At 31.9% G+C, this 67,613-nt stretch overlaps 3 protein-coding genes across 8 annotated transcripts; all 3 read left to right on the forward strand.

The window, feature by feature from the left end:
* Positions 1-40,720: 40,720 nt before the first annotated feature.
* LOC133290650 (uncharacterized) lies at positions 40,721-46,026 on the forward strand. Of its 6 annotated transcripts, XM_061488770.1 has the most exons (8): positions 40,721-40,978; positions 41,774-41,827; positions 42,604-42,689; positions 43,646-43,789; positions 43,906-44,014; positions 44,202-44,325; positions 44,798-45,062; positions 45,753-46,026. In XM_061488770.1, the coding sequence occupies exons 1-8, from the start codon at positions 40,873-40,875 to the stop codon at positions 45,957-45,959; spliced, it is 1,095 nt and encodes a 364-aa protein (XP_061344754.1). In that variant the 5' UTR covers positions 40,721-40,872; the 3' UTR covers positions 45,960-46,026. The 6 variants fall into 6 exon arrangements, with proteins under 6 accessions (XP_061344754.1, XP_061344776.1, XP_061344759.1 ...); XM_061488792.1 differs by lacking the exon at positions 43,646-43,789; XM_061488775.1 differs by lacking the exon at positions 41,774-41,827.
* Positions 46,027-52,855: 6,829 nt separating this feature from the next.
* LOC133290680 (uncharacterized) lies at positions 52,856-56,899 on the forward strand. Its single transcript, XM_061488812.1, has 7 exons — positions 52,856-53,145; positions 53,541-53,626; positions 54,536-54,682; positions 54,799-54,907; positions 55,120-55,243; positions 55,609-55,882; positions 56,554-56,899. Exons 1-7 carry the CDS (start codon positions 53,031-53,033, stop codon positions 56,659-56,661), a joined length of 963 nt encoding a protein of 320 aa, XP_061344796.1. The 5' UTR covers positions 52,856-53,030; the 3' UTR covers positions 56,662-56,899.
* A 3,206-nt stretch (positions 56,900-60,105) lies between these two features.
* Positions 60,106-60,536, forward strand: LOC133291379 (uncharacterized). Its single transcript, XM_061489641.1, has one exon. It carries the CDS (start codon positions 60,191-60,193, stop codon positions 60,419-60,421), a length of 231 nt encoding a protein of 76 aa, XP_061345625.1. The 5' UTR covers positions 60,106-60,190; the 3' UTR covers positions 60,422-60,536.
* Positions 60,537-67,613: the final 7,077 nt, after the last annotated feature.

Consider the following 67,613-nt stretch of genomic DNA (forward strand, 5'->3'; position numbering starts at 1 on the left):
TTTACCATTTTGCCCCTAATTAAATCAAAAATTACCATTATGCCCCCGTATTCAAACTATTTAAAAAATATGACATTTTTCTTAAATATAATATTAATTTGTCCCTATTTGACCGTAATCGAGCCTCGTACTCAAGTACATAACCAACATACTTGAGTAAATCATGTGCCATGAGTTTATACCCGAGTAGGTCACCCTGATACTGAAGTATGACACCAGTTACTCGAGTATTACGGTCATGTACTCGAGTATTATGAGCTATTACCATAACACTTCGGAAAGCCATAGTTTTTGACTCGAATGTTTGAATTAGGTATTTTTTTTATTTCACGTAACTTTTTGAAATATATGCATTAGAAAATTCTCGAAGGATTATTTGTTAGTGTTGAAATATAGAAATTTAAATAACATCATTCACAATTATAAAATATGCCAAACGGGGAACACATGAGAATCTTTTTTAAAAAGTTACGTGAAATAAAAAAAAAAAAAAACTGATTCAAACAGAGTCAAAAGTTATGGCCTTCCGAAGTTTTACAGTAAAATATCCAAAATTTTGTAATGCCACAAAGTCTCTCCTCAAGTCACCCGAGTTAAGTCCAATATTATGAGTTTATAATCATTCAAACTTGTTTAATCCAAAAAATATTGTGGAAAAAAATTTATATGGCTCAATTCACTGATGTAATTGATTATCGTATGCTGGTGTAATCGATTACTTTATGTGAATGTTGTAATCGCTTGGTCCATTCAACGGTCAGGAATGTGTGATATGATGGTTTAATAAAAAAGACTCTACTTGCGAAGAATGCTTGAGAACCCCACTCATATACTCGAGTACTCAACCCTTGTAAGAAGTTTGTGTCATCTTTACACTCATATACTCGAGTATTATTCTATGTTGTTAGGCACACAAAATATTAAAATATTGTAATTTAATTAAATAATTACGAATACATAGCTATTTTCATACTATTTACGAATATATTGCAGAATGTCACGCCCCTCTTAGGCATGAGTGCCACGTAGGTCATGCCTCATTTAGGCGTGACCACTCATGCCCAATTCCAGCGTGGGTAGGCTGGGTATTTTGCCTACTTTGAACGCGATTGGGTCAGATGTCTTCTATTTAAACCTTCTCTCCTCCACACTCTTCACAACTCTTCTCCATCATAACTTTTTACTCTTACATACAATCTTACTATCTTATTCATACCCTCTTATTTTGTTTGTTTATACATCTAGAATTGAGTTTACATTCTGATTCTATTCGTGTTGTTTTATATTATAATGGTTGGAAAGTGGAAGGCCGACGTGGTGTAATTTTTGAAGGTGAAAAAAGGCCAACACGTATCAAGCGCAACTCAATAATTGATGATCTGCATCATAGAATTTGTCAAAAGTTAGCTCTCTGACACGAGCTGTCGAACTCGCGCAAATTAAAAATTATTTTTTAATTAGGGTTCAGAAAATTTGCAGTAAAGTGGAAACCCTAAGTCGTCTCTCAAGGAAATTGTTTTGGTTAAAATCGCTTATGAGAACAGAAAATTAAAAGGGGGGTTTTGGATTTTGATTCAATAATTAAAAAGGCAGAATATAAATTTGGAATAAAAATTCGTAATTAAAAATTAACCAACCTAAGGTTTGGGATCCATGGACGTCTTTCCTCGGATAAGAAAATATCAGAATCGTGATTGATTTGTCAATCGGATCAGAATCCTTATTTCCAATTGACAACCCTCTCTAAGCGATCGCTTAGCATTTGATCAAAGACGATGCTTCTACTCATACAATCGTAGAGTATCAGCCCGCTTGATTTAAGGTCATAGGGTCAATCAACCTAATCATCAAATCTGATGATTAATCCCTTTCCATAATCGCAATCGCGAACCTCAGATTGAATATCCACGATCGCACGATATCAATATGAGTTGGGAGGGGAAACGAAAACTGATTTGAAATAAACGCAGACCCTCAAGGCTAATCCATGGAATCCATTACTCTTAGGTTGATTAAAAGGTTCTTAGCCTCGCATGGCTAAGGTAAGCATAATTGAAATAAGAAGAAGAAGAAGAAAAAGATGAAGAACGCGAAGAACGCTTCAGAGAAAATACTTTTCTGTTGTAAACACTACTCCCAAGGGTTTCCTAGAGTCCCCTTTAAAGAGCTGTCACGCAGGACGGCCAGGGTTTCATCACTTCAGCCCAAAGATAAAATAAAAGCTAAATAAAAAATAAAACAATAAAATAAAACATGGCCTTGGGCCCTAAACACATTGGGTCCTAATGTGAATTACAAGTCCAAACGTCAAAATAAAATTCCAGCAAAACACGTCATCTTGAGATCAAGTTTCGACCATCTTTCCGTCCGAATTGGGCTTCAGTAGCTGAAATAGCGATTGTAGACCTATCTGTTAGATGCAAATAGCAACAAGAATGGGGTCAATCGGACATCTGTAGAGTGAGATATGGTCAAAATACAAAAGTAGTGTAAATCTGGAAAATTATGACGAAAATCAATTAAACCCAACTAAAATCTAGAATAGTGAATTGACCCAAAAGACCTTTATTTAATTCAAATAAATCATAAAAATACCAACCAAGAGTAATAAATAAGTGTAACAAAATATGAGTTATCACTCTCCAAGGTAACCAATCAATTACTTAGGTCACGACAAGATTATTGCAATATGAACAATACAATAGTTTGCAAGAGGTGGATGATGAAGATGTAGATATAGTAATGGAAGAATTCTTCAATCAGTCAAGGAAAAATTTCTTGGAGTTGTATGTGGATATTGTCGCTGCAGATGTTGTTTTACTCATGAGGTGAGTTGATTTCAATTCTCCATGTAATATATCATCTACTGCTCCAATTGTTAACATTTTTTAGGAAGATGAAAATGACCTTACTTGAGTTATGGATGACGATTATGATGATGACGATGATAAAAATATCGCAATAGAAGAACGTCTTCTGGCCGATGATGCTAGTGCCTCGGACAATGATAAGGATTGTGATATGCCCACATCTCAAATACAAGAATATCATGATTAGGGGAGTATCAAGTCCCGCGACGTAATGACTTTGACTCGGCTCAATTACCACAACATTGTGTAGGTATATTAGTAAAAAAAAACTCGTAAATGGTTTTGTTTGTCTAATTTTTCTTCATTTTTTACTAGTATTAATTCGTAGACGCAGGTGATGTTGCCTTTACTCCATTTTGGAATGGAATCCCACATTACACATACATTGATTGGAGTCATCAGAGCGAACAAGAATCATGTATTAAGGGTTAAATTTCGAGATCGGGATCAATGCAAGGTCCGTGGCAATGGGGTGATAAGTTGTTTGTGAAGCAGGAATTTTCAACCAAAAAAGATGTGCAAATGGCAATCAAGCGGAACCTCGTGAGAGATAATCAAGAAGCGATTATGATTGAGAGAACCCTACAAAGTTAAGCATGAAATGTTTCGTGCATGAGCAGGGTTGCCCGTGGAGGGTTAAGGTAATAAAACCAGTGTTCGATGAAAATTGGAAGATTACCAAATAAGGTGGAGATCACAATTGTTTGAATGACCATATTTTTCAGGGTCACAGACAGCTTGATGCTGATGTCATTGCTTTACTTGTACTAGATACAGCTTTTAAGTATTATGTGATTATGACAATTTACTGATATTTCTGTTTGTCTTAATGTCTAGGTTATAATTTCATTTATAGGGATGATAAAGCAGGAACCATCAGTCTCAATTGCACTGGTCCAGGAAAGGATCACCTCTAACTATGGATTCAAAGTTTCATATCCAAACGCATGGTATGCGAAGCAGAAAACAATTGCAATAATGTATGGTGATCGGGAGAAATCATATGCATTTTGGCCCAGTGATATGAATATATGTTTCGCTTTTCACCAGGTTTTGTTTATCATCTTCAAACAAATGATTATTATATGGCGCAACGAATAGTTCCTGAAAAACACGTGTTTCATCGCATCGTCTAGACTTTTAGACAGTGTTGCGAGGTGTAACACCCCGTGTATACCCGGTAATATTATCATACTATCGTATTAAACTGCGCTTAATTAAAAATGCGGAATATTTTTTTCTTATCAATTATGACGTCATAATACTTAGCCAAGTTGATTACTTAATCAATTTCATAAAATATCGCCTGTATGTAAATTGCAAATAAACATCTAACTGAAATACCTCATAACATAGATAAAGTGAGTATCTAAAATCACGGATCTACACACGTAGTCCGGACAATATCCTGATACATTATTACAACTCCAAATGAAACACGACATAACCAAGTCTATGTGGCATGGACAATCCCCATGCTCTCCCAAGCAACATCATAACAACAACGTCTCAACAAGATAAATCCATAATCATAAAAGAAGCTACAAGCATAACCAGCATAAGCAGCATAAACATGTAACATCTATCAGCTAAGCTCTGGCCTCCTGCCACTAGAGGTCTCAACCCCTGCATTACCTGAACCTGAAATAAGCATTCTCCAAACGTGGGGTGAGATCTTTAAACCAGAAATATCAGTAAGACAAGGGGTCCTCAAGGATCTTCCACCCCAAGCTCACTTACATGTGCAATATAAGTTTAAAAGTAGTAATTTCCAATATAAGTTCCAAAACTATGCAGTGCAACATATATTCATGCCATGTGTGTTTAAACTATTCTACTGGTCAGAGAAATGCAGGAATACGTCTATCACTCACATGTAGTACAAGGAACACCGCTTGCACCTCACCCCTAGCCTCACCATATTGTATGTACTACATACTCAGGCTTACCGTATCGGTGGAACACCACATGCATATCCAAAAGACACTAGCATATAACATCTCAATAGCATTTCCAAAACATCAAAAGCATGTAACACAACATGCATATAACCATACCCCCAAGGGACATGGTGGAACCACAACATGGCTAAACCGAGGACACGAAAGCTTACCTTGCAAGCTCACTATCCAATGCCAAGAGTCCACACAACTCAAGTCCAACACACAGCAGATCACAATCTGATTTAGGACCAGCAAGCATATCAACATTCAAAGCTCATAAGCATAAACATAAAGACTACGTTTTCCTTTTACGATTTACGTCTTAAGGGCTTCTCACAAGCCATAAGCCCTTAAACACTTAGGTTCTGACTTAGATAACTTATTACAGAAGTCCCCTTGGACCAAACATGGGTCCACAAACCCAAAATAGCATTTTGCATGAACAGTGTCATCACTGTCCACGAAAACCCAGAATATCCGGATATTTGTCGGGGGCATATCTGGATATCTCACTGGCCATACCCGGATATCCAGAACCCCATATCCGGATATCAATATCCGGATATTCACAACAAAATATCTGGATATTTCGCGACAGAACCCAGATTCTGCATTTCGCGAAATTCCAGCTTAAAGGTCCAACTTTTACCGATTTCAGGAGCTTAAACATGTATTTCTAAGTGTGTTAAGCATTACACAATGTTAGGTTATCAACTTAAGTCCATTACATGCATCAAGGTTCCATTTTTAAGCACTTAGACTCAAGATCAAAGGTTGATGGAGCTTACCAACAACACAAACAGTAGAAAGAATGCTCTTGGAGCTCACTCTTCAGCTCCTCGGGTACTGACTTGCCAAGAGAACGAAAATGGCACACTACCAAGGTTCCTCTTCATCAAAAATGGCTTATTGGAGCTACCAAAGACATGAAAAAAAGCTCACCCAAGGAAACACACCAACTCAGCCCCTCCCCACATCTCAAGCAGCCTCAAAACTCAGAACATAAGCTCCTCTCCCAGTCACAAGTGACCATCACTCCCAACCAAGGTGTTTACTCAACAAAAGAGAAGAAGAAATGGCGCAAAGGTGACCACTTGGCTCAAGAAATGAAGGAGAAGCCAATGAAACAGTGCACTAACACTCAGCCACCAAGAGATTCACGTAAGAATTCTGAGTGCCTAGGGTTTTGTGCCTTAACAAGCCTATATATAGTCACTTAAGCATAAAACACACAGTATTAACTTTAATTGCTACGCTTAGCATTTTAATCCCAAACTTAGGATTCTTAACCTACTTAATTTTACAAGAATTATCATATTTTTATAATATTTTTCGAAGTACCTTTCTGGTACGCGTTTTTCATAGCCAGTATCAGTTTTTGGCACCAGTTCTCATTATTTTAACTTGAAACTCGTTTTACAACTCCTATATATTATTCTAGGAATTATCTGCACTTATTGTAATTTTCCGGGATACTTTTTCGGTACGCATTTATGCCGACTAGCAGAACCGGTATTTGCACTTTTCTTCCGAAAAGCGACTTTCAGCATTCTTAATCACTTATCATAATTATTAAAGTCTCTTAATAATTATTAGGGTCAGTTATGGAATTATTTCCTAATTCTCATATATAATTAATTAATTTTCTTAATTAACGGTGCAGGTTCTTACACGAGGCTTTCAATTTTTGCAAACCAGTAATACAAATTGATGGCACTCATTTATATGGAAAATACAAAGAAAAATTGTTGATTGTCACTGCTCAAGATGAAAATGATGAATGTTTACCACGGCTCAAGTGGTCATGCCTAAATGTGGCACTCACACCTAAATGGGGCGTGACCAATTAGGGCATGACATTCTGCAATATATCTATAATAGTATGAAAATAGCTATATATTTGTAATTATTTATTTAAATATCAATATTTATTTATTTTTGTGATGTTGTTATAATTCTTAAGATGTATGTAAAAAAAGAGGAGTGTCACGTGTATAATACAATTATTATGAAGCGAAAAAAATTATTATTTAGAATCATTAAGACGTGTATTTTAAATGATTTTTTTATGATGTACAAGCTTAAGAATGAATTTTATAATATGAAAATATTTTGTATTATATTAATTATCTTACAAGAAATGAAAAATATTACGTTTACATCATTTTTTCTTCTCATAAGATGTATACTTTATATTGTCACCGTCTATTGTTTTTGTTATAAAATTAAGAGGCTTGAGATGCGAGAGATACGTGTTACAAGACAAGTGGGAGCAATTAGAGAAAAGACAAAAAAAGAGTACACAAGACATAGATATCAATTTCTTATTCTTATTCATCAACTTCATTCTTACAGGAATCATAGGACTTTATATATAATGAAAGATCAAGTACACTTAAATGCCTTATGAGTGTGAAAAGTCACGAGAAAGAATAGTCATTCACTTAAATATTTTACAACGATTTTCTTATTTTTTTTTTTTCCTCTTTTCTCACTACATCAACAATGTAATTATGGTCATTATTTTTAAACTTGAGTAAAATTTGAGATATAAATTAATAAAATTATAAAAAGGGTTAATATAATTAATTTGAGTAAAATTTAAAATACATAAATTAGAAAATGTAAAACTATAAAATAAAATGATAATTAATTGAGAAAAATTTAAGTTTTAAATTTAAAAAAATGAAAAATAAAATGTATTATTCTTTAAAGGAAAAGAGGCTAAAAAATAAATTGATTTTTAAAAAAATAAACAATTAAGATGTGTTTGTTCGTTTATATATTTTGAGAATATTTTCTTGAGGAGCAATTGATTGCGTCACTAACTGCTTAGGTCTAATTATAAAAGCAATATTGCACCAAAAAGACAAGCAAGGGATAAAATTGGTGATGTGGAAGAATGGCAAAAATAAATGATTTCATATGTCAGGATAAGTTTAAATTATTGTATATACAATGAGCTCTTGGTTTGAATAACTTGTATAACTCAATAATGTTTGGCGGTGGCATTTCAGAATGGTTGGCCGACCTATTAGTGATTTTCTTTTTCATATTCTCTGATGTGCAGTGCATATTAATCAATCAAAGAAGTGAAACGTCACTCAAATACACACACTGGCCTTTTCGTATTCGTGGTTCTTATTGTTGAGTGCAATCCAAAGTGGAGTTGCCACTAAGGATCACTTACGGGTCTCAATTATAAAATATTTTACATTGTCTACCCTAGTGGTGCATGCTTCTGCTTCCTGGCAAATAGGAAACATAGTGGCAGCAGGAGAATTTATTAAAATTAAAAATCTCCAAAAAAAAGTAGTTCAGTTGGCAACTGAACTCTTAAGAGTTTGTTTGAGTCGGGGTTCAAATTTTCTCTCAAACAATTTTTGAAAACAAATTGGAGGTCAGAGGAAGTGTCTCTCTCCTCGAATGGAGGATTAGTCTCATCCTTTTATCGGTAGCGAAGTTCAATATACCCGTTATTCCAATGAGGGGCTAGTCTAAAGGGCCGTACCCTGAGAGCAAAGTGACCGGAAGAGATTGAATGGGGATACCTCCAAGTTATCCTATAAAAAAAAATGAAAAATATTAAATTCACTTAAATTGGTATTCCTTGAAACGAAACCTAATCATCATATTATCAATCAATATCTAACTGCGGTTAGTATATGTATTTTAAATCAATGTGTTTGTGGGAATCTATGGAAGATATTGCAAGGAGTAATAAATTATTATGCATGATAATACTGACATATAGCCGAAAGCATGAGATATGTGTAGAGAGTATGAATAGACTTAACCTTTTATTAAATGATAGGAGCGAAATTGTTAGGGATAGGATAAATAATTTCATTGCTTATTTCTTATCTCCTAGGCATAGAATAAGGAATCTTAACACTTGTCTTTTTAATTTGTCGTTTATTTTTTTGCGGTTGTTTCTATAAGCCCATTGAATGGGTACATAATACCACACTTGAGTTACAGTGAAATGAAGTTGGAGGAATTAGAAGCGGTGGAAGGGCTTTAATGTTTGTGGAATTCGTGGCCCGTTTCAAAATCGGAAGCCAACTCTGTGAGAGCATCATCATTGATTTGATTCAAGCCCATATCCCACCTCTGCACCCCTACGACACCGTTTCAAACACCCACCGTAGATTTGCAATCTCGCATTTGCCACTTCTGCTCGCAAAGGAACTTAGTAATGGGTTAAGCAAATGGTATTTTTATTTATCAATTGATAAATAAGTTTAATTATTGCAATGTTATAGTGAAATGGGACTAATTGATAGTAAAATGTTGTTTACTGGTCTTATATATTTTTCCCTTTTATAAATTATACATTAATTTTATCAGTATTTTTTAAAATAAATAAGTGTGAGAAAAATATTTAAAAAATGACTATTTATAAAAAAAAAATGCATTATTGTTGTTTGTAGGATTGAAAGAGCTATCTTCTTAATTATATTCTAAAAAAAATAGATAAGATATTTTATCTACTTTTTTTCTTGTCTAACTTACCTATTTATCTTCATTATCATTAGATCAAAATCTCATTTTTTTTCTCTCCTTTTGAGAATCTAATCCAATGATATTAAAAATGAGTATGTAAAATAGGTAAGAAAAGAAGGTAGATATAATAAAATATTCCTAAAAAAATAATTAAAATTATAATACATCTAAACTATCATTGTACGCCTAAAAAATACCACCAATATCTCAATAGGTGTAGTTCAGTTGGCAACACAAGTTAGGTAGAGTGAAAAAAAATTGGGTTCGAATATCAATAAATACATCTTTAAGGAGGGACGATGGACTTTAACTATGACTAAGTCCCGACTCGAGATTAATCTCATAAACGTCTCAAAGAGTTGAAGATTGTTGGATATAATACATAATCTTTAATTATTTGAATTCAAATATTTGATGTAAAAGTGACATGGTACATAATCTTCAATTGTTTGAATACTTTTGTGGATCATTATGATTCTTTTGTTGTATATTATGAATTATTTTTTCTTTGAATTAATTATATACCAAACTATTAAAAAAAATTAAAATATGGGAAGTGTAAGAAATAAATAAAAAATGTTTAAAGAGAAGAAAATTTTGGTCTCAAATTTTATCAAATATTTGAACTTTTCAAGCGAGAAGTGGAAGAAAAAGATAAATCGATTAGCAAACTGTAATCATTTAAAAATATCTACTCTCCTGGGATAAAGAGAATTATTTATTACGATAATTACTATTTAGCTCAATGAATTAAGGGATTTTATTCTCTCTTATTAAAAATTTATATGAAAGAGTCACCTAAAATATTTGAGTTTTAGCTCTCTACTCGTTAATATTAACAAATTATAATTAGACTTCACATATCTAATGCATGTGACAAGAGAAAAATATACGAAAGTGTCATATGAGTGAATAATGCGATTTTTTCTTTTTTTGGATTTCCCATGAGTGTCCCCTTCATTTGGATAAGACTAAATGACTAATGCCCTTCCTAATGAATGGTATGAAGATTTTTTACCATTAACCACAAGATGTTTTATATAGGAATCAAACCAGCAACCTTTCAGCCACAATAGTCTGCTATTTGGGCACAACTCGCTTACCAACTGTATCACCTCTTGGGTTAGTAATGTGAATTTTTAGTATAAGATAATTTATTCTCATAAATTAATACCAATTTCAAAATAATAATAATTACATTATAAAATATTAACTAATATGTATATGAAATGAAGATAGAGAAACAAGTTTGTGGGGATACGGGACGACTCGCTTCAAATAATTAATTAAAGTCGGTATACCAAAAACATAAAATAAAAATACCAACAATAATATCGTTAGCAAAATAAGTGAATTCTCACCCACCTCCCAAATTTATATCTCTCTTACCTAGTCTAAATGCACACAAATATTAATTATGATCCTACATAATATTTAAATATATGATTGGACATGTTATTCTTCCACCGATGTAATCATGTAAGAATAAGAAATTTAACATCAAATCTTAACCGTTGATTTTTGTGCATCTAACGGTTAAGATTTGGTATAAATTTTCTTATTCTTACACCGGTGTAAGTTGATTCAATCTCATATATGATAATCAAGATAATAAAAAATATACTTATTATTATTATTATTTTAAAAATTAACATTACTTTATAAAAAACATGACATTAAAATTATTAAATAAAATAATACTTAATAAAATAAAAAATTCTCACTTTTCTAACATCAAATTTTAACCTTTTTAAAAAATGGTAAACTTATTGTTAATGATAACACGTTGATAATTGAATTTTTATCTTTCTCATCATAAGAATTCAAATATTTGATGTAAAAGTGATATGTACATAATCTTCAACTGTTTGAATACTTTTGTTGACCATTATGATTATTTTGCTGTATATTCTGATTTTATTTTATTTTTTAGAATTAATTATATACCAAATAATTTTATTTTTTAAAATAGGGAAAGTGTAAGAAATAAAAAAATATATATATTTAAAGAGAAGAAAATTTTGGTCTCAAATTTTATCAAATATTTGAACTTTTCAAGCGAGAAGTGGAAGAAAAAGATAAATTGATTACCAAACTTTCATCGTTTAAAAATTTCTACTCTCCTGGGATAAAGAGAATTATTTATGGGATCATTTTTTCTGCAGTCAATGTAGATGAGTTATCTACATTGAGCCCAAAATGACGTCATTTTTGGGCAAAAATCAAAGTATTTTTGTAATTATAATTTATTTTAATGTTATAATAGTCATTTTCATTATAATTTTTTAATCTTTAAACCCAAAACGACTTCATTTTGGGAGTGATTATAGAAAATTTATCTACATTCGCTGTAGAAACATTAAAGCAATTATTTATTATGAGAACTACTATTTAGCTCAGTGAATTAAGGGATTATATTTTCTCATGTTAAAAATTTATAGGAATTTATAAGAAAGGGTCATCTAAAATATTTGTGTTTTAGCTCTATATTCATTAATATTGACAAATTATAATTAGACTGTACTTATTTAATACATGTGAAAAAGAGATATATACAAAATTTTCGTATGAGTGAATAATGTGATTTTTTATTATTTATTTTTTTGGGATTTCCCATGGTGTCCCTTTCATTTGGATAAGATTAATGCCCACAAGATGTTTTACCTATGAATCGAACCATCAACTTTTTAGCCACAATAGTCTATTATTTGGGTCCAACCCGCTTACCAACTGTATCGCCTCTGGAGTTAGTAAAGTGAAATATATGATGAATGGTGAAGACATCTTGTTTGGCACTTGAGCTACTACCTTGTAATTGTTTTTCTATTTTAATTAATTACTCAAAAAGTTTATCCTTATCAAATTAATATATTCTTATTTTAATGTTTAGAATTGATTATATCACTTATAAGTGATTTCAGTGATCTTAGTTTGTTTTGTTTTTTTAAATTCAAAACATCTTATCTTAATAGATTAGATTGAATTATGTTAACTATAAGATAAGGTGTTTTGAATTATGTATTTTGATTGTTATTTATTAAGTGTAAATGAAAGTATTATGAATCTGACATAAAAGACCACACTTTAGAAGGTTTAAGAAAGGCTAATAATTAAGAGAAAATCCTAATGCGACAACAACGAATATTCCTAGAAATCCTGTAACTATCTAATAATCCTTAATCAATTGACGAGCTATAAGTTTATTGATTAATTTTCACTTTTTGTGTGTGTGTGTAGTAGTAGTAGTTTAGCTTAAATTTCAATATAGTATATCAGAGTTTATGTTTTCAAATGATATAGACTATAGAGTTGGATCATGATGAACCTTATCCTTTTAATAAAATGGGCTGAGCCTGGTGTATTGCTTTCGTGAGGCGCTTAAAGTTTAAATATTTAAAAATAAGACAGGTCCGTTTCTCTAAAGTCCAGTGGAATTTTGTTGGCCCATTAGGAATTAAACCGATAACAACAACACAAGCATACACCAGCGTGGCGTCCAACGTTCATATAGAATCAAAGCTGGTATATTGTCAATACTATAGTCTATCCATTTTTTATTTTATTTTTTTGGTACAAAGTCTAACCATTTTTTTTTTTCACAACAATAATCCCTACTTCTAGAAGAAGAACAAAAAAAAAACAAAAGCACTACTCTATAATAATAAATATTCTTTGAATATATATATATATATATATATATATATATATATATATATATAACCAAATAGTATAAACATATAGTTTAAGTTTGATGTACTTTTAGTATATATTTATTTTACATTATCATTTAATGACATATTAATGTATGTTAGCTCATCATTTAAATTAAACATTAGGGGAAGATAAAAGTTTAAATTTTTTAAATAATAATTATTGAAATATTTTATTTTATATATTTTTTTTTGTAGAGTACAAGAAAGTAAACAAACAGAGAAAGTAATCTACAAACTATTTTAAGCGATTATTTGTTTCCCCCGTTGTAATAGTGTATGAAGAGTTATTCTTATCATTGTACTTAGTTAAAAACAAAAGGCATCTATCTATCTACTCAAAAAAACAAACAAACAAACAAAAACAAAAGGCATCTAGTACCCATCTTTGTGCTCTTAGAATAGTATAAGCAGTAGATACAGGAATTTTAATAAGATGGGACAAAAATAAAAAATATTATATCATGAACAAAGTATTTGAAATACAATATAGACCTAATACACAAAAAAATGAAATAAATCTATTACAGAAATTAAGAACACTTCACTTTACTCTTACTCTAAGTGTTTTCATATTATTAAACTCATCTATAAGTGAATCTATGCTAAAACTCAACAATTTCTTTTTCAATGTATGTAATAAAAGAATCATCAAAAAATTAGACTTCCATTCTATTTTGAAGTCTAGTTTTGATTATCTTTATAGCTGAAGAAGATCTTTCAGTAGTTGCTGTATAAACTAGAAGAGTGAGTACGAGTCTAATCACTCCATCAATAAGAAGATAAATTATGGACTTTTCAGTTCTTGTTAGCCCTTGACATAATTCATATATAGTTGAAAAATTAATCAAATCTGGATGTTTAGAAATGCCAAGTTCAGAATATTGTAGCTCCATCTTCAAGTCAATTTTTCTTGTTCTGTGAAATCTCTAGAATAAAATTTATCAACAAGTTTGCGAATATCATCACTATTAAATGACTTGTACCTGTTTCTTGGATCTAGAGTCATGCTCAAAGTAAGTAATTCAACTGTATTATCATTAAACTTGCAATTTAATTCTTGCAATTGATAATCTATTGTAGCACAAAAGATATTTACCCTGTAAAATTTCTCAGTAGAAAAATCACCTTGTTCATTTCGAGCACGACTTCTTCTTCCAATATATTTTGTACTCATATCTGAAATGTCAATGTCATGTTTTATGCAAAATTCTTGAACACGAACCAGAAGAGCATCCCAACCTGACTCTCTTAATTTATGAAGTAACTCTTTTGTAGTTGAAACCAGATGTAAAACATTTGAAATATCTTGAAACTTTAGTTGCAAAGCTTGACAAAGGATTTCAGTAATACCTATAATTTTCTTCATAAGGAGTCTCAATATTTGACAATTCAACATTAGGAGTAGATGAGGACAAAGACTCACTATTCTTTCTCTTAAATAAGTATCAATAATAGCACTCTTCCCCTTAATAATCACTACAAAGAAAATAGAAAATATACACTTATGAATTATTTATGGTTTGTAATTTTGTATTGAATTAGATCAGTTTATACGAATATACCCCTACAAAAAATTTGATATCTTCTTTTTTGTGTTGGCGTCATGACTTATAAACCATCGTAACATGGAAGGATATGTATTCTATCATTTACAAGAATGTATCCCAATCAGTTCAAATTTCAACAATCTAAGACGAAATCGTCTCAAGCAATTTTAATCTGTTTTTACCTCCCACAACAAAAAAGTATGAGTTCATTTTCATGAAACTTAAACTAAACAAAAATGGATAACCAAAATAAAAAACTAAAATTTATCAAACATATCATTCACCTTACATGTAAAATGTAATAACCTGTAAGTAGTTGACTCGGACCGATAAATTGCCTAACATCAAGCCATCAACTCATATGCATCAACAAATGAAATAGTCAAAATCAAATCCATTTGAAGATTGTTAGCCAAAGGGAAAAGGGCAACAAACAACACATCAAAAGGAAATAATTTTTTCAATAAAAAGTGCAATAAATTCCTAATCTAAATGCACGTAATTTCTCTAAAAAAAATTATGATACTTCAACAGATTTAACCACTATATAAGACTATGAATTAATACTTGCCAAAAGTCAAGTTGTCTCTTGAATCATAAATCCATTACAAATGTTGCGCCATTGTTGGAGTTTTCAGTTTGTTTTTTCGTTTATGATTGCTTTCCTTCTTGTGCTTTACTGCAATAACAATCAACTCCTAAAAGTTAGTCTATATATATATAAATATAATATGGAAAAAATATTTATCCTTTTAAATGACACAACTTACATCATTTCACTCTTCACTCTCACAAAGAGGTAGGACCCACATCTTTATTTTTTTTTGTCAACTCTCTCTCCTCCTTTATCTATCTCTTTCTCTCTCTTAAAATGACACAACTTTACGTCCTTTGAAATGACACACACTTTACCCTATACCTATACCCAGAAAAAAAAGCATTATTTTTTCCCACGATTTCAACCCATTTAAAAGTTAGTCTATATGTAACATCCCGGGCGCTGACGAGGGCGGAGAATGATCGCCGGTGCGAAAAGGCATGGACAAGGAGCGGCTCCTGGCAGGCTTCCAGCGACGGGGTACATGAATGAATCGAATCAACACCCGAAAGAGAGGGATTCCAAAGGCTGTGCTGGTATGGGACAGTACAGTTGGGAATAACTTATAAGAATTAATTGGCACTACCTATACTAACAAGATGCATCTACCTTGCGGTAGCTCGGAACGGAAGAACTCCACAGTTAAGCGTGCTTGACTTAGAGCAATTCTGGGATGGGTGACCTCCTGAGAAGTTTTTCCGGGAAGTGTGCAAGTGAGGAAAAAGTACACTGAAAAGTCTCGTGTTAGTGTGTGGGGATAGTCATTGATTCTTGAAGTGGTCGTGCGTTACACTATATAGGCATGATGGGGCTCTACAATTTACACAACCAAAACTGAAAGGTTGAAGAAGGAGGTTAGTGATGGACAGAACACGGAAGGGAGGGAAAAGATGATCTGACGTTCTTAAGAAAAAATATGGATAGGAGTGTGGGCAAAAACATGAAAAACGTGAAGCGAAAAGCGTATATGAAACGACAATTTAATCATCACATTTTTTTAATATAATTATAAAAAAAATTCGCAAGTTTTAAGTGGGGAGGGGGCCTCCCTATCCCCCGGTGGGTCCGCCCCTGATAGCAACTCTCTACAAAGATTTAAAATTCCTAAATAATTATTATAAAATTCATAAATTTTTAATTATTTAATAATATATGATAGACAATACCGTAAAATTTAATTAATAAAAGAATATGTATAAAGCTTCTACTATTTTCTCACCAATAATAATTGTATGAAGAAATTTCATTTCATAGTTAGATGTCTAATTTAAATATAAAAAATTCATATGATATTTTACATATAACGTCACGCAAGTCATTCAATGTATTCAAAGGAAGATAGTAGATACACACTTACCTTAGTGCTGCAATTTCCATTTAACCTTTAGGGGGCATTTGGTAAAGAAAAAAAATTTACCTGTGAATCACGATTTTTAGAAATATGGTGGGAAAGTAAATTTGACGCAAATATTACCAAAAAACTGTTTGGTAGGCCAAATTTTTTCGAGAAATATTGGGTCAATTTTCCTAATTCTATTTTGGTTGATAGTAAAATATTATTGGGAATGTGAACTGAATATACAAAATTAACTTAAGTCTTCTTCTTATTTTTTTAATTCAGCCTCGCTTTTTTCTTCCCTCTTAACTCTTTGTCTGTCTCTTTTTTCTCTGTCTCGACTTGAGGAAGAAGAAGAAGAAGACAACATCGTATAATGAAGCTCACCAAGAATGCGATGAAGCTCTGGTAGCTTGCGTGAGTGGAAGTGGTTGCAAATGTCGATAAAATCCTGCTATGGCGTGCCAAGCTTGCGATGGTACCGCGCAAGACAACAATGGTGAGGATGAGGCAGAGGATCATAACATTGCAATGACTGAGAGCTCTCTAAAATTTTCTTGCCCTTTGAGCTCCCAAACACTTGTATAACATTTTTTTCCCCAATCTCAATCTTATGCTTTTTGTTAACTTATCAATTCAAAGTAAAATAAGAGAAAATTTGAGAATGAAAAATTGGTGCAATTCAGAAAGCATAAAGGGTATTTTTTCTAAAAAATTAGTGAAATACTGGGATTGTAATTTTTCCAGAACATTTTTGTTAGCTTATCTATTCAATAGTATTTTGGTTTGCGATTTTTGTATGTAAAATAAAATCTTGGGATTATAATTTTTTCATAAATTTTTTTACACTCTTTTGTATGACCAAACTTTGGTAAATCAGATACCCAATAGCACTTTTCCGATAATCTTAAATTTTTCAATGCACCAAACACCCCTTTAGCTTTTCCTTGAAGCTTCTTCAAGACCACCACTTGCACCTACACACACGGGATATGAAAGCAAATTTGTACCGCTTGATTAATCGTTCTCAAGTCACAATATATTTATTTCAAAACAACCGATATGTTGCTTCACCCAAAAGACAGCTTTTTCATAAATGATCATAATGTAACGAAAACTTTTTGACATTTTGAAAACGATCCCATTTTCTTTTTCCTTTTTTTTTTGTTGAATACCTTTTTTTTTTTTGTGTGCTAACTTTCGTTATGTTTGGGTAAAAAAGGTAATGTACTGTTCAAATATGTAATATATTTTGGGAAAGGATATTGTAACAATCAATTAGTATAATTATCAATGTTACTACCAATCAATTTCACTGTTAGATCGATTATATTGATTCAATGGTTATTTCTATTTTCATGGTTTGTTTTCTCATATTTAATACTTTATATGGTTATGATTTTTCATATTTAATGTTTCCACATTAAATATGAGAAATCATAATCATACAAAGATGAAAATAAATATAACCGTTTGATTAACATAATCGATCTAATGGTGAAATTGATTGGTAGTAACATTGGTAGTAATATTAATTGGTTGTTACAACATCATATCGCATATATTTTTTCAAAAAAAAAATTGGTAATTTATATCATGTATTTGTTTTCAAAATATATTCGAAATTATTTATGTTTTATCTTTCTTTTTCTCCTTCAATAGGGTTTGTAATTCCACTAATTGAGTCACCGACGGTTTTTTCAGTTATGAGAAATGGAGGATTGGTGATTTGGGGTGTGTATGATAAATTTATTAATATATATATATATATATATATATAAGTTTGTAGATAGAAATATTACAACAATTATAAATAATTTTATAAAATCAGTTTATTATTTTTTAGAAAATGAACAGAGGCAAAAAAATTAATTTATTACTTTTTTAATAAAAAATTACGAATAAGTTATCGTTTTGCAAAAATTTACGAATCTATAGCACCCAAACACGCCCACATGGGGCGTGTTCTGATGGAGAGAGACACGCCCATGTGGGGCGTGAGCTTGTGAAGGAAACACGCCCAAAGTAGGGCGTGTGTGGTCACGCCTAAGATAAGGCGTGTTCAGTGGGTAGACACGCCCAAATATGGGCGTGAGTGACTAAACTGACTGCTATTTAAACACCCACCCCCCCTACACACTCTTCACAATTCTGTCATTGTTATGCTAAACTCTCTGATAGTTTGCACTTGTTTACTCATATTTTGTTTTATCTTTTAAAATTTTGACTTTAAAAATGAGTGTGAATTCTGATACTATTCGTGTTGTCCTAGAACACGCCCTACTTTGGTCGTGTATCTCTCCTACCGCACACGTCCTTACTTAGGCGTGTTTCCTTCACAAGCTCACGCCCCGCATGAGCGTGTCTATCTCCATCAGAACACGCCCCATGTGGGCGTGTTTGGATGCTATAGATTTGTAATTTTTTACAAAACGACAACTTATCCGTAATTTTTTATTAAAAAGGTAATAAATTAATTTCTTTTGCCAATGAACAGATAGATCAGAAATATAAAGAAGAAGAAATAAGAAATTATTTTTGTTACACACTGTTTATTAAATATATATATATATATATATATATATATATATGCAATACTTTATTAATATTGAAAATATATTATTTATTACACAAAAAATATTTATTGTTTTAAATAATGCAACTTTATATAATTTTTAGTTAAATGACTGTGTTTTGACATATATTTAATGATTTTGTAAAAAAAAATTTCTTCCATAAAATTAAGAGGAGAGAAAAAGAGAGAGTTATAGAGGAAGGAGAATATAAAAAATATACTTAAATATGATTGTTTTATTTAAAGTAATACAAAGTTATGTCTTTTAAAATAAATATTATTTTTTTCATTTATTAAATACACAATTTCTTTTTGAAAATAAAATAAATTGGGTTATTAAATATATATTTTTCAAAAAATATATTTAAATACAGGAATAAAAAATATTTCTTCCAAAAATTTTGTATTTCTGAATTCTGAGTGTTCTGATTCCAAAGTACATGTGCATAAATGCATTGTTTATCCGAACTTGTATTCGTCGATTAGGGATCCAGTTGTCGTAAGTGTGAGTCACTCCTTTTTCAATCTTTCGCGCCATAAATTTAAAGTCGTGAATCATAATTACCAAGTAAAGATCCAAGGGCCATAGGCCCATATGGATTGGTTTTTTTTTTTTTTTACTACAAAGTCTATTTTAATATCTGTTTCTAAATTTTAAAACAGAAATCATAAAAAAAATTAAAATTTTATTTTTTTTAAAAGTTAAAAATTTTAACTTTTAAATAAAAAATAAAAATTAATATATTATATTTTTTTTTTCAAAACTCAAATATTTTTTTTTAAAATTTAATAGTTTATTTGGATGTACTTTTGAAAAACAGATTTTTTTTAATTATTTTTTTAAAAGTTAAAATTATTTTGCTTTAGCTATGAGAGATTTGTATTTGTCGTTTAACTTGACACAACAAATTTTTCTACACACACAATATTTTGTGAAGCCCACACTTTTTGAAGAAAAAAAAGAAATTACGGCATGCAAAACGAATATCTATAACATTACACAATCACTTTTCCTACAACATAACTCTTATAAAATCTTACATATAATACTTAAAAAGTGCTTTTAAGTAAAAATGTCATTTGAATATTAAAATAAAAAAATATTTTTAAGTATAAAATGACTGTTGTGCTCCTTTAAAAAAAAAAAAAATTTCCTCCCCAACTCAAAAACCCCCTTTTACCCTAATTTTTCTTTGCTATTCTTCAAAACTCCCTTGGTCGTCCACTATCAGCGCCCTTGTCCACGGTCGCCCTCGTTTGGCCAGCACCTGTCGCTCGTCTGTCCCTTTCGCGTCGCCAGCACCTCCGCTCGCCGCTGCTGCACTCGCCTATTTGTGTTTGAGAACCCATGGTTTACGAAATCGCTGAGAGAGAAAGCACAAGAGAGAGAGAGAGAAAACATGTTTGAATCTGATTTGTATAACAAATATGGTTTAACAAATGTCGTTGAGAGGGAAGGCACAAGAGAAATCTGATTTGTTGGTGGCTGTTAAAGTGGTAAATGATGGTTTAGAGTTTGAGGAGCTTCACTGGGGTGACTGGAAAATTTGTCAAAGGAGAGTGATGAAAAGCGTAAGATGAGAAGTGCTCTTAACTTCATGCGGAAACAAACGTGAAATTTTCTTTATCAGTAAGGGGGCGTTTGGTTGAGGAGAAATTTTTTGAATACTAGGGAAATGTAAATGATAGGGAAATGGTTGGAAAGTAAGTTTGATAAGAAAATGTAAAAAAAGTTGTTTGGTTGGACCAAATATTACCAGGCAAATCGATAGAAGTTTTTGAAACCTATGTTTGTTTGAAGAAAAAATATTGATGGGTAAATGAGATATAATTACAAATATAACCCCATTATTAATACAGGTAAACAGTGTATGTCATTTGTCCTCCAACGGTAATTTTCGTCATCCAAATCTGTCCATCGTCGGTGACAATTTATAAATGCAATATTACCAGGCCTATTGCATCGTCCGCTTGAGGTCCTCAACATTCTGTGAACACCCACAACCGGTGAGAAACCCAAAAGCACCACCACTTTCAGAAGAGACACAGTCAAACCCAGCTCTGAAAACAAGAGGGATTTTGAAACTCATGAAGAGCATGTAAAGAAGCATCACCACCATGAATATTTGAAGCAGTGTGAGCCTGTTGGGTAGCACAAACGGGTCCATCTTCACCCTCTTCATCTTTTTTTTTCCTTTTCCCACCACTCAAAGGTTTAAACTTTTCTTTCCTCTTCCTAAACCCAAAAGAACAAAATCAATGGGTTTGTTGAGGTTGTTGTTGTTGTTTTTTTTTTCTTTTCTGGGTTTGTTCAACGGTTTTGGAAGGTTTTTAACCCTAAGGAAGAAGGCACCTGGGGCAAACAAGTAAAGCTTTCTTCTTCTTATCAAATGAATATAAATGCAGAAACAGAGAAAGTGAATGAAAGCCTTTTGGATGTCTTTGTATAAAGTTTGAGAATTTGTTTTATTAATTTGAAATATTTAATTGTATATTTCCATACAAAGGGAAGGGAAGAAGATCACGAATCTACAGTTGCCTTGGGCATGAAAATGGAGGTTGGTATTCTGGGAAATGGCGATAGGAAAATCGTGAGCAGTCGCATTGTTGTAGTAACGTTTTCTGGTCAGTTGAGTTTGCTCTGTTACCTCTGAATCTCAATGCAGCTTCATCGTAAGCTCTTGCTGCAGCTTCTGCAGTTTTGAATGATTCAATCTTTCTTTGTGCTTTACACGAGGGTAATATGGTCTGATTTGGATTTCCATGAGCTTTGTTTAGATGGCTAAGTATAAAAAACCACCTCCAACTTGTCTTTCCTAACAGTGACAAATGCTTGCTTTCTACAACCAAATGCAGAAGGCTATGCAAATATAATAGATAGGAAAATTGAAAGAATCAGTCTACCAAACATGGGTGTCTAACTTTGCCACTTTCATTTGCATAGCTAACTTTTTAAAATCCCTGAACCAAACACCACCTAAATGTGATTATCAAGGATATGTAAGAAAAATAGGCTTTTTGACCCTTATAATCCTTTATTAATAATTAATTATCAATTTGACTTCAAAAATTTAACTTCCTAAAAAAACATAACACCAATTTGTCCCTATTTGACCGTTGACCACCAAACCTACACGGATACATCCCTTGATACCTGAGTATTTTTTGAAATTTTTTGCCTACCCGGATAGGTAAGGGTGTACCCGGGTAGTGTTCTTCGAATCTGGGAATTTGACTGCATTATTTACCCAGGTATGGAGGGGTGTACCCGGGTAAATGTCGTCCAGAAACCCCAATATGAATGGGTTTCGGCCATTGTTGCGAGATTTCATGTCATCAATTTCTCAGCGTTAATCTTTGTAGGACATTGAAATTACACATCCACACTCCCATTTTGTTCTCAAAAATCCGATCCAAGCTCTAAACCCAAAACCTAGACCTAATTTTCGTGTGAAAGATGAGTTCAAGTCCAAACATGGTTCCTATAGTTATTTACTACAATGGAAGGCATTTTGAAGGTCCGAACGGTGTCCGATTTGAAGGAAAAACAAAAGCGATGAAAATCAAACTGGGCAGTACATGCAATGAATTGAAGGAGAGAATTCTCCAAAAAATGGGGTTAGAAGGCATACAATCCATCCACCGCATGATAGCCAGGTTAGAGACTGTAGTGGATATTGATACAATATACTACATTGGTACCGATATCAATGATGATGAAGATGTGGAGTTCGTAACAGATGCGTTTGTTGGATGAAAAATATTAAAATATATTGAGATATATGTTGAAGTTGATGCTGGTCAGTCTTCATCTTTACCGGTGCATGCAACCACTACTGCACACTGTACTGGTCAAGAAGATACAGTTGTGCGATCTTCCGCACCTCCTCAGGTAGCATTGGATGAGGATGAAGAGGATGAAGATGAGGACTATGTGGACAGCGAAGATGAGGGAGAACCTGAATGTGTTATTCCACAAGGTGATTCGTCAGACACTGACGTTGACAGAAATTTTGACGCTGACACGAGCGCGGTAAGTCTGGGCACCCCAGCCTTGTCACCACTTCATGTTGACCCAGCCTTGTCACCACTTCATGTTGACCCAGTCAGTAGTGGTAAGTTATTAAATTTAGGCAATTTATTATTTGTGGTGATATTCATTCAGATTGCGGTGGAGCCTTTTCGAAATGAAAGCCAACATTATTTATTCATATATTGGGCGCACCCTAATGACGAGTTGGAGGACCTATATGGGGAAGATGACTTGCATGGAGGTTGGAAGTTAGGAGATCCATTATTTGTGCAACAAGAATTTGGCTCCAAACCTGAAATGCAACATGCTGTGAAGATACATTGTATGAAGGGGCGCAAGACAGCCATAGTTGAAAAAAGCGACGAGTCAAGATTTGTTATGAAGTGTAAAAACCATGCTGACGGTTGTCCCTGGTATATGAGGGCAATTAAGCCGAAGAAGGGAGCTAATTGGGTGGTCCGTAAATAGGGTCAAGGTCACACATGCCTAAATCAGGGCCTATCATAGGATCATAGACAGTTGGATTCAAATGTCATTTGTGCGGCTATAATGAGTATGTATTCTACTGTGTATTTAATGATTCAGATTAATTGAGAATATGGTAAAGTTAATTTTTTTTTCCAGATATGTTAAAGGAAGATCCATCCACAAGAGCAATGGTGCAGGTCGTATGATGAGGCAGGACGTAGGTTTGGTCATATGACAACTAACCTATCTGAGTGTGTGAACAAGGTGCTTCGTGGAGCACGTAATTTGCCGATAACTGCATTGGTCAAGATGACATTCAGTAGACTCGTCGAGTATTTCGTCAAGAGACGTGAAGCCATTGAAAATGATATCTCACAAGGAAGGATAATTTCAAAGAAGGTTGAGGCAGCTTTGCAGAAAAATGATGAATTGGCTGGCACTTATCGTGTGAGGATATATGATAGTGAGCTGTTACTGTTTGAGGTTGAAGATGCCTACAATCATTCTATACACGAGGTTGGTGACACTATGAGAGTGGACTTAGTCAATCGTAAATGTCAGTGCGATAGGTAGAGGTGGCAAAGCGGGCTGCCCGCCCCGCCACGCCATTGAAGGTGAGCTAGATATCTCTGCCCGCCAAGCCCGTCACATTTTACTATAAAAATTAAAAAAAAAATCAGCCCGGGGCGGGCTTGGCGGGCAGCGGGTTTAGAAAACTCAGCCCGCCCCGCCTCGTTGGGCGGGCGGGGCAGGCTCGGCCCATTTTGCCAGCTCTAGCGGTAGGTATATAGCAAGGAGGTATCCCTGCAGCCATGTTAAAAAAAAAAAATTGTTTGGTTGGCAAAATATTAGTGAAAAAATTGAATGAAATTCCTGAATCTATATTTAGTTGAAGAAAAAATATTGATAAGAAATCAGGCTCAAATTACAAAATAACCCTTTACAAAATAATCCTAATAAGAACTAATGTTGAAGTCATCAAATGGTAGTTTTGATATCTCCTATGTTCATCTTTTTCGCTTAGCTAGCTATCACTCAAATACCACCCTCCAAATAGGATTTGAGCACCATGTTTTTGGTCCAATTTTGCATACAAAGTTCAATTGTTAGGCAAATGGGTTAGGTAGACAAATTTTTAAATAACCTCTATCAAATATGAACATACTACTTTTATACTTTCAAATACCTAGCAATATTTCAAGATGACATGTACCAAACACACCCTATGAGTAAAATTGGTAAGGAGAGATTTGGAGTTGGTTTTGGCTTCCCCTTTTTTCAAAAACAAAAATATTTAATTTTTCAAAAAAGTAAAATTTTGACTTTTTTATTGATTTTTTCTTTTCTTAAAAGCTCACGTCTAAATAGCAAAAAATTTCAAAAGCATCTTTTTTTTTAATAAAAAAAATACTTCTAAAATAAATAAGATATAAAAAAATATTTGTTTTTCAAAAGTCCATCCAAGGAGTTGTAAATTTTTTTTATTAAATTTATTCATTATCACTCTTGTTTAATAATTTGTCCCTACAATATTTTTATTAAACAGATGAATTAAACTAACAGTTTATCGTCGCTTCAACATTAATAACAAATTATTATTTGAAATTTTCATAATTAATTTTATTTTTAAATTCACATCCTAGTTTTAGCATTAAAAAAAGTAAACATTGCAATATTATTTTAATTTTTTTGTAAAAAATTAAAAGTATTGTAAGAATCTTAATCTTATACAAGTGTCAATTAATTTAACACACGCACGTATACATATCCATAACATATCCATTTTCAAAATAATTTAATACAAAGTAACATATTCTATTAATAAAGTTTCCTTAACCCTAACCTTTAATAAAGTTTCTCATATTTCTCTTATCATCTTATTTTATAGTTTATACAAAAACAATCCAGTGGTTGCTTCTTTTTTTTTTCAATTTAAAGCATAGATTCAAATCTTATTTATTTATTAAACAAACATTTGTTTAATAAATCGTAGTTTGTCTCAATTTATTGGTATTAAATTGTTTTAATTTTTCTAAAATACAATAAACAAATTGAAATGACAACAAACACTTCCCACGTTTAGTATGGAGGAATAAGGATTTAATTTCATGTTCATTCCATATAATGAAAGATTTTCGATGGCAAAAATAAACCATGTCACTCAAGGGTCTCGTTTTACAAAATCAAGCGTAAAATATCACTTTCCACTTTAGTGGTAATGAAAATTTGAACACATGTACCCAAAGCCTATTAATATTGTTGTTAAAATCTCAATTTATTACTATGATTTTATGTTTTTACGATTTTTTTCATCAAAACAATTTTACTAATATTGCAAACGCTTTTACGTTTTTATGATTTTTTTACTTACAATTTTACGTTTTACGATTTTGTAATCCCCTTCCAATTTTACTTAACATCTCGATTTTAACAATATTACCTATTAATTTTGCAAATAAGCCACTCTTTTTACAAACATCTCTATTGATTAATAGAAACATTGAAACACCAAATTTAACACCACAGTACAATTTCATAACTTCATCTAAGGATTAGAATTTGAAGAGTGGATTACAATTCAAAATCATGAAAAAATTTATAACACTAAATAAAATGTCTTGTAAATTTTTAAAAAATATTAAATTTGAAGAGCGTATTACAATTCAAAATCGTGAAAAAACAATGAGATAATATGACTAATTAAACTCTAAAAAAAAAAGTTACACATGCCCTTAAGAACCAATTTAATTATATATTGGAAGACATATTTTTTAGAAAATTCATTCAATGTGAGCTCATGTGAAACAGATTCTGTAAATATTACGAAACAAATAAAAAAATAAAAAATAAGCTGAAGATTGCAAATTTGCAATGAAAACAATGTCAATATGAAAATTATATATAATTGATACCAAATGTAAGAATTAAACTGAAATGTCATACATAATCATAAAACACCAAATATATTAACATAGATTAATCAAATATTAGATGTCCTAGTCAAATTACAAACGAATCTCCAAAATCAGTGATGCTTTACAAGATTAAAAATAACAATTGATTGAAGTTCACAAGAAATATTAAAAAAATTCCAACAATCTAATATCAAAACAAAAAAAAAATTCTTGGTTGAGTTCCATTTTAATTTATGAATTTAATGTATATTGACATTTCAACAACCTCTCCTACTCTGTTTGGTAAGTCAATCCTAGTTAAATCAGGGTGGTGTACATAACCATGGTTGGGAATATAATAACAGGAATAGAAGCAGTACAATTACACACGTGAGACGTTTCGCACGAGTGCCGAATCCTCTAATTTTTTTTCTTTTAAAAAAAAAACGACTTCAAAGTTTAAAGATTTTAAACTTGACTTCTCGGTTAAGACCGGGTAATAAACGAAAATTATTCCTATTGGAACCCAAAAATGAACCATTTTAAAATTAACTAAACCCATACTTGTCCTTACCTGGCACATCGGGCAGCCCGTAACACGATCTTTTCAGTTATGAGACGCTGCCCGAACTGCCCGATACTTGGCTGAGAAATTACGAGCATTCGGTCTCCAGTATCTGTGTCTCCTTCTCTCTCTTTCTCACTGACCTCTGATATTTCTATATTTTGGTGCTCCGTGTTTCTACGATCAGGATCCAACGGTCCAAAATGCACGGTGCTTGTTCTGCTTGTTTTCCGAGGTTTTAGAGCTTCAAACCCTCAGATCCAGGTTATCGGTCTCCAGATCTTCCTTCCCGGTGCGCTCTTTCAACCTTATTCTTCTAGAATTCTCGGTTTTCTTTCTGTACCTTGCTTTGTTGATGCTATGCGTTTCTCTTTCGCTATTTCTCAGTTTATGCGTTTAACTTGTTGCGTTTCAAAGTTTTTTTTGGCTAAAACTCTTCCACTTCTGGCGAGCTTTTTAGTTCAAGCTCCTTTTTTCATATGCTTTTATCATTAGCTTCAATTGTTATCTTATGCTGCCGCAGGTTGTCGTCCTCGCCTTGTTTTGCGTCTAAAAAACATTTTCTCTTAGTTTGGGAAAAAAAAAAAACCTTTGTTAAAATAAATTAAAATAATCGGTGTCATAATTATGGTACTTTCGTAAACAAGATCAGTGACTGTCATGATTTTGCAGAAGATCTATCGAGGGTGATACGGTATTAATTTTTTTAAAATAATTTTTTATTACTATTTACAGGATAACATTTTCTGGTTCGAGAAGGCGTTTGTTTGTTTGTCGTACGAAATGGAAGCTAATCACAGTTCGGTGACTGTTACGCTCAGTTATGGCGCGTTGACGTGCGCCTTGGAAGCACTTACCACTTTGCTAGTCTCTGCTGTCGTCAAAGCCACACTTTTGGCCCCGGTGAGTCTCTCTCTGCCTTCATCGCTCCAAACCTATATTTTAAGGCTAAAAGCGAGTTTGTTAAAAGCTTTTTACTGGCCTCAACCATGACAAGATCTATAACCCTTTTCTCTATCTTTTGAAAGCAATTTCTGTTATTAAGTTTTACGGTCTAATCAATTATGGGAATTTTTTTTTGTCTTTGTTATGCTCCTATGCTACATGCTAAATTACGCGTGTTGGATGCGTCACTGAGCCGTGCGATTTTTTAGGTAACCGATGTGAGATTATGCTTAACCTAACCTTGGGCGCACTAGGCTTGCTTCGGTGCGCCGATGGTTTTGAACTGTTGAGTTTGGTGCTTCTAACGTACGCACCTTGTTTTCTTGTTTTTTTTCCTTTCACTTTTTAATTTTTACTTCCATACTTAAAGGAAGTAAAGAGAAAACAAATTGGTAAATAATTTTTATAAATTTTTTTCTTTATTTTTAAATTTCAAGATTTGGTCTGCTTTTCATTTTCATTTCCCTATAGCGGAACTGGATGGGGATATGAACTGTGGTTATGGGATTAGTTTAAGTTCCGGTTTTTTTTTTACCACGTGGGGCCGGTTCAGAATACAAAATATCTTTTTGTCGTTTTTGAAAGTAAAAGTCAAAAGTCAAGGAGAGTGAGGAGAAGCGGATTCGTAATCGGTGGAGTGGATTATTCGCTTGGATATGCCTTTTGAGCGTAAAGCACGTCGCACTAAACGCGTGTCGTTTTTCTGCTCCTGCCTTCCTGGCATCTTGGGTGAGGAAAAAAGGGTGAATCTTATACGATGAGGAGATAGCGATATAATTGTAGTGTCCACTGTGTTAACTGGTAAGTGTGTCAGTCAACTCGTGCAGCGCATAATATCAAAATAATAATCAGGAAGAATATTTAGGATTTTGTTATTTAATATGAATTTTAGACGGGCATAAAAAGTACATATATGTCATTAAGTAATATTTAAATATTCTACTTTTATATGAATAATTAATAAATTATATTTATGTTTATTCTTTATAATATTGCGCACATAATGCTTCTTAAAAATGCATACCTTAGCCTGTTTGCGGAGTGATGACGTTATGTTCGAACAGATTTATTTCAGTCTAAATAGTTATTTCCTGGTAAGCTTGTGTATTATTTTTTTAAAATTTTACTTTATTGGTATTTTGGCACAATTATTTATTATCATATCATTAATTGAAATAAAGACAATAAATAATAATATATTGAAGTATCGGTAGATGTTAGAATTAATAGGATATATTAATTAAATAATTTAAAATATACAGTCACATAGTTTTGAATTTTTGAGGAAAAAAATATATTGGGTTTATTCATAAATTTCAATATCAGAAAAAAAAGTGAATTTTTTACACATTATTATTTATAGATTTGCAACTCGGTCATTATTCTTTATACAGAAAAGTTCTTTAAGTTGAGGCCTTTAAGCTGCTTCGTTACAATTTTAGAAAACTTTGAATTATGATTTTTGCTTTTAGTGGTACTGGCAATATATAATTCTTGAAAAATAATTTGTAACTCAATCATTACCGTGGAAATGCACCTAAATGTAATTTTTTTAAAATAAAAAATAAAAAAGTTAAACATTTCTTTTTGCATTTCTAAATCTCCCTAGTTAGTTTGTCATAATCTTGTAATATTATGCATATGAAAATCATTGATAAAATGGCTGCAGGGTCTCTATGAGCTGTTATTAACCAACGCAAAATCCCAAAGTGAAGAGAAGCAACTCGATGCGGAGGGAGAAGATGGTAATGATGATGAAGGTGAAGATGAAGATGATGGAGATGGTGGATTCGGGGAGGGCGAAGAGGACTTGTCATCTGAAGATGGTGGCGGATATGGCAACAATTCCAACAATAAGAACAGTACAAAGAAGGCTCCTGAAGGTGGTGCTGGTGGAGCTGAAGAGAATGGAGAAGAGGAAGAAGATGAAGATGGTGACGACCAAGATGACGACGACGAGGACGATGATGAAGATGATGATGAAGAGGACGAGGCCGGAGAAGAAGAGGACGAAGAGGGTGTTGAAGAAGAAGAGAATGAAGATGAAGAAGAGGATGAAGACGAGGAAGCCTTGCAGCCCCCTAAGAAAAGGAAGAAGTGAATTTAGCTTAGTCAAGCCTCCTGTTTGTATTGTGTACGAATTTGGCTTCTAACTTCGATGTTTTTTTTCTTTTTCTTTTTTCGGGGTACTAAACTTCATGTTTATGTTTTTATTTAGTTCATAAGGAGGCTTATGTAGGACATGTTTTAATTGATATCTGTGTTTACCATTGCGTAACTAGAATGCTACATTATTGAGCAGGCAGTGTTAAATTTAAAAGAGGAAAAATTTATGATCTAAATTTTGACTTAGCTTTTCCCTCTCCTTTAACCTCCAGTGCTGATATTTTCAGGACCACTTTGATTTTTGGATGGGTCTGATGCGGTCCAATTTCAACATGTTATTTTTTGCTAATTATTTTCATACTTTTAATATTGCTGAAGAAACTTTCGGTTTTATCACTAAATTGTTAATTGATCCAATTGGTAAATATTTTAGGAATGGGTTAAGTAAGGAATATATAAGTGAGAATTTATGCCTTACAATTTTAGATTAAGATATGTTTAATTCACTTATTATGGGGTGTTGCTTAATCCATTGGTTTAGACTTTCCTTGACTGCGTAACATCAATATATATAAATTTTTCATCATTTTGATTTTATTTTCACATGCAATCCTGACAGTGGATCTTGTACGTTATTTGAGAGGATATATTTGTGTTAGGGAATAGGTATTCCTTTATGAACAAATAAGAAAAAATAGTATTTATGAGGCATTAATCATAAAGTTTGAATTATTTTTTTCCAATTAATCTTCTCTACAACGGAGTACTAAAGATATTTTTTGTTATTTGAAAGTTTTTCTTACTACTATCATTGGAGAGAGAGAGAGTCTAAGAGTCCGTTTGTTTCGCCTTTTTAAAAAAATAATTTTTATCTCTTTCTTATTTTAGAAATGTTTTTTACAAAAGCTAAAGCTATTTATATTTTTATAAAAATATTGAGTTTTAGAAAAAAAATATTTGATTTTTGACTTTTGCTTTTTTTAAAAGTTAAAATTTTTAGCTTCTGAAAAAAAGTAAACTTTTAACTTTTTTTTATGACTTCTGTTTTTTTTTTTAAAACAAATATTCAAATGAACTAAAAATGAAATGTATTTTTTTTAAAAAAAAAAACAGCTTTTGAAGGGGGAAAAAGTCCATCCAAACTGTCTTAAGAGTAGGCTTTGACCAAATTTTCTATTGCGTTAAAGTCGTTTTTAATTACACAAGATGAATAAAAAATTGAACTTCTCGGAATAACTTTTGATTGGGCCAATGATGAAGTACATTACATAGGAAGGCTAGCAAACTTGTTTAATTATCATAACTTGAGCTGAGAAACTGTGGACCAATATGTCTTTATTGAGGCCAAGCTGAACAATATACCTATCCGTTACTTCTGGACCAGTAAACTTTAAGTCTTAGATAAACACGCGTCAAGGAATATCTCAAGTATGCTTATTTTCTTTGCCTACTCATTTGTTTAATTATTATCATTTTTTTGCTATAGAAGTCTTTGCAAATGCCCCCATTATGTGTTGGATTAGAAGACCATTATTACTTATCGATAAAAAACAAAAAGAAAAAACTCTTATGTACAATTTAGTTGTCCCAACTCCAATAATCACTTCTCTCAATTACACTCGAGGAGAAACCTACTATATGTTGGAAACCTACTACACGGCGTGGCAATAAGTCATAGAAAAAGATATTGATTATGATGTGGTGTGATATAAAAATGTGCAGGAAGTAAAATGAGTAGTGGCAAGAAGCACTAACAAGAACAACACAATGATATGATAAAGGGAAAGATAAATAAAAAAAAGGAATGAATACACTGATCCATTGTTAAACCTCCTATAACCTAGGATCAAGATCTCATCCAAAGGATTTGTTCAGGTCAATTCATTGCTGTTTCCTCAACTCTTGGGCTGAATGATATACCAAGCACCATGTTCCAATGGCGACTCTGTTCCCAACGTTTACTCTGGGCAAAACCTTAAGTGAAAGAGGATGTCCTTTATTCCTAAGGTAACCAGTTAAAGTGTTTATACACTCTTCACATTTCTGTTATTGTTCAGTTGTCTGAAATCCCTTTCCTAATGAAGTTTCTTTCTCAATCATATTCAAGTTTCGTTGATACAAGATATTAACTTGCTTCAACAACAGAAATCTCATTGAACTAAATACAAGAGATTCGATTATAGAGTTTAACAACTTCAAAACTTTTCCATTCCAAAAAGAAGTTAGCTCATGTTCAAAGATATGGCTGAAAATACAAACATAATCTTAACAACTTGAGATCCCAAAGACTCGAGATTCAAGCTGAGGAAAGTGAAAAGGTAGAAAAGAAATTACAGACTCAGACTCAATATAATAGTGACTTAATACAACATTGTAAGAAAAATGGAGAAATACAGTATTTTTTTCTCGTGATGAGACTTGATGGAGAGGAGAAGGGATAAGGGTGTTGTTCCACGCTACACTTGCATGCCAAAAGCTTTTTATGCCTTCGTCTGATCTTCTATTTATAGGGTTGGAGTGAAAATGTATCTCTTTTCTTTGATCAAACGATGAATTTTGAATTAGGGTGGATAGGGTTGGAGCTGAGCTGTCTCCTCTGCATTTCTTTCCCAAGGACGATTTTCTAACACTCACACGCTTCCAACATCCTTGTTTGCTTTGTTGTAAGTCGCAGCGTCCTTTTCCTGCTTTGTTGTGCGTGTTTGTCCTTTTTGGTGCGCTTTGGAAATGTACTTTGTAGGATAGCAAAAAACAATTAAGTGGAATCAAAAAGCAAAAATAAGGGGGACAACTCATCACTATTTTATCTCTTTCTTCTCTCACTATTCTATGTCATCGTGAGACAAACCAAATTAATTGTGTTCTTAAACAGCTCATAACACAAAAGAATAAAAGGTAGATAAGCTAAATATAAGAATAATAAATCATACCAGTGTCTTGAAGGCTAATATGATATTTCTTCATCGCATAAATTGAAGAAAAATGAAGTTTTAACTGAAGAATGACCTTTAGCTTTAAAAAAAATGCGTTTTTTTTTTATCGAAAAATTATTTTTCCAAATCAAGAAATCAGAAAGAACAAATATGAGTCGACAGAGAAATTTGAGTAGATAAGCTAAATATGAGAACAATTAATCATATCAGTGTCTTGAAGGCTAATATGATATTTCTTCATAGAAGAAATTGAAGAAAAATGAAGCGTTAACAGAAGAATGACCTATAGCTTAAACAACAACAATGTGCTTGTTTTCTATCCAAAATATATCTTATAAATTAAGAAATCATAATGAGAAGATTTCCTTTGTCCAGCAAGGTGTCTTCGACTTAGGATAAAGACTAATTCAAAAGAATTGCTCATGCATCAATATACTATATTAATAATATAGAATGTAGAAATAATATAAATAATTCACTCAATAAAGTTTAAAACAATGAACATGGAAGATCAACAAGCATGAAATAGAAAACTATAAACGCACAAATAATGAGAAAGTTTAAGGAAGAATAACTTGAGAAGATGATGAAGATAAATAGATAGAAATAGGAGAAGTATGTGCACTGTATTATTTTAAAAAAATAAATAAAATAGAAAATATCTTAGATATTTAGATAAAATATCTTAGATATTTATAAAAGTAATAATTAGATTCCTTAGAATTTTATAAACGCAATGATTAAGATTCCTTAGATATTTATAAAAGTAATTATTAGATTCCTTAGATATTTATATAGGTAATGATTAGATTCATTATATTTTATAAAAAGTAATGATTACATTCCTTATATTTTATAAAAAGTAGTGATTACATTCATTTTTGGAAATCTATATAACCCCCCATTTAGAAACTTCAGAAGTAGAAGAGGGAGAGGGAGATAGAGAGAGAAAGAGAAGGAAAGAGAGAAGAAGAAGAAAAAAAAAAAGAAGAAGATAGGGAAAAAGGAAGAAGAAGAAAGAAGGAAAAAGAAAAGGGAAAGTAATATTGGGAGTAAGCAACTCATTCTCTCCTTTATTTTTAAAGTTAATTTTAGATATTTTATAAAGCTATGTTGGTTCTGTTGTTATCTATGTTATGTTTAAAGTTGGTATTTTAAAGTTATTTCTTTAAAAGTTGTGAATATGTCGTTACTCTGCCAAAATTATTTTATGAATTCTTTCTACTGTTCTACTTTATTTTCTATATTTGACTTTGTGAATTTGATGAAATTATTAATATTGATTATTAGAATGATGAGTAACAAGATTATAGAACTAAAAGATTCCTTTGGTATCAAACGAACAGTAACAGAATATATAATATTTTACTGAATAATTCTGATGTTACTGACCCACAAGGGGATCAGAATGGATATAGGGTAAGGGTTGCCTTATCATGGCTTAAGCTCTGCCATACAGAACCTTTCACATACAGAACTCACAGAGTTTGGGCGTTCACACAATTGAGCATTAGTAATTTCAGTTAAAGATTACACGTTCCTATATATGTTTGTATACAGCAACCCACAAAGTTTGGGTAGAACCCACAAAAAGTTTGGGTATAACTAAATGAAAAACCCACAAAGGTTGGGCTTATATTTATTGTTTATGATATTATTTTCTTATTATAAATTTATTCCGCGACAATGATATTTTCCACTAAAGTGGCTGGATTGGTTGTAGTTCGAAAATCTCAATATTACTGAGATTTATCTCACGTGTGTTTGTTTGTATGCTAACCTTTCCAGAGTAAACAGACCAGTATATGTAGCTTTGGATTAGGATAAAGCACTATGGCTAAAGACTTTGAAGACTATATGGAGTTTAGTAGAGCAAATTAATAGAAAAAAAATATTTCTTTTCAGTTTAGATTATGATGTATTTCTGATGTAATAGTGAACTTAAATTCTGTATAATTAGATTTTATGAATATTTTGTCATATGACATATTTCATATCCGCTGCGTTAGAATTTCACTTAAGAATTAACGTGATATCCTCTATGCTAGTCAGTAGTAGAGGATGTTACATGCACATAAGCTGATTACCATAGAAAAATATGTAGTAACACATATCTTATTTATACACTAACTAAGGAGGTTTTTTGAACTTAAATTCTGTATTAAAATAATCTTTGGTTCGTTTGTAGACCTAAAAAATTAATTAATTCCAATAAACATAGTAATAAATATTATTAATAGGCCTAACAATTTCTGATGCAGAAAGTAGTGATATTATTAATAGGCTTAATAATTATCCATGCAGAAAGTAATGAGATATTAAACAGTTGTTTGCCACCAAATTATGTTGAACTCCTTTTTTACCTATACGAAGTTTAAAATTCGAATTTTAGAAATTTAATGAGATATTAATACAGATGTTTGCCACCAATTAATGTTTAACTCTTTTCTCACCTATAACAAGTATAAATTTCGAATTTAAAAAATTACTAAAAGAAGAAATATCTTAAAATAGTTTCAAGTATGAACACAAAATGAATATTGAAGAAGAGAATGATATGTCAACAAACTTACCACATAATGGTTTTTCTTTTTATATATAGATTTCTCGGTCTGACGATTAAATTACGAGGTAAGAGATAGAAAGAAAGACGAAGTGGAACGCCTTGTTTAAATATTGTTTTTAAAAATAATATTTTAGTTTTTAGAAAAAAGATACTGTTACGATCTGATAGATCGATATATCCAATCATAGATTGGTATGTTAATGTAGGATCTGTTTGCCCTCCCTCAGGTACCTATAGGAGAGGTACCCTAAAGATAAGCGGATCACTGTGCATAATAATATAACGACATAGTCAAGGCGTGGGGTGTGTGCACAGTGACAAGCTAAGAGAGAGGGTTTAGAGGGTGTGTACCTTATTGGTTTAACCCCTTATTTATAGATGGGTTACCTGGCAGGAGTGGACTTTTGGGTCTCTCAGGAGCATTGGGGGTCCAATTGTTTGATCCATTGCTGCCGTAGTAGGATTAGCATGATTAAGGAATGTTTCTTTAATTCCCTCTTAGCTGTTAGCACTATTTTGGCCTTCTAGAATATAAACCTTTGTCAGGTCCATAACAGATACAAAAAATTATTTGATAAGACTTGTTTTGTAATTTTTTTTTTAAATTATAACAATTTTTTTTATTTTAAGAATTAAATTTAGAAAATATATACGAGTTTTTTTTTTATTTTGTATCTTAACTTAAAAAACACACATAAAATCCCCATTTTCATGACTATTTTATAAAAGGAAAATTTGCTTATCATGATGGTGAAAAAAATTTCTCGTGCCACATGTTATAACTATGTATTTGAGGAGTACTTAGTTATAATATTAAAATTATTTTTTTTTTCTCTTGTCTAAAGTTGTCTGCTAATATGGAGAGAGGAAAAATTAATTTTCTTATTATAATCGTGTACTCTACATAATACATAATTATAGTGGGTGATAGGAAAAGATTTTTTAGGCAAAAACATGAGAAAAAGCACCCTTTATAAATAAGTTTTAAGAAAAAATAAAATAGAGAGAGTAAAGTACATTGGGGAAAAAGGATATACTTGCCACTATAAAAATTTATCACTCGTACAACCATCCTAACTACAATTGATTTTCATTAGTCCAATGGTTATAATTTATTGAAAATTATTTGGTTGCTTTTATTAATTAATTATTAATTCAGAATAAACTCAATAAATTAAAACCATTAGATTGACAAAAGTTAACGGTGATTAGGTTGTTGTAAGGGTGATAAACTTTTGGAGTGACAAGTATATCTTGCCCGAAGTACCTTTTAGGTTCTCAACAAATATCTCGGAGCCCAATTTAATTCTGTAGGAAAAGAAAGTTGACTTGTGGTCCCTCCGAAATTCAAAATAAACTCATTTAGTCCTTTTAGCGACTAACGTGGGTCTTCTTTGAGTTTTAGAGATATCACAATGTCAACTAATTAAGTTTATTTTAAATTTTTCAGAGTGTGCACAAATCAACTTTTTTTATGTGACAAATTAAAATGGACCCTATAATTTTTATCAAGGACCCAAAAAAATACTTTACTCTCATAAATAAAAATAAAATTTGAACACAGTGAAACGCACCTAGGGGTGTAAATAGGCTGGGCTAGATTAGGCCTGTGTGATAAACGTTGTATTTGGCCTAGCTTGTTAACCTGCGTAAGCCTCAAATTATAAGTCAGGCCTGACCTATATTTAATAAACTAAAAGCCTTGGTCTAGGCATGTTGGTCTTTTTAAGCCTATTAAACGTTCAACAATCAAAATATTAACTAAAATAATATTATTTTATTATTTAAAATTATTAAAATGATAATTTTATTTATTTGATTTGAAATAAATATAATATAGGCCGACTTGTGAGCTTATAGGTCCGACATTTATTATTTGGTAGTAATAAAATCCTATCACCATTATATCTTAAACGTTGACTCCCGTCAATCAACGATTATTATTTATTTCTATTTGTACCTTTATATATATATATATATATATTATTTTTTAGGAAAAAGATACAAAAAATTATTTAATAAGACTTGTTTTGTAAAAATAATTATTTTATAAATTATAACAAATTTTTTATTTTTAGAATTAAATTTATAAATTAAATACGAATTGTTTTTGTTTTGTATTTTAACTTTTAACTTAAAAAACACATAAAATCCCAATTTTCATGACTATTTTATAAAAGGGAAATTTACTTCTCATGTTGGTGTAAAAAAAACTTATTCTGCCACATATTATAGCTAGGTCTTTGGGGAGTACTTAGTTATAATATTTAAGTTCATTTTTTTCTCTTGTCTGAAGTTGTCTACTAACATGGGGAGAGAGAACAAAATTATTTTTCTTATTATAATTATGTACTCTAAATAATACATAACTATAATGGGTGGGAGAAAAAGATTTTTTTTTTTGCAAAAACATGAGAAGAAGGACCCTTTATAAAACAATTTTAAGAAAAATGAGAGTAAAGAAGTACCTTGGGAAGGATATACTTACCGGTATAAAAAACTAAAATATTACTATTTTAATAAATAATTATGAATATATAGCTGTTTCGAAAGTATTTACGGATCTATTGCACTCATTCACACCCAAATTATACATGACCATTCACATCTAAGTTAGGCGTGACTCACAAGGCATTCACACCTAATTTAAGCGTGACTCGTCTGGTATTGACATGTGGCACAAAAAAATTAACTTACGAATCATAAAACTTTAAAAAATCATAACTTTTGACTCAGGTATCCAAACCAGGTAATTTTTTTTGATTTCACAAAACTTTTCGAGATCTACGCAGTGACACATCATTTGACATATTTTATCTCTTATAAACACAGTTCAAATTTTCAACATTGTATAATAAGAGCATTTAAACCCGAAAGTCTCCAAGTTCTGGGTCTGTGATTTAATATAAAAAAATAAATAAAGATTTAGTTTGTGATTTAAATTAAAAAAATAAAATTTTCTAATTTTAATATCAAAAATAAATAAAGATTTGGTTTGTGATTTAAATTTATAAAAATCCAAAAAAGTATTATTAATAAGGAAAAATAATTAAAGATTTTATTTGAGATTTAAACTCAAATATCAATTTGAAAAATCTGTATTAATAAAAGAAACAATTAAATTAATATTCTAAGGAAGAAAGATTTTATTTTTGAAAATCATTCAGAGGCTATAAGCTTCTAACGAATCCAGCCATAAAGAACCAGCCATTGTTTCGTATCAAAGGCTTTTCCAAACTTCAGAGTTCAGGATTCAATTTCGGGTTTGATTTTCTTTTCTTAATCCATTAGTCCATTTTTTTTATTTTTCTTTTAAATGTATTTATTTTTTCTTTCTCTTAGGAATACATAATTTAAATGGCTTTAAACAAAAAAGTCATAAAATAGAAGGATGTAACTTACGATACGGTTCGATTAAAGTCATAAAAAAGTTATAAATTTTTAAATTATTTTTTATTATATTTTTGTATCTTACGATTTGATATGAATAATGATACGAAAAATCGGCCAAACAATACATGATACGTATTGCGATTCAATAACCTTGTACACCATTTTTTTTAAACACTTGATATAAAATATATATTTTAATATGACATTAAGTTTCCTTATTTATACATGGACTAATCCTCCTTTGTGCCATCTTTAATTTTAGACCACAACTTAAATGATAAAGTCTCTCTATTCACAGTGATAAAAATACAGCCATAGGATAGGGATAGAGAGGTTCAAGTATGCAGAAGACTGTGTTTGGTATTAATTCGGAAAGAAATTAGAGGCTTCTAGGTTTAAACGCTCGTATAGTACTATTGTTGCAAATTTGAACTGTGTTTGTGAGAAATGAAATATGTCAAATGAGATGTCATTGCGTAGATCTCGTAAAGTTATGTGAAAACAAAAAAAAGTTACCTAATTTAGATACTCGAGTAAAGAGTTATGGCTTATGAGTTAAACTGTTAATTTTTTGTGCAACATGTCAACAACATACGAGTCACACATAAATTAGGAGAGAATGCCTTATGAGTCACGCTTAACTTAGACGTGAATGGTCACGCTAAAGTTGGACGTGAATGAGTGTAGCATATTCGTAGTTAGGTTCAAAACAGCAACTAATATTTTAATTTTTTAGCGTATACTTACTACTATAAAAGTTCATCGCTCTTACAACAACCTAATTACTATTGACTTTTGTCAATCTAATAATTTTAATTTATTGAAATTATTTGGTTGCTTTTATTAATTAGTTATTAATTCAGAATAAACCCAATAAATTATAACCGTTAGATTGACAAAAATTAACGGTGATTAGGTTAGTTGTAAGAGTGATAAACTTTTGTGATGATAAGTATATCCTGCCCGAAGTACCTTTTAGGTTCTCAACAAATATCTCGGAGCCCAATTTAATTTCCTAGAAAAAAAAGTCAACTTGTGGTCCTTCCGAAATTCAAAATAAACTCATGTTAGCCTTTTTAGCGACTAATGTACGTCTTCTTTGAATTTTAGAGAGATTACGATTTTGACTAATTAAGTCTATTTTAAATTGTTCTCATAGTGATCACAAATCAACTTTTTCTCTATCTAAGGGGGCGTTTGGTAGAAGATAAATATTTTTGTACCAGAGAAATATAATTACTAGGAAAATGGTAGAAAAATGAGTTTGGTAGGAAAGTGAAAAAATGTTGTTTGATAGGCAAAAAATTATCGAGAAAATTGATTTTAATTTTCTAAGTTTATGTTTGGTTGAAAGAAAAATATTGATGGAAAAATAAGTAAAATTACAACAACCACCCTTAAATTACCATAATAAAGGTCAATGCCTGAGGTCATTTTGGTTTCTTATTTCAGGATCCTTTTTCGATTTTTTGGGTAAACAAACAAATACCACTTAGAAGATAATATTATTTAACAGTGTTTTTTCTTTTCTTTTTTTACACACAAAAGGCAATTACTAGGCAAATTATGTTCCTATCTAAATTTTTGAAAACCTAGTACCAAAAACATAGACATCTAAAAACACTACGTCCATTTGCTTAGGTATCTCTACAAAAGCTCCTGTCAAACACACCCTAGGATATTAAAATGGATCCCATAATTTTTAGTAAGGACCCAAAAAAAAAATTAAAATACTTTACTCGCGTGATTAAAAATAAAAACGCACCAAATAACTCCTCTCTCGAAAAAGAGAATTGAGATTTGAGCGTAGAATACAAATTTTGGTTATTTTTCAACCTCTCATTTGTTTGATTATCTTCTAACTTTGTCTCTGTTTAATTAATGGCGTTAGATTCTTCTCTAATCCCTCCTTCACCCATCACGGTGATCGACCTCGAAGCTGGTTCCACCGAACTAATTCAGTGCCGTATATGTTTTGAAACTGAAGGTAATTTTGTTTTCATCTATTTTCTTTTTACTTTTTTTTTTTTTCGTTTGGAGATTAGGGCTTTCATTATCTATTTTCAGTTAGGGCTACATCATTAGTGTTTTTTTTTTAGTTCTCAATTGGTTTATCCTCTGAACTATGTCCGCTTAGACCCCTTGTCGGATAATTTTATTAAAGTTTAAAAAAGTTTCTGAATTTCAAAAAGTGAGGGGAAGAATTTGAAATTTTCTCAAAACCCTTCAAAATCCTATTTATTCTTAAAATTTAAGTTCCCATTGCAGGGGTACGGGGGAGGGAATATTTGAAATTACTCGGATGCCCTTAACATTAAAATCAAAATGAAAAACCCTCTTCCTTCCAACGCTTCTCTTTCTCTACCACATCACTTCCTTTCTCGTGCTTCACCTCCGCTGCTGGACTTCCTTTCTCCGCCGAGATCGCCGTCATATAACAGTGGTGTTGGAGTTTTCGGGATTTGTGTATGTGTGTCTGCCCTGTCTGTGCGTAACCTTTGCCGTTTGTTTCTGTACACGCATAAATTAATTTTTGAATATTTTATGACTTTAGTTCGGGTGTGTATTATTGTATTAAATATTAATGCATATGCCAACTTGCCAAGGGATATTTATAATATAGCACATGCTTTTTTAATTTAATAATTCGTTTTAATTTCTATTAAACAAATTATTCTAAATAATTCATGTACATATTTGTTATTATTTTTTGTGATACATAATTATATTAATTTTTTTTAAAAAAAGGGTATCTCTCCTAAATTTATTTTTTCATTCCCAGGCTCGGCTCGAACTCCAGACCTAAGGGCCCGGATTCCTTACCATTTGTGTTTTGGTACATCATTAGTGATTTTAACTTCTACTCTTCAGTTTATTTCATTTTGTTTGACTACAATTGAAGAACTTAAGTCCAAGTACTTTATCCTCATTTTATTTGAATTCGAGCTTAAAGCATTTCAATTCAGCAATTATGTACCTGTTCTTAGTTCATAGTTCCCACCTATGTAGTATCGATACTATCGATACTGACACGGGACACGAGACACGATACGTCACGACACTCCGACACGTTAATTCTAAAAAATGTTAGATTTCGACACGTTAAGACACGTCTTGATATTAAATATTATTTTTAATTTATGTAATGTATATTATATTTAATACTCAATAATTTAACAAAAAAATGAAGTTAAACTTATAATACCCATCAATTTTACAAAGAAATATAAGATATCCCAAATATTTATATTGAACTCAATAAAATAGTAATCGTAATGCAACGAATCTAATAATTGGATCTAAAAACGCAACGCAATACAACCTTTAAACCTTTTTTTGAATCTCTATAATGCGTGTTGGACTGTCGGGGAGTGTCGGAGTGTCAGTCAGTGTCGGGAAGTGTTGGACACGACATTTTAGGGTTTTTGAATTGTCGGTGCTTCATAGGTTCCCACTTTAAATCCTTAGTTTTGTTTGTTGCAGTTCTGTATTGACTGGCTGTAAATGTATGGAAGCTTCATTATTGAGCTTAACATTTAAATGTATCATGATATATTCTATCAATTACCATCTATCTGTTTTATTTATTTATTTATTTTTTATTCCCCTCAGGTAGACATTTCATAGCTCCTTGCAAGTGTAAAGGTACATCAAAATATGTTCATCGAGAGTGTTTGGATAATTGGCGAGCAGTTAAGGTAAGGATACTGTCTCCGTTTGAAGTTTTTGAATTTCAACATTGTGTTATACTATAGGCCATATCAAGAAATATTCCATGTCCAGCGAGCATTGTGTAATAACTATGTGATTAATATGTGATGGATATGATTGCTAGTTAAGGGTGGCAACTTGTAACTTTATTTGTAACACTGACTGAAGGCTGTTTTTGGTGGTCCTTATACTTTTTGTTCTGCGGATCAATTAAGCAATGTGCATGCTCCATTATCTTTGATCCTGTAAAGTAAAGGGTAGGAGTCTTAAGGATTCTAAACACAGACTTACAGAGGAATGGTGTTGATGCTTCCCCTTATATTATTTTCCTGTCGTCTCTCTGTTTCTTCCCACTGTCAATGATAAAAAGGTTTTACGTGTTTACTTGATTTATTTTAGGTGGTTTGTGTTCATAAGTTTAGTTTACTCCTTATGGCTTATAATGCATATTTTCTCTGCTCTGCAAAATCACTTTTGGGATCTCCTGCCGTGTACACATATTTGATATTTGGCTTGGTAGCTGTCTTGAGTGTGCTTGTCCTTGGAATTCTATAAGATATGTATTCATTTGAATTTAATGGGTATACTGAAACTTTTTTAATGATATTTACTGTGCCCATATACTTATTTTTAAATGAATTTTTCCTTTACCTAATGATAAATAGAAGCATAGGGTTGTAGACCATATGAGCTAATTTCCCCTAGGAAAAAGATCTCTAAAGTTCAGGGTGCCCCTTAGAGAATAAAGTGTGAGTGGATAATTGTTGATAGAAAATCACCCATATATATTGTACAGTTACAAGCATACCGCCAACGATCTGTGGATGTATGATATACAAGCACTTGCTTCCCAAATTTTATTGCTAATATTTCTTCGTGCTGAAAAGCACTCTCTACAGTGGTTGGCCAAATAAATAAATCTATATTACTAAATATTCTGCAGGAAGGATTTGCATTTGCTCACTGCACTACCTGCAAGGCTCCATATCATTTGCGTGTTAATGGTGCTTATAGGATATGGCGTACCTTGAAATTTCGGTTTTTTGTCACCAGAGACATTTTGTTTATATTCCTGGCTGTACAGCTTGTAGGCTAATTTTTTCCATTCTCCTAGCCATGTAAAAGCTTATCCATTTGTAATTTCTGAATTGCATATAGATGTTCTGATTCTACATGGCAACACCTTATTCCGTTTGTCTGCAGGTCATTGCTTCACTGGCTTATTTGGTTTATCTAGTAGATGGTTACCAACAGTATTGGCTTCGTCTTGTTTGGAGTTTTGATAGTGAGCTGAGCTTTTACTACATATGTGGTAAACTACTTTAAACTTGAGCAGTAATCAACAAAACGCTTATACCAAGTATTTTCTATTTTTTTTTATATCTTCTGTCCACAGATTTTTTTATTTTTTTTTAGGGTAAAACAGACAGTTTTCTTTATCCATACATAAGATGATACTGGTTTTGTTGCTGATTTCATTTCGGTATTGTCAAATGTAGGAGCTCTGTTGTTTTTTGTGTTGCTTGGCCTGTCTGGGTGCTTCATTACCTGTTATGATGGAAGAATTTGCAATGATTTGGCTCAGCCTTGTCGTGAAATATGTCTTTGTTGCTGTCAACATGGGTAGTAACTCGGCTTTTATTTACTGATGAGCCTTTGACATTGTTAAAACACATAATTATACTCTTAGCATCTGTATGAAGCATCATTTGTTTTCTTTTTGAATTTTGTTAATACATTTTATGGTTCCAGAAACAATGCTTGGAGAGTAATTTATGACATTTAATTTGCACTATATTGGAGACCTTTCCTTGCACTAAGAAGGAATTCTTATGAAATTCAGGTTTTCAAAATACATACAAATGCAATTCTTATGAAATTCAGATTTTCAAAATACATATAAATGCAGTTCTTTGTTTATACATCCTTGGACATGCTAAATATAGAAAGTGTTCGATCATAGGGTATCGAGGATGTCCAATCAGAGATGTGGGGGTCCATTAGTTGGGCCCATAGCAGAAAGTATGTTGTTACTTTATATTTGAAGCATGTTACATCAGCAGCTGGTTGAGATTGGTTTTGTTTTTGTTTTCAGTTATTGCAGAGTTTGTGCGGACAGTCGTATGTGGACGGATTGCACTGCATGCTTTGAGAGTTGTGGAAACATGGCAACTGAATGTGGTGGTTGCATGGGAGATGCTGAGGAAGGAAGGCTACCATGTTTATTCATAATGGCTTTGATTTTTCTGGGACTCTTTACTGTGTTTGGGATATTTTACTGTGTATTAGTGGCTACCATGGTCGGACAACGGATTTGGCAGCGTCATTATCACATACTTGCGAAAAGGATGCTAACAAAGGTGCATCTGCTTTACTTTCTTGTCTTTTATGCATTTGTTACACTGCAATGAACTGTCTATCATTGATGCACTGCAGCTGCTAAGTCAACCTAAATACCTTACTGATATGTGCAATCAGGCCATTTAGCCGTTGCATGGTCTATAGTAGGAACTTATCTTGAAATTGCTTAAAGATGCAATGAGAAGCTTTGCTATTTGTTTAGCATTTAAATCCGAGATAACTGATATTTGCAAAGATATTCATTATCATGGGAGGAATAGCAAATCAACTTAACCCTGATTTCTTTCTTCTTCTTTAGTTGACTAATTTAGACTGTCTTGCATTATAGCAGTATTAATTGAAAGGATTGTTTTCTGATGGTTCATGAAAAATTAAATGTATTTTAGTGACTGGCGTACCCTGAAGCATTTTTATGTTGCTGTTTTGCTAAACAATGAGTGATGAACTGGTCGAGGCATCTTTTTGCCTCCATTATGCAACGGTAATGTAAATTTGGCACACAGAAACCAATGGACCTTCTGCAAATTATCCAAACCTCTCTTCACTCCTCCATTTCTAGTATCTTTTAATGTTGATATTCCCATTTGTGAAGTTGACTGCATGTTTGATGGGTACTTAAAATGTGCTCTTAAATATTAAAATATCATCTTGAATTCTTGAATATGATACTGATTTGCTTCTTATCACAGGAGTATGTCGTTGAGGACATCGCTGGAGAAATAACAGGGTCTGATTGGTCTCCTCCATCTCTCCCACCTGAGCATGTTCAGCAGCTGAAAACATTGCGCCTCCTAGAGTGTGAAGGAGTCAATCTACCTGCTGAGGAGAATGACCGTAGAGGTAACACTGGCACCGTGTTTGGTAGTCTGGTCCTTGTCAGGGAGATATGCAATTAGGTGATAAAATTTCTGAGCCACTCAACTCCTTTAGTTGAGATTTGTATAGTTGTGGTGATAGTTAAAATCCCGATTTAAATCTACGATTTTTTTTCAATCAAAACGATTTTATCAAAATTCCAAACGTTTTGACGATTTTACGATTTTTTCTATGTTAGGATTTTACTATTTACGATTTTTTGTCCTCCTTCCAATTTTAGGTAAAATCTCGATTTTAACTACCATGGTCTAACCGAAGGTTAGATAAATGATATCGGATCTAGTGCTTTCTCTCTAGATATCTATGAATTAGGTATCTTGGGGGAAGTGAATCACTACACACTGAGCAACGGCCGTAGCCAAAGGGGATGTGTGTGTACGCTGTGTGATTGCATAAAAATAGGGTTGAAAAAGATCAGTCATACATGTGGTCTTCATCCTATTTATAGTGCTTACCTTTGGGCTTGTATCATTTGGGTCTTCTATGGATATGGGCCTTACTCAGGTCTATAACAAATTATATTCTCCATATCTAAAATGAATTAAACAATAAATTAGCTCAAAAAACATGGAGCATAAATAAATAAAAATGCATGCTATTACTATGTCACTTTAAATTGCAACTCAGAATTTTCATAAACATATCTCCCAATGACATTGAACATATATTTTTCAAATTCAACTACATTAAAATGACATATTTTACGTTCTCTTAATTTATTATTCCGCAAATTGCTTCAGTATTGAAAACTGAAATTTGAGGTCATTGTAGAAGAGTATACTAGCAAATAAAATTACAAAAGTATTTAAAATGAGTTCTATATTTTTTTCTGACAAGATGAAACAATTTTGATTTTTTGGTTTTTTTTTTTTAATGCATGACCAGATCGGGTCACTGGGTTTGGTCGGTTTTGTCCGAGTTTTGACCAGGTTTGACCGGATCGATGCATGATCGGTTCCATACTTGACTCGAACCGATCCAATGACCGGTTCATCGGATTCCGGGTCGACCCGGCAGGTCGGCCTGGGTTTTACAACGGTGCAATGTAGGGACTAAATTTTTGTACTTTCCTCTACCATAAATGATTTTTCGCTTTTATGCTCCTGTTCCTATGTGGGGATGCATTACTTTATACGGGCAAAATGGTTAAGCTTAAGCATGGCTCAGTTTAGGGACTCTCTTTCTTTATAAATACCTTTCTTCTTTGAAAGGTCATCTTCTACATAATACTTTCTATTATAATTACTCTGCTGAATTTCAGTCTCACTCAGAGCTACTATGCCCTTCACCATCCACTAATTCATAGGGATTTGCCCGAGACTTACACTATAACTCCATTGTTGAGCTCTAATTCATATTATTGCCTCATTATATCATTATTACATTGACATACTACAACCCTAAAAGGAAACAAATCTCACCTCCAAACATAAACAAATCTCAGTTGCATGTTTTATTGACTGAATATATTGGTATAATTATAAAGACTATATCGCTCAAGTTAGTATTAAATAGGGTGAGGTATACAATTAGGATTAGGTGCAAAAGGTGAAAACTCTCCATTTACATATGAATCATTTGTCACCAAGAATCATGGAAATGATGGAGAGCATCAAGGAAATCAACGGTGATCGTTGAAATAACCAAAAGTGGTTATTCATCGCAGACCATGGAATGCTTGGACTATAGATATTGGCATATGTTTTGGGTCCATAATATTAGTTTATAACAATTGCTCCTTAGCTCGGTACTTTGTAATGTCAGAGTGCTAAGTTATAATATCGGGTCTGAATAGCCTAATCATTATCGATAACGAAATGAGTGCCATCTGAGGTGTATCTTTAATAAGCATAGACTACGCTTGGTAAATCGTTTGTTGCCAAAATTCTTGGTGTTGCTCAAATGTCTTCAATGGCAATAGTACCATCGTATGAGAAGGATCTAGATGCGGAAGTGCGACGAAGGCATTGCACATTTTTTTTTAACATATTAGCAATCAATAAAATTGAATCATCACAGCCAACTAGGGACTTGGTTGAATCGATTGGATAAGGTTTCAAGGCATAGCACTTATGCTTCTACGTAGTTACCATGTTACCATTAATAGGATTGAATGATCACAACTTTGTCGCAGGTCTTGAACAAATCACATGGGAAAAGAAAATGAATAGCATCTTAAAAAGAGTTTCCATTTCCCTCCCTTTTTTAAAAAAAGTATATCATTTTAATATTTTTAAAAACTAAACCCAAACAACATTTTCAATCATATTTGATTTGTTAATTTTTTTTAAGAACATTTTTTTTTTAGAAATAGTTTAGAAACAATCGAGATATTTCAAAGACGAAGTCGTAAAATCATTTCGAGTGTTCTTTGTATTTGGAGGAAAATAATACATGAAAGAATATTAATATGTATCGAATACACAGAAGTAGCGGAAAGGGAGTTAATCAACCGAAGATTTGAAGTGCACTTGAGGGCGGATTTGTGATCAAAATGTCACGTTCGACCAAAAATTTTATCCAAATACCACGCGAATAGTATTTTTTACCAGACTGTCACGTGTTATAATTTGCTATCACTGGTAGCGAATTTCGTGGTCAATAATTTCATGACACGTGGCCATATTGCAGACCAAATTCGTTACCAGTGATAGCGAATTATGACACGTTAGTTTTTTCTTGCGAAAGTGTACAACGTGTCATAAAATCATTGGCGAACATAATATGTTACCAGTCATAACGAATTATGCTTATGTGGCAGTCTGATTAAAAGTATTGTTCGCGTAGTATTTGGATAATTTTTTTGCTGTTCGGTGACATTTTGGTCACTGTTTCCTTGAAGGTTCTATTTTTCTCGCATAGTCTAAAACATATATAAAGATTTGGCCATTTTTAATGTCGTATATAATATTCTACGCTCAGTGGCCTACGATTACAATTTTTACTTTTTTGTTTAGGTACATATTACAATTTATTATTAGTAATTTTAATTTTAGGAACGTCATAAGTGGAGAGATCGTTGTTTGTGAAAAAAAAGTTTACTCGTATGGATTCATGTTCAATAGTGTAGTCTCATGTTCAAAGGCATGCATGTACACAAGAAAAAAATGTTGTATAGTACTTGATCCGGATAAAATATAGGCTCATTAGAGGCCCAGTGATATACGGAGAAGCCCAAACCCATTAAGGTTCTAGAGCAAGCGCGATGGACCGACACAACGCATAAGACGCGATACACTCATCGCGCTGGACAAGACGCGAGGCACATATCGCGGATAAAACCCTCTTAAAGAAGCTAACTTAAGGTTCAAGGCAATCCCACTGCGCCTTTATTTCAATAAAAGATAGACAGCTCCAGCTTGCCGCGACTCTACAATTGGAGATAAAGCTACTCAGGTTCTAGCCTGACCTGCAGCCCAAACCAGGTCAATCAGAGGCCATACTGTTGTACTAAGGCGGCATCATAACCGCTATATAAACAAATGATACAACACTAAGGTACGATCATCCTTTACAATAATAAAATAAAAACTCCTGCATCTGATACTGACTTAAGTATCAGAGCGTCTTCGCAGGTACCCCCATTTGGATCCAACGCGCAACTACAAAGGACAGGAACAATCCAACTTCAACTTCAGGCCCAAGACCGATAACGATAAAGGCAACTCAACCGTGTGTGATTGGGCTCAATATATACTGGCCAGTCCATAGTGTATTTGGTCTGATGAGTACTACTAGTATGAATAATATTTTAAGATAACTTTGTAATAAATTCTTAAAGTATAAAGCTATTATTAAAAGAAATTTTATTTTACTACCAAATACATGTATTAATTGGTAAGATATTATTTTTACTTAATCAATGATCTTGAATTCAAGTTCTTAAAAATGTTAAAGTATAAAGTTTGAAGAATACTGAACAATTTTCAAAACCAGAGTACTTGAGTTATTAATCAACTTATTGGAAAATAAATTAAATAAAAAAAAGAAATAAGGATTTTTTAAAATGTAGTTTAAAATAACATTTGAAGTTTGAAAAATGTGTGTACATAAAATGAAGAATGCATAGGAATAACGGACCTTGATATTTACTTGACCGTTCAAAAAAAGGGATTATTTTAGTATTTTCTTTTTTAAACTTTTTTTTTTTTTTTGTTTGTAATTTCTATTATTCAATCTATACTTTCAAAAAAGGTATATGGTATTTTTTTTAGAGAGAATCAAGTGAGCTCACTTAAAAAAAAACTTGCATAAATCATGTAAAGTATTTACATAATTTTTTAAAAAGTTATAATATGTTGCCAAAAATTATATGTATTTACTCTTTTTAATAATAGTAAAGCCCTTTTTGAGTTTCTAACAAAAAATACGGTCCTTACTTTAGCCTCTTATAAAAAAAAAGTAGTCTCGAGATTTATAAAAAATTCAAAGTGGACCCATTTAGTTGAAATCGCGGTCCCTCGTATATTCAAAAAAGTCCCATATTAGTCTCTCGAAAGAATTAAAATGAGTCCACTCTGAATTTCATAGAGACCATACCACTAATTTTTTTTATAAAGGACTAAACTGGGATTGTGTTTTTTGTTAAGGACCCGAAAAAGATTTTATTCTTTTTAATAAATAAATAATATTGTGAGTAGGAGTGAGGTGGTGATAGAATTGTATCATTAGTTTAGTTTATGGGCTTTGGTTTTCTCATGTTGAGAATTCAATTCTCATGCTGTGACTCAACTAGTTGTGGGTCTCACACTTATTAATAAAAGAAAAAGAAAAAGGAAGCTTTATACGCAAATCGAAGAGACACACCATGAGAAAACAATTATCATGCAACATGAAAAGTATTTTTTCCCTTAGTTTATATATATATACATGGGCTTATGTTTTCTTATATTACATAAGAGAACAATTTTTCCTACATATACATGAACAGTTCTAAATCAGCTTCTTACTTTCTCTTTTTAATTACAAGTGAATCCCACGTTGAAAATTGTATCTATGGCTAGAGATATGTTTTCTTATGTGACATAAGAAAACATAAACACTATATATATATATATATATATATATATAGGGGAGGGTTCTTTTGACTCCAGAGTAAGACTTTTAAGTCTTACTCCAAATCCCAGCCGTTGATGGACGGAAATCAACGGTTGTCATTAATAGCATAATTAATAATTAATTAATTAAAATAACTTCCTAAATTATAACCGTTGGATGGACGAAAATCAACGGTTAGGATGGAGAGTAAGACTTATAAGTCTTACTCTTGAGTCAAATGATCTCTCTCTCTATATATATATATATATATATATAGGATCCGTTTACAATTTTTTTTTGCAATTACACTAATGTATGACCGGTCGTACACTGTGTGATTAATGTAAGACTAGTCCTACATAGTGTAATTTGTAAGAATTTGTAAACAAAAAAGTTTGTAAATATAACTTGTCTAATATATATATATATATATATATATATATATAAATTGTATCGTTAGTGGACATGATTCACTCAAGGAATCTCAATTTCCGTCAATGGTACGTGTAATTATTTGCTCAAAAGATATACCAAGAGAAAACACAGAATTTTTTGAAAATCTAATTCAAAATGAAGAGGATAGTCAGAAACGCTAAACCTATTTACAAATTGGATTGACTTACTCCACCAGATAATTTTATATTCTATACATATATAAAAGGTTTTAATGTTTCTAAATTGAATGTAGATAAGTTATTTATATTTGCTTCCAAAATAACGTCATTTTGGGTTAAAAAATTAAAATATAAAATAAAAAGACTATTATATCCCTGAAATAAATTATAATTACAAAAATACCTTAATTTTCGCCTCAAAACGACATCGTTTTGAGCTCACTGTAGATAAATTATCTACATTGATTGTAAAAAACGCGAACCCTATATAAAAATGTGTAAAATTTATATAGATTTATGTAAAAAAGGAAAAAGCAAATAAAAATATCGGATAAGATATTATTATTACCAAACAATGTTATTACGATATTTTAATTATTGATTTCTATCAATTAATGATTATTATTTATTGTGAATTAAAATTAATTAACGAGTTTGATTTGTGGAAATAGTAATCGTTGATTGGTGAAAATCAGTGATATTGTAGTGATATTAATAGTAACATTACTTGGTAATAATAATATTCTATCATTATCATATCTTAACCGTTAATTTCATTAATCAACAATTACCACATATATATAGAGGAGATAAAATGATCACGTAAAATATGATTTACCATTAATCCCTTACAAATATTCACAAGTACCCTTACTAATTACCTGGAAAACATTTAAAATTTGCGTGTCGGACACGTGTCCTACATGAACACGCTCGGATACGCTTGGACACGCGGTCAATATTTGAAGACACGTGGTCAATTCTCCGACACGTTTTTCTGGCATGCAGTCAACTTTTTTCGACACGCGGTTAACGCTCGGACACATTTTTTTTTTAATCTTAATTTTATTTTGTTAACTAAATATAAAAAAAATAATTTATAAATTAATTTTTTTCTATTATGAAATTTGACATGAAAAATTAACAAAGTACGAAAAATTATTTATATTTATATTTATGTTATAAAATTTAAATATTTGATCGATTATATGACTTATTATGGACTCTTATATGTATTAAATATAAATTATATTATATATATTAAAATTTTTATTTAATATCAAAACGTATCCCAACGTGTCAAAATATGACATTTCTTAAAATTAACACGTCGGCATATCGTGTCGTATCCCGTGTCCGTGCATAATAGCTAATTACTATTCCCGCGACCCGCCGCGCGCCGTTGCTATTTCTACCATTTACTTTGTTTCAGTTGACGTGCTATGGTTAATTTTGGAAATTCCATAGTCTCACCGTTTTATCCTAATTTCTCAGTCTGATGATTAAATTCTGAGGCAAGAGATAGGAAGAAAGAGGGAGTGGAAGTAACTCCTCTCTCAAAAAAGAGAATTGAGATTTGAGCATAACAACACAAATTTTGGTTATTTTTTCAACCTCTCATTTGTTTGATTCTCTTCTAACTTTGTATCTGTTTAATTAATGACGGATCACTTAGGGTCTTCTCCTCTAATCCCTCCTTCACCCATCACCGAGATCGACCTCGAAGCCGGTTCCACCGAACTAATTCAGTGCCGTATATGTCTTGAAACTGAAGGTAATTTTGCTTTCATCTTTTTTCTTTTTAATTACTTTTAATTCGTTTTCAGGTTAGGGCTTTCATCATCTGTTTTCAGTTAGGGCTACATCATTAGTGATTTTTAACTTGTACGCTTTCAATTTATTTCATTTTGTTTGACTATCTTTGAAGAACTTAAGTCATTTTATTTGAATTCGAGCTTAAAGCATTTCAATTGAGCTATTATGTACACCTGTTCTTAGTTCATAGTTCCCGCTTTAAATTCTTGGTTTTGTTTGTTGCAGTTATGTATTGACTGGCTGTAAATGTATGGGTTCTTCATTATTGAGCTTAAAATTTAAATGTAACATGATATATTCTATCAATTACCATCTACCTGTTTTATTTATTTATTTACTTTTTATTCCCCTCAGGTAGAGATTTCATAGCTCCTTGCAAGTGCAAAGGTACATCAAAATATGTACATCGAGAGTGTTTGGATCATTGGCGAGCAGTTAGGGTAAGGATGCTGTCTCCGTTTGAAGTTTTTGAATTTCAACATTGTGTTATACTATAGGCCATATCAAGAAATATTCCATGACCAGCGAGCATTGTGTAATAACTATGTGATGGATATGATTGCTAATTAAGGGTGGCAACTTGTAACTTTATTTGTAACACTGACTGAAGGCTGTTTTGGTGGTCCTTATACTTTTTTTGTTCTGCTGATCAATTAAGCAATGTGCATGTTCCATTATCTTTGATCCTGTAAAGTAAAGGGTAGGAGTCTAAAGATTCTAAACACAGACTTACAGAGGAATGGTGTTGATGCTTCCCCTTATATTATTTCCCTGTCCTCTGTCTGTTTCTTCCCACTTTCAATGATAATTTTTTTTACTTGTTCACTTGATTTATTTTAGGTGGTTTATGTTCATAAATTTGGTTTAATCCTTGTGGCTTGTAATGCATATTTCCTCTCCTGCTGCGTACATATATTTGATATTTTGCTTGTTAGCTGTCTTGAGTGTGCTTGTCCTTGTTATTCTATATGTATGTATTCATTTTAATTTAACGGGTATACTGGAACTTCTTTCATGATATTTACTGTGTCCAATACTTATTTTTAAATGACTTTTTCCTTTACCTAATGATAAATAGAAGCATAGAGTTGTATACTATACGAGCTAATTTCCCCTAGGAAAAAGATCCTCTAAAATTCAGGGTGCCCCTTATTAGAGAATAAAGTGTGAGTGGATAATTGTTGACAGAAAATCACCCATATGTACAAGCATATCGATAACAATCTATGGATGTATAGTATACAAGCACTTGCTTCCTGAATTTTATTGCTAATATTTCTACATGCTGAAAAGTACTCTTTACAGTGGTTGACCTAATAAATTAATCTAAATTACTGAATATTCTGCAGGAAGGGTTTGCATTTGCTCACTGCACTACCTGCAAGGCTCCATATCATTTGCGTGTTCATGGTGCTGTTGATAGGAAATGGCGTACCTTGAAATTTCGGTTTTTTGTCACCCGAGACATTTTGTTTATATTCCTGGCTGTACAGCTTGTAGGTTAATTGTTTCCATTCTCCTAGCCATGTAAAAGCTTATCCATTTGTAATTTGTTAATTGCATATAGATGTTCTGATTCTACTTGGCAACACCTTGTTTCGTTTGTCTGCAGGTCATTGCTTCACTGGCTTATTTGGTTTATCTAGTAGATGGTTACCAACAGTATTGGCTTCGTCTTGTTTGGAGTTTTGATAGTGAGCTGAGCTTTTACTACATATGTGGTAAACTACTATGAACTCGTGCAGTAATCAACAAAATGCTTATACCAAGTATTACTATTCTTTTTTTTTTTGGGGGGGGGGGGGGGGGGGGTGGGAGGGAGGGTTGTTAAATTCTGGTATTGTTTTATATCTTTAGGTCACAGTTTGCTTTATCTATACATAAGATGATTCTGGTTTTGCTGTTGATTTCATTTTGGTATTGTCAAATGTAGGAGCGCTGTTGTTTTTTGTGTTGCTTGGCCTGTCTGGGTGCTTCATTACTTTTTATGATCGAAGAGTTCGCAATGATTTGGCTCAGCCTTGTCGTGAAATATGTCTCTGTTGCTGTCAACCTGGGTAGTAAATCTGCTTTTATATATTCATGAGCCTTTGACATTGTTAAAACACATAATTATTCTCTTAGCATCTGCATGAAGCATCATATGTTTTATTTTGATTTTGTTAATACATTTTATGGTTCCGGAAACAATGCTTGGAGAGTAATATATGACATTTAATTTGCCCTATATTGGAGACCCTTCCTTGCACTTAAGAAGGAATACTTATGAAATTCATATTTTCAAAATACTTATTAATGCAGTTCTTAAGTTATACATCCTTGGACTTACTAAATATAGAAAGTATGGTGTTGCGTTATATTTGAAGTATTTTACTGCAGCAGCTGGTTGATGTTGGTTTTGTTTTGTTTGCTGTCACTGCAGAGTTTGTGCGGACTGTCATTTGCCAGGTACTCTTTGTATGTGGACTGATTGCACCGCATGCTTTGAGAGCTGTGGAACCATGGCAACTGAATGTGGTGGTTGCATGGGAGGTGCTGGGGAAGCAGGGCTACCATTGTTATTCATACTGGCTTTGATTTTTCTGGGACTCTTTACTGTAATTGGCATATTTTACAGTGTATTAGTGGCTACCATGGTTGGACAGCGGATATGGCAGCGTCATTATCACATACTTGCAAAAAGGATGCTAACCAAGGTGCATCTGCTTTACTTTCTTGTGTTTTATGTATTTGGTACACTGCAATGAACAGTCTATTGTTGATGACAGCTGCTAAGTCAACCTAAATACCATACTGATCTGTGCAATTAGGCCATTTAGCCATTGAATGGTTTATCGTAGGAACTTATCTAGAAATTGATACGAGATGCAATGAGAGGCTTTTCTAAAATCCAAGAAAACATATATTTGCAAATATTTTTATTATTATGGGAGGAATAGCCAATAATCTCAACCTGATTCTTTCTTCTTTTTTAGTTGACTAATTTAGACTGTCTAGCATAATCAAAGGATTATTTTCTGATGGTTCATGACAAATTAAATGTATTTTGGTGACTGGCGAACCTGAAGCATTTTTATGTTGCTTTTTTGCTAAACTTCATAATCTTAAGATTTAATAAGTGATCAACTGGTCGGGGCATCTTTTTGCCTCCATTATGCAATGGTAATGTAAATTTGGCACAGAAACCAATGGCATTGAGAAAACTATTCAAACCCCTTGTCACTCCTCCATTTATAGGGGCTTTTAATGTTGATAGTCACATGTGTGAAGTTGACTGCATGTTTGATGGGCTCTTAAAATGTGCTCTTAAATATTAAAATAGTATATTGAATTCCTGATTATGAAACTGTTTTGCTTCTTATCGTAGGAGTATGTCGTTGAGGACATCGATGGAGAGTTAACAGGGTCTGATTGGTCTCCTCCATCTCTCCCACCCGAGCATGTTCAGCAGCTGAAAACATTGGGCCTCCTATGAGTTTGAAGGAGTCAATCTACCTGCTGAGGAGAATGACAGTAGAGGTAACACTGGCACCGTGTTTGGTAGTTTGGTCCTTGTCAGGACTCAGGGAGATATGCTATTAGTTGATAATTTCTGAGCCACTCAACTCAATTAGTTTAGATATAATTGTGCTGCTATATGGAAAATTGTTCTGTCTACAAATGTAAAGAAATGGAAGAGAAATCTTTGAATATATCTAATTACAGGTATATTGTCCCCAACCTTGATATATTTAATATTTCTGCTCCGCTAGTCTTATTTTCTTAGCTGCGTGTCTCTTCAGTACGTTTTGAAACTCCACTCACTAATCATGGGACCTGCCATTGCTTCTCTAGCTATTGCTCGATGGTGTTGGTCAAATGTCTTCAATGGGAGTGCGATGAAGGCATTGAACATTTTTCGTTTAACATATTTTCTATCAATAAAATTGAATAATCACAACTAGCTAGGGATATGGTTGACTCAATTGATTGGATGAGGTTTAAGGCATAGCACTTACGCTTCCATTAGTTACCATATTTCCATTTTTTCCCTTTTTTAAAGTATATCATTTTAATGTTTTTTAAAACTAAACCCAAACAACATTTTCATACGTATTTGGTTTGTTATTCATTTTTTAAGAACAAACATTTTTAGAAATACTTTAGAAACAGTGAGAGGTTTCAAAGACGAAGTTGTAAAATTATTTCAAATATCAAGATTTGGCCATTTTTACTGTAATATTGTACGCTCAGCGGCCTACTATCGCAATTTTTTGTTTTTTGTAGGTATAGATTATAATTTATAGGAATGATCCGATTATAATTTTTTGCAAATTATGTTATGTACTTCTGGAAGTACATAGTGTAATTGAGTGTACTTCTAGGAGTACATAGTGTAGTTTGTAAACGAAAGGTTTATAAATATAACTTTTCCTTATAATTTATTATTAGTAATGTTAGTTTTAGAAACTTCATATGTGGAGAGGTCATTGTAAGGGAAAAAAATTGTACAGTAAATGAAAAATATTTTAAGATAAATTTATAATATATTCTTAAAGAGTAAAGGTAATATTAAGAGAAATTTTATTTTTGATAATAATTGGATAGAGAAAGGGATGTAATATTAGAATAGAGAATTGGAAGTAGCTTATGTCAAGGGAATAAGAAACTTGAAGTATGGAGGAACACGGACCAAAATGTTACTCTTCACCAATTTTTTTACCTAAATGCCACACGAATAGAGCTGTCAAAAAGGGCTCAAGTCCTAGGGCCAACCCATCAAGCCCTAGGGCCAGCCCTATAAAATTTTAGCCCTCTATATAATGGGGCCATTTTAAGCCCATCTTTTTAAAGCCCTCTCATTATAGAGTTAGGTTGGGGCTGCCCACGGGCTACAATATTCAACCCAATTTACAACGAAAAAAATTTCATAAAAATTTTTGACGAAAAAAAGAATTCCTTCAAAAATTTTGACGGAATATTTTCCTTACAAAATCTTCGATGAAAATGAGACCCAATGAAAATTACAACGAAAATATTTTTTTCAAAATTTTTGAGGGAAATGTATATGTGAAACTTTCGACGGAATTTAGATTTCGTAAAGATTTTTGACAAAATATTTTTTTCGTTGAAATTTCTTACAGAAATATTTTCGTCAAAGTTTTTTACAGAAATAATTTTCGTGGAAAATTTTTAACGAAAATGTGTGTTCCGTTTAAAATTTTGATAGAAATATTTTTTATCGAAAATTTTGTCAGAAATATTTTTCGTCAAAATTTTTTGACGGAAATGTGTTGCGTCAAAAAAATTTTCATCAAAAATTTTGACAGAAATTTTTTCGTCAAAAAATTCAGCAAAAACTTTTTTCGTCAAGAATTTTGACGGAAATTTTTTCGTCAAGAATTTCGACGGAATTTTTTTCGTCAAAAATTTTGACGGAAATTTTTTCTTCAAAAATTTCAACGGAAATTTTTTCGTCAAAAACTTTTACGGAATTTAGATTCTGTAAAGAATTTTGACGAATTTTTTTTTTCGTCAATTTTTTTACAGAAACGTTTTCTGTCAAAACTTTTTACGAAAAAATTCCTATGCAATAATTTTTTAAAAAAGTGACAATTTTCTAAAAACTATTTATTTTTATTTTTTCTAATAATTTCTACGCATTATTTTATTATAAATATTTTTTTAAAAAAAATACATATTATTTTTTTAGAAGGCCCACGGGCTGGCCCTAACCCATAGGACTTTGGCCCGTGTGGATCTATATCATTGTGGGCTTTTTGGCCCTAACCCACTTGGGCTAGGGCTAAATGGGCCGGGCTGGTCCGTTTTAACAGCTCTACACACGAACATTGTTATTTTTCAATATGCCGTGGGAGCGAGTTCGCTATCCTGTGTAGCGAACTCGGTTTGCTGACGTGTCACATTTTTAATGGATAACAAGTATCAAATTTTAAAAAAAAAATAAAAAAAAAAATGAAAGTCGCCTACCATGTAGGCGAACTTGGTTAAAATCAAGTTGGTGTCCACTAAAAACGTGACACGTCAGCAAACCGAATTCGTTACACCGGATAGCGAACTTGCCCCGTGACAGATTGAGAAATAACACTGTTCACGTGGTATTTAGATAAAAAAATTGATGAACAGTGACATTTTGGTCACTGTTACAAGTACGGAAGGGAAAGGACAAAGGACAACTAGACGGTGCTTTGACGTCAGAAATTAGAAATTGGGTTGGAAAGAGACTTGGGCATGTGCATGTTGGGGCAGTATTGGAACGGTGAGCAAGCAATGACTGTGAGTGTGTAAAGAACATTACATAGCCCCTTGCCCTCTTTTGAGCTTTTCATAATGTTCCCCATTCAATGGGCGCCCCCACTAAGCTGAATAATATATGCGTACATAACATAAAATTATTTTCCTACTCACACAAATTTTATATGGGACCTACTTTAAATTTTTTCTCTTTTTTCTATTCACTCTCCTCTCTCTTCCTTTTGTGAGAGTAGGAAGTTTGTTTTTATGTTATGTTACATAACAAAAACATTTCCCATATATATATATATATATATATATATATATATATATATAGGGATAAGATCAATTTACACCGGTGTAAGGATAATAAATCTTACACCAAATCTTAACTGTTGATTTCCGTGCAATCAATAATTAAGATTTGGTGTAAAAATTATTATTATTACACAGTGTAAAATGATCTTGCCCCTTATATATATATATATATATATATATATATATATTCAGAAAACAAGGTGCCCCCACTCACAAAACAAACAAACAAAATCCACCGGCAGCAACAATTTCACAATTCCGCTTCACCCTCAATCTTATCCAAAACTGTTGACAATCAATTTGGAAATGTCCCTTCCTATAAATTTGCTTTTGCTTTTGTCAAGGATAAGGTAAGAAGCAAGAGCAAAACTTCAAGCACAACAAATTACACACAATTTTATCTCATTTCGCAATATCCCCTTATTTCATATCAAAGTAAGAGAGATCCGAGGATGTCTGACATTGCTATGTTGGTGGCGGAAGAGTACGAGAGGAGGGTCAAGAGTTTAAGAAAGACTGGTGGTGGTGGTGGTGGTGAAGTAACTTGGGAAATTGACATGGTTTCTTGTGCTTCTTTTTTGGCTTCGAGGCTGAAGGAGCAGAAGAACAAGCTTGTCCAATGGGTTTTGGAACCCAAAACCCAAATTGCTATTGCTGCTTCTAACAGCTTCTTCTCTGCTTAAACAAGTTATTAATTTTTCTGTTCATATGGTTCGTGATTGCAAAAGATCGTGCTTGATTGTTATTTATTCAGTCTTCTAATTTTCCTGAAATCATGTACATAGCTATGTTTCGAAGTCGATATTAAAAGGAAATTATTGTGTTTAGAGAGAGTTTCTCCGACAATTTTTTCTTCTAATTTTTTTTTTTCTCCCTATTTCTTTAGAAGTAAGAACATGTGAAAATTAAAACCTACATTTCATCTCTGTGATTGCACCTTAAAAAAAATGCCACATGGGTACAACAAAAGGTTCATTCGGGTTAAACAGAAATTGAGTGGGGCTGAATTTAGTTCTGATCAATAATATATTGGCCCAACCCAGTATCATGCGAGCTACATTTTTTTTTTCTTTCAAAATTCGAAATTATGAACACAAAAAACATAAAAATAATCACCATGGAAGAGTTTTTTTGCCAAATGTTAGAACATAACTTGCAAGAAAGAAATCAAAAGATTGAATCATACGACAATTATAACTTATTAGTAATTACTGTTTAATGTTGTTTAGAACTTTATAATTACCACACACTACTACTAAGGACTATAGGCCCATTATCTTGCGAGGGAACAGAACGAGCAGGCCTATGGGCGTATTATCTTTCTTGTGTGTGTCTTTCATTTGGGCATAATAAAACGATGCAACGACAGAATCAGGACGATTTCTCGTGTATGTAGGCCCATTACCTTAATCAATTAATTAATAACTTAGTTAACGTTTGTTTTAAGCAATATGATTATATATTTTTTTAGCTATACCATTTTTTTAAATACTGTGTGATTAGGAATTTTCTTTTCATTAAGTTCATAAACATGTTTGGTTAGCATCTATTTTTAGAATATTTTTCTAAATTTAAATAATGAGAGAAAGAAGTGGGAATGAGAGTAAATGTTAATAGTTATTTCCAAAAAAAAAATGTTAATAGTTATATAATAAGGTAACTTCTATTATGAGAAAACGCATATTCACCCCATATCATGGGGTTTTTTATATACACCCGGTACATAATCTTTTGAGTGCACCTTTTTCAAAAAAAGAAAAAAAAAATTCATTTAAATCTCTCTTCTTTTCAAATTTTCTCTCACTTTTTTTCTTCTCATTTTTAGTTAAGGACTATCAAGTCTCGGCCCACAATAAATGAGCTCCATGGAAATAAAAAACAAGCAAAACATGGAAATGTCACTTTCTTAGGAATCAATAATGTCCAAGAACATATTTTTTTGTTTTGTTTTTAAGTTTACACCAAACATATATGAATGTCGTATTCTCGAATTTACTTTTGTTAAAAAAACTTCACAATTCTTAAAACAGACACACCCTTAACCTCTTAATCTTCACCCCCTAAATTCCATGTTAGTAGTAGAGCTGTACAAGGAATTCAAATGTGATTGTGGTGGATTCTGAATTTCTAAAGAAATGGGTTGAGGAAAAGCGAAGGAATGTTCGTCAAAGAAAATAAAATAAAATGAGTAGATTTTAATAAATTTATAATTCATTATGTATATAAATGTACCTTATTACAATATGAATTATTAATTTTCTTATCACTAAATGAGATTTTTCATTATCTTAGAGTAATATATATATATATATATATATATATATATATATATATATATATATATCATTTTGAGATGAGATAAGAATTTATATTTTCTTATTGCTTTATAATACATTTTTTTAGTAAAGGAACCCCGAACCCATAATGAAAACAATTATAAAAATATATATACAATTTATGCAGATTGATTATTACAAAATACATAATTAAATTTGGTACGTTATCCGAAATATTCTTTTAATTTATGAGAACTCTAAATTAAAAAAAAGCGTTGTGGTGAAGATTTATTTTATTTGTTTCTTTTTTTATTTTTATTTTTTTTATTTTTTTTTAAATATCTATGATATTATATTTGCCTAGTCATAAATGAGAACTCCACAGAGGGGAAACATTACTAACCCCCGCTCCACCTTTTTCCCAATCGTGAACAGTGAACACCGCACCATTAAATTTCCTATAACCACATCACTCTTTTATAGTTTCATTCCAAAATTACTCTTCTTTGTCTCAACACTTGCCATATAAGTAACTTTCGGGAATTTCACATTCTCATTCATTCCCTGTCATTTCGCTTTTTAGCATAACCAATTATACTGATACTACTACTACTACGTTACTCTTTTTCTCCCAGTTGCACGAATGAGTGAGCAATATGCACAATTGATAGTTATATTCAACAGTTAAATTAATTAAGTTTTAATTGAAACACATTACAATTTATTAATTTATTTTGGGTATTTACAATTTGATTCTTTTTAAACTTAACCTCCCTTGCAAACCTTTGCAGAGCACGGTCTTGCTCTCCCTTTTTATGGTTTGCACGAGGTTTCAGCTCAAAGTACACCCTCTGATCGTGATGATTGACAAGAAAATACCTTGTTTGCAATATGAGCAAACATTTGTTACATGGCGGACCAAAATTATTTATGATTAGAGTTGAAAATAAAATATCAAAGTTTAATTTTTTATTAAAATCAATATGAGAAACTAACTATTTCAAGTGTTTTTTTGGGGAGGGATTAACTATTAGCACCAATAATATATTATTATTACAAAAATATTATTTTAAATATATAGTAAAAAAAATAAAGATATAGAGAGGTCAATCACCGAGCTCATTTTTTATGGTCTCAGATTTGATGGTCCTTATTCTAAAATAAGAGAAAAAAAAGATTGAGAGAAAATTTAAAAAAAAAAAAGAATGATTTAAATGGAAGGAAATTTTTCCTTTTTTGGAAAAGGAGCACCCAAGCATATTAAAAAAATCCGTCGATCACCCCTCCCTTCTTCCCCTGATTTGGTAGGCATATATTTTTGTGGGTGGCCTTTGTTTATTTGTTTGTTTTTGTTTTATGTTTTTTTTTTTTTTTTTTTTTTTTGTAGAAGCCCGATTGTGCGTATTTCTCTAGAAAAGTCACATAAATAAAATTCGTATGTTTTTTTAGGGAGGTGGGTTAATATTGTTTTGTTACTAAAAACAATAAATCTATGTATAAGGGTTGTGACATGTTATCGACAAATTTTTTTTTTTTTTTACCATAGTAAATTAATATTTTTATTTACTTTCGAAAAAATAAATAGTTTTAATGTTTTTTATTTTTTAAATATAACATCTTCGAATTTTGTCGAATTCTTCCTAATTTTTTTCCCCCTACATAGCATTATTAATTTACGCTTATCTAATTAAATTCATTGAACCTAACGATTAACTAAATGACTAATTAATAAAGGGATTGGCAAGCAATTTATTTTTGGAAGGGAGGGGCTCACAATTTCATGGCTAACTGTTTGAGTAATACTGCTTGAATTAAGCAAACAGAAAAAGGTAACGACCAATTTGCATTGAATGATTATTTGATGACACTTCATTTGCCGCAGAATTTGGACGAATGAAAACATTGAGCTGGCTTGTTCAACGAAGAAAGGAAAGAATTTGCGTCGCTATCCGTGGTAACTGGTAAGAATTGTGGATAAAAGGCAAATATCATTATTAACCGAGTAAGTTTAATAAATTTTGCATTTATTATTCATAATCGATTTCAACTCATGATTCAGTGATTAATAAATTAGAGCCATTGAATACAAATAATATATATTGATTGGTGGTCCAATCTATTTGAACCTGAGTGCCCCATTTACAGCTACGACTTTCAATAAAGAATTTTGCATGCCATTTGTCCTAGTCTCCTAGACAATGAATTTGATCATCTACCTCTCCCTTTCTCTTCATTGAATAATTTGATAGCCAATTCGCAGCTGTTATATTGCAACTATCTTATTTTGTGTCCCAAAAGTGGAAAACTTTTGCTTTCCTTAGTGTGCTAAACCCTAAACTCGTACATTACACATTTTATGTTACAACTGAACAATCTGGTAATTAAATGTGAATATTTCTGAGTGAATTATTATATATATTTTTCAAAGTATTCCACACCTTTTAGTCTAAGACTAATATTTTCGGTCAGGGAATTATAAGGTTATGACTCATCCCTACAAGTAGGGGTATAAACGAGGCAGACCAAGTCAAGTTTTAACTTAAACGATTTAGACCTATATAAATTATTTCAAGTTTGATTTGACTTGTTAGCTTGACACAACTCAAATTATAAATTTGGTCTGACTTATTTTAAAAAATACAAGGCTTGGCCTAGTCTATCAAGTTTACCAAGCCTTTAAAAATAATATATTACACTCTATAAATTATAGGTTATAATTACTTTGTACAATAGGTAAATACAACTCAAAATATTGACAATTTAACTACGTTATTGAAAATAAAAAACAATCAATCAAATCAAATTGCATTATTTTTAATTATAAAATTAAATTTTATTTTAATTTAAAATAAATTAAAAGAAGCAACTAAGATATTTAAACATAAAAAAAGCAACCACCAAACAAGTGAAAGTCAATCAAATTAGACTAATAAAATATAAATATATTTGAAAGTCAATTTTTAAAATGACAAGTACGTTATAATTCAAAATTTATGTAGACAAATCATGCAAGGAGAACAACGATAATACAACTCAGCACTGAAGATGTCCATCAATTAATCAACTTAGAAATTTCCAATGAAAAATAATTAAATAAATAAAGAGAAGTGAACAAATAATAAAAGACAAACATAAACACATGCCCAACAAACAAAGACAAGATGCATACATGCATACAACACCCACAAGTGAGAAGAGCGATGACGACGAAGAAGTTTAGAGTTAACAAATAATGTGTTTGTCAAGTGAGAAGAGAGAAGATTGCGAAAAATTAAAAAATCATAAAATTTTATTTTATTAAAATATAACAACATAAATAATAAAATATTATTTTATTGAAAAACAATAAGATATTATTTTATTAAAATAGAACAAGATATTATTTTATTAAAAAAGAACAAGATATTATTTTATTAAAAAATACAAGCAGGGCCTAAGGCTTAGAGGCCAGGCCTGCTAAAATAAGCTTGTGGCTTAATTTCTAAACAAGTTTATTAATGAGCTCAAGCCTGTACTATTTTTTAAAACGGGTCAAGCCAAATCAGGCCAAACTGTAGGCCCCTGGCAAGTCGCTTGACTCATTTACCATCGAAGGTTATGTGAAATAGTTATTACATAGAATAGGCGGGTAAAAGCAACACTTGAACTCATTTATAGTTAGAAAGATAAAGTTTATGTGTGGTATTCTATTTTGATAGATGGTTGAGTGGTTGTTGTTTGATTCAGTGTTTTAAAACTTGGATCAACCTGTTCAAATCGACTCGGGTCTCGGTGACCAGTAAGGGAACTGGTTAGGGTGTGGCTATTTGGATCGGTCATGTACTTGACTCGGTTTAGATCGATTGACCCGGTCAAGTATCAGTGACTCGGTGGGTTAAACGAGTGACCCTTCTTTTCTTTTCTATTTTTGAAAATCTGACCCAATTTTTTTTTAAATTCGCTTCTTAGTCAAACAAAAGAAGGGGGGAAAGAGACAAATCTAGACTTGAATCATGAACCGGAAACTGAAGGAAGATCCTAAAAATAATTTGATTTTTCAACTTAAAAAAATAAACAAAGCTCTGGTTGTTGGGACTATGTATAATAGCCAACTTTTTATCCCTCCCTAGATGTCCATTCATTTTTTTTCCTATTAATATATTTTGTAATTGAAAAAGTCTATATTTTATGAAAGCATTTGGATTATCAGTATTGTTATTTTCATCGGTTATGCTTCTATATTTATAAAGAAATATCCATAGTGCAGTAATTTTTTATCTGGCATTGCTCTGTATCGTCTCAAAGTACATAAAATCTTGAAGATGATGATCTTATTTTATTTTTTGTTTTGGATACATGATGATCTTATTCTATCTCACTTTTTAACAAGTTGTTATGGTCGTTGATTCGCGAGATCCACTTTTAATATTGATTCAAAAATTTCTTATACCTCCATGAAAGAGTTGGACTCTGGACAAATGATGGAATGCGCCAATTTTACATAATTTAGTTAATATTATTCTCTTATTTTATGCATTTAGTTAATATTATTATTTTATTTTTATGCATTCCAGTTACCTTTATGAGGATTTGATTAAAAAATTGAAAATTATGCAAACTGTTAAGATAAAAAATATAATGCTGTCACTTTATGTTTTATATAAAGATAACATTCTTCTTTCACTTATAGCATTTATTACCACTCCTTTTCTTCATATTATTATAAGTAAAATATTTATATTTTTTTAATATGCGAACCGTATATCCGGTTGAATCAATGACTCAATACCTCGACCGAGTCGATCCGAATTTTAAAACACTGGTTTGATTGGCCATGTCTCTCTTACTCTACTCCTTTGATGCAAGGTTTGAATTTGCATTTGCGCACTTCGTTTGCCAATATTTAAAAATGAAAAATTGCCCTTTTCACCGTACTATGGCTTTTTAGGAAGAAATAAATATTTATTTTATTTTTAAAATAATTATTTAAATTAATACAGTCAATCACATATGTAATTGTATGAGACAAGTCTTATACATCAACAATACAGAATTTAGTGCTAGCATGGAAGTTTTAATACCAAAAGTACGTAACACTTTAAGTCTCATATTGCAAATGTACGTGATTAATCTCGTATTGTTTTCGTGGAGGATTTATGTGGGGGCTTATGTATATATAAATCTGAAAACTACGTATAAGTTTTGCACGGGAGCAATACAAAACTAGTCCCGTATATTTGTAATGTGAGACTTAAAAAGTTCCATCATTTGGCATATAGAATTTTTATATTGACACTAAGAGGGCGTTCAGCAGAGGAGAAATTTTTTGGTGTCTGGAAATCATGATTTCTAGGAATATGATGAGAAAATAAATTACTTAGGAATATTGCAAAAAAGTTGTTTGGTATGACAAAATTTTACCAGAATTATTTGGTTAAATTTACTGAGTGTGTGTTTGGTTTATGGTTTAATATTGATGGGACTGTTGGCCAAATTACAAAATAACCCTCCCCTCATCTCTCTCTCCGATATTTCCAGCATCGTTTGAACCATACAAAGGAAAAGCAGGTTTTAGAGCAAATCTTCTTGTTGTTGTTTCATCAACATTTTCGTTGCATAT

Source organism: Gastrolobium bilobum, unplaced genomic scaffold (genome assembly GCF_033153095.1).
Source record: "Gastrolobium bilobum isolate Gb01-03AN ecotype WA unplaced genomic scaffold, APGP_CSIRO_Gbil_v1 utg4377, whole genome shotgun sequence".
Classification (NCBI taxonomy): domain Eukaryota; kingdom Viridiplantae; phylum Streptophyta; class Magnoliopsida; order Fabales; family Fabaceae; genus Gastrolobium; species Gastrolobium bilobum.

Excerpts from the sequence above, each read along its gene's own strand:
- LOC133290680 (XM_061488812.1), top strand. The coding sequence starts at position 53,031 with ATGACGGATCACTTAGGGTCTTCTCCTCTAATCCCTCCTTCACCCATC. Across the intron at positions 53,627-54,535 it reads ATCATTGGCGAGCAGTTAGG|GAAGGGTTTGCATTTGCTCA; the intron begins GTAAGGATGCTG and ends AATATTCTGCAG. Across the intron at positions 55,244-55,608 it reads CTCTGTTGCTGTCAACCTGG|AGTTTGTGCGGACTGTCATT; the intron begins GTAGTAAATCTG and ends CTGTCACTGCAG.
- LOC133291379 (XM_061489641.1), top strand. The coding sequence starts at position 60,191 with ATGTCTGACATTGCTATGTTGGTGGCGGAAGAGTACGAGAGGAGGGTC.
- LOC133290650 (XM_061488770.1), top strand. The coding sequence starts at position 40,873 with ATGGCGTTAGATTCTTCTCTAATCCCTCCTTCACCCATCACGGTGATC. Across the intron at positions 40,979-41,773 it reads TATATGTTTTGAAACTGAAG|GCTCGGCTCGAACTCCAGAC; the intron begins GTAATTTTGTTT and ends TTTCATTCCCAG. Across the intron at positions 44,326-44,797 it reads CTTTGTTGCTGTCAACATGG|TTATTGCAGAGTTTGTGCGG; the intron begins GTAGTAACTCGG and ends TTTTGTTTTCAG.